We start from the raw sequence: 72089 nt of genomic DNA, 5'->3' as shown, positions 1-72089 counted from the left end.
TCTGTAATTGTTCCCCCCAGGTCCACCCTATAACGCAATTGCTGACTAAGGAGCACGTTAGACATTTCTCATGTACAATGGAGGCCTGTCAGACCTTCCACCAGCTTAAAGATGCCTTTACTCAGGCACCTGCCGTAATACAACATGACCCCTCAAAGTCCTTCATTCTCAAGCCCAATGCTTCAGATATCGCTGTTGGGGCGGTCCTCCTCCAGCTTCAGAACGATCGATTGGAGCATCTGATCGCTTATTCCTCACAGATACTGAATTTCAGTGAAAGACACTATTCTGTGGTAGAAAGAGAACTCCTTGCCTTATAATTAGCCTGCCAAGAGTGGTGACATCTAGTCCTGGGAGGTCAACACCCTGTGGAATTCAGGACGGACCACAGGAATCTGCTAACCCTGCAGAAATGTGCTGTTCAGGACAGTAGGCAGGTTATCTCACTTAAATCCCAGGATTAAAAAACCTAACAGCCAGTGCCCTCTCCCTAAAGGCAAGATGTTTCTCGAAACCTCGTGAGTGCCGATCCGCCTGAACCTTTATTGACAGACAAGCAATTTGCTTTTTCCATCAAACCCTTCTTATAACAAGTATGACAACCTACCCAAGAACTCTACTATCAAGGCATACCCTCTCACAGCAAAGGTGAACCTTACAAGACTATCAGGGCTTCCCTTTTAAGGGTAAACAGTTGTTTCTTCCTATGGAACATCTATGCCAACAGGCACTTTGGTTATGTCATGAATAACCGGTAGCCGGACATCGTGGCAGAGAAGCAACAAGTCCTACTTTTACTCGATATTTCTGGTGGCCTCATTTGAACAAGGACATCAGGGATTACGTTCATTCATGTCCTGTTTGCGCTCAGTGCAAATACCCCACCCAACCCAATTTGGGTAAGTTACAACCCATCCCAGTTCCTGAAGCCCTTTCAATAGATTTCATTGTGGACCTACCGTCATCTAGAAGCATAACAGCCACAAAGGGGACAGTGGATGCATTCACTAAAATGGCTCAATTTGAGACTGTGAGGAAAAATCAGACTGCTTTTGAAATTGCAAGGGTTACAAGGGACATTCCATCTTCACGGACTAACCGAATCCACTGACTATGGAACCTCCTCCTCGTCGGCAAAAAACACGACACCACGCTCCTACAATTCAGAAAAGAGCTCAAGACCCACCTTTTCAAGGAGTATCTCCTCGTCAACACCTAGTCCATCACGTCGTCCCTCGCGCCACCTGACTCACTAGATGCCACCCACCCATCTCCTCCCTGGCACCCGGTACAGCTGTACCCCTCCTCTGTCCCTCTCTGTATCATACCACCAATGTATATCTAGTCTGTTGGTAAATTTTATCGTGGAAAAAAATACCGAAAGAAAATGATTTTCTTTGTTTTATTTATTTGGGGCGGTCCCCACCAACCCCCCGCCCCCCATTTCTTAACCCTTAAAACACCACCCCAACCCCATCACGACCCATTTGAACCACTTTACCCCAATACCCTTTATATATTTAATTAATGGTCGCAGTGTTTTTCATTGTTTTTGTCCACGAAGCTAGGTCTGTGCTCAATGAGTACAATAATAATAATATTAATAATAATAATTATATTAATAATAATAATAATTCTTACCATTGTAAGGCTCAGACACAAATTTGCCATGTTTTTGGTTATAAACTTGTATTAACCACTAAAGGGTGGGAAAGCCTTTCTATCTCTAAAGCTAAGATGGTTTTCCCTGCCTCAAAGAAAACTAGTGAATATGTCAGGATGTCAAAATAAAAAGTCTGTTACTGTCGTGTCCCATAAACGTGCTTCTGTCCCTAACACTAACAACCTAAATCAACTATGCAAGGATGCTCTCTTCCCAAGTGTTTATGACAACTCTGGCCAGCAGAAAAGTGCCCAAGTCTCGGGGTGATTAAAAGAAATGCTCCACAATATATAACTCCAAGGATTAGGGTTTTGCTACTTTCCCAAGGATTCCTTCTGGTTCTGCTTTCCTTTCTTTGGGTTCCAGACCCTGTATCTTCATAGATAAATGTCACTGTGCTTTCATATTTTCACACCAGCTTTGGGGTATACAGTGATAAAATCGCAGCAAAAATGCATTGGTTTGACCAGGTAAAGGTGTACCACATTATACCATTTAAGTGGAGCAGGGTTTGAGGGGGTGTCCTCCGCTCCCCTTAAATGGTATAATGGGTCCAGGGGTTGCGGGAGTGTCTCCCGCATCCTTTACATGGATTGCGGCGGCAAAACCACAGCCTTTTTGCTGCAATATTTTGTAACCACAGCCATTTTTGCCACGATTTTAACACATGGAACCCAGCTTTGGGTACTTCCCTGCCAAGCACGGGGTTTCTTATGATAAGTCTTGTTTACTTGCACGGTCCTCAAACCTCTTATTCTCAAACTCTCATGTAGGTGCGAGTCCCAGACTTGCGATGTGTGATTGCAATAGCTTGGTTTATTCTCCTGCCAAGTGTATGTCCTCTCATGGACTATCTCTATTTCTCTCAGGGTCCCAGACTCGCTTAGTCTTTGACTCTTATATGGGTATGGGTCCCTTCTGCACTTTCTCTGCTTCTTTCCGGGCCCCAGAGCCTCTTATTCTTGTTCTACTGTTGCTCCACAAGACCTCCAGCACCTTTTGCTCTGCCCGCATACCTGCTTCTCTGGTGCACGACTTGCAGGCAGAGGTGCTTCCCTCTGAGACTTTGATAGCGTCCGGGCATTATCTGCGGTCAGCGGTGTCCCCGCTAATCAATCTCCATTCAGTTATCCCTGCTCGTTGGCAGCCACTCCACCAGTCCCTTCTGCCTTCTCGGAATGGGGCTTTGCTCTGCAGTAGCTGGCCGGACTTGCGGACCCCCAGTGGTTTGTACAAGCAGCATGCAAAGGAGCTCCTTCTCCTCTGACTGATATCTCACTCCTGTTTGCCTCTGTGCTCGGAGTCCACTGCTGCAATCCCCTGCACGCCTGGTCGGTGTCTCCCAGACCTCCTTGCTGGAAGATGGCTCACTCGGTTCGCCCGTGAGGGAGTCTCCAGGCTCCCATAGTACCCAACAGACTGATGGTGTTCAAGGGTTCCCCCTCTCTTTGGGAGATACGCGGGTCCACAGCCCCTTCTGCTACAGCACAGCATTCCTGTTCCCTACCCTTCCAGGGAGGGCTTGAACATATTTCCCAGTTTCCCTCCTCTATTTCTACTTCTATTGAACCAAGAGGAAGTGGGAAACTACCAGACTGTTCAACGTGGTTTCCATGGGTAATCTTCATGCCTCCGCACTTCTCCCTCGTTACAGTACTGTCAGGACTCACGTCCTCCCTGGGGTCCTGCAACAGCATCCCGTTTTGGTGGCAAGCTGGCATCTACCGTGGTGTCTAGTTCAATGCCCATATCAGGAAGGACACCAACGGCATGTCTGTGCCTCTTACCCCTGCACATGCTGGCCAGCGGCTCACGTGGCACCAGCATCTATGCTTCCCCTTATCACGATGTGCACTATGAAGTCCAGCACGCCATGCAATCTATCACAATGCGCTCCTCAACTGTGTTTTCACCTGCGGTCAAAGGCGTTCTGACTCTTTTATCTATTTCCTGCGTTTCCGGACTTCGGCTTCTTATTATTGGATTGGCTTGGCTCCCCCTGTTGGTTGCTGTTTTTGTGTACTCTAACTTCCTTAAAAACCCCTTGCTTCTGTCTCTGAACTGTTTCTTATATTCCCTAGTCTGCTGTGTAACTTTGGAACCATGTCTTACCTGAAACCCAACCTTGCTTCTACCTCTGGATTGCTTATGGATTTTGCTGAACTGTACAGGTTTCTTCTACTGGATTGTTTTTCGCTTGATTCCTGGATTTAGTCTCCTTTTGTTTTGTCTTGTGCCGTTCGGGTCAGGTCCCTGCATTGTCACCTGTGAACTTTTCTCACCCATTGGCATCTGTCTCTGGTGGGCATCTCTGATCTATGGACTTGCATCAACTGGTAGGAATTCTAATAGGTGTGTCAGCCTTTTGACCCGCAGAATCATGTAGTGGAGGACTCTAAGAGGGAGATGAAAGGTCTTGCCTTCACTCAGGGTTTCCAGTAGTGAATATCTTAACTGTGTTTCCCTGTTTTGTTTCCTCCACTGCAACTCCCGCTGGTTCCTGATGTATTCCTGCCTTTTCGCCTCAGTCATTGGCCTTGCAATCTGTCACAACTCAGAAGGCGGCTCCGGCACCCCATGCCCGGATTACCAAACCTAGAAAGCACATCCCCATTAGGGTTGGCAAACACAAGTTTTATCCAGCCATTCGCAGGGAATATGGCGCTTCTCTGCCCCGTTACTCTGGCGTTGGAGGTTGCCGTGGAAATGAGCTACGACAGCCGGCTGTTACCAAGGGAACTTTTCCATGAATTCCTCGTTCGGCGTTCATCAGCTGACTCAGGCCACCAATGGACACCCAGTGCCTCGTTCTCGGCAAGAATTTAAGTGTGATTGAACCGCCGAACGCTGCTTCTGTTTGAACTTAACTCACAGCTATTTCCGAGTATCTTTAATCTCTGCTTTTGGATCCTTTCATGTACCGACTCTGGTTTTCTTCACAGACTTCCTCTGCCATACCTTGTGAATCCCAGTGAACTTCTGTGTACCGACACTTGCTTTCCTTACATGGACTGCCTTTGTTCCACGTCTTGCTGTGTTTGAACTCCTGTGTACCGAATTCCGCTTCACTTACACGGACTGCCTCTACCTCGCGTATCATATCAATTGGAACTCTGATGTAGCAAACCCTGCTCGCGCCTGCCCAGATTGAAACTGGTTAATGTCCTTATCCTCTTGGAACTTGTGTACCGACCTCTGCCCTCATTTCCACGGATTGCATCTGTCTACTTCTGGTTTCTTGGAACACTCGATATCGACCTCTGTGCACCTCAGAACGCTTTGCAGCTGGTGCACCCTCCCGACTCCAGTGCGTCTCTCCTGCCGCCCGGGTCAAGTCTTCCCTTACTAACCTACCTCTTTATTATTTGATCGTATCGTTGTCTTCTGTAGCACGCACTATCACCACTCCTTACTCCCGACCTTTCTAAAAAACAGTAAGAATATCCGGTTTGTTTAACAGTCATACTGTAGTTCTGCTATCGAAACCACCTTGTTCTTAGCGATATTCCTTGTTATTTTCTTGTTCTTGTAGGGATAAAACCCAGTGGCAACTCCAAAATCGTATTCTCTAGGAGGAAGGGGAAACAGGTGGTTAAACCTCACCACTTACCCTTGGCTTGCCATTGAATATTTAACAGCTATTGGCCTGTACCTTTTTCCCTTACAGCTGGTACTGTGGCGGCACGTTCCCCCCACTCTTTTAGGTGATCAGTCCGTTTGTCTGCATTTGTTCAATCATCAAAGGGGCATATCGCAGAAAAGAGTTTCCCTCAAGAGAGGAGGCATGGGTTCTTACAAACCCAGGCTCTTCAATCAAGTCGAAAGATCAGGATTCTGAAACCCTGCCGCACCACGCCAGCCAATCACTGGAGCGGTGAGTAACAAAAACAGAAGCCATGGACACTGCAGACCCCTTAGCTACCTTAATGCAATTAGTGGCAGATCTGCAAACTGATATGTCTGCAGCGCATGACGCTTTGCGTCATAGGATCGACAGCCTCGATTTGTCAACTGCCCGCACTCAAGGGAGTGAGTATAACGCCCACCTGGTTCCCACGGGGGCGCTGATCTAGTCTGGATTACTGCGGCCTCTTCTAGCGTGATGCGCAGGACCCGGAACACCGATTGGACAGGACCTCCAAATCGTGCTTCCTTGGCCCGTAGGAATATCCTTCTTATGGTTTGGAAGGTTGAACTCTCCATCCTGCTTCTGGTGCAGGGGCGCGCATTCGTCCAGTTACTTCACTGGTTTTCAGAATGGCGCTGGCAAAATCCACTTGACTTTCCTGAGCGATGCGCCGTAAGTATGAAAGTTCAAAGTTCAAGTGAGGCCCCCTTTATGCTGTCTTTCTCACCTGTGATCTGTCCTTTATTTCAGGTGCAGAATGAAGGCGATGCGTCGAGGGGTTAACCTGCCGAGGTGAGTAGTAATGAGGGCGATCCCTCTAGATGTCCTTATCATTCCTCTGAAATGTCTCTAGTCCTTTCCCCATAGGGGCCGGGGTACGGTACCTGCCAACGGGGCGGCGCCGACCCGAAATGTGTAAGAAAAGCCGGTAAGTATTATGGCTGTTAATCAGGCTATCCTTCTGTGTGTCCTTCTGCCCACCTTTTGTTTCTTCCTCTCTCCCCTAGGTGCAGAGATGTGGCATCCGATGTTGACAGCCGCGATGGAGCCGGGAGATGTCTCGAGGACAGGACAGGTGAGTGAAGCGTGGCGCTGCAGCGAGCAACGCGATGCTTTTAAATTGAAGTCTTCCTTCAGGGATGCTGGCGAGAAGATTCCGGATGCAGGTAAGAAGCTTGAAATAATCCTTGGTTTTCACCTTTCTCTTCTCTTCCTTCCTTGCAGGTCTTCCAGGTTCAAGACGGGCGTGGCTGTAGTCCAGGAGCAGGAGCAGACACGGTGAGCGTTAAGCTGCAGGAAGCAGAACAACGCGAAGCATGAGCTGCTGTCTGGGCGTGGCTTAAATAGCCTCCAAAGAAGTCCCAGGTATGTATCCTTCCCCAACTAGGTATGTATCCTTCCCTGGCCACGCCCGAGTGAAAAAATAGTCCCTATGAAAAAATAGTCCCTTTCAGGTCTCAGGGAGGCCTGAAGCGTGCAGCATGGTCTGCATCAGGTAAGTGCACAAAACACCTCCCTTTATGAGCCTGGCGCCAAAGGCGCCAGGACTGAGTCCAAAGAGTCCCTATAAGGGGCCGCTGGGCTTTTACCCGAGGGCATGATGCCTGCTTCCGGGGGTGCTGGGCCTGGCCTGATGCTCCGGGGGTAGGCATCATGACAGTGAGTCTTCCGGGGCTAATGCCTCTGGCTTTGGTTATCCGCTACCTAGACAGGAACCGACCCCCCTCCTGATGGCCACACAATTTCCCTTGGCGTCGCCGAACATTTCACCGGGGACCCCAAACAGTAACAGATTTTTATCAATCAGTGTAAATTGCGCTCCTGATGCCGTCCCTCAGCCTTCTCTAACTCTACTACAAAGGCGGCATTTGTTCTATCGTACCTCAGGGGTACTGCCGCAGCATGGGCCAAACCCCTCCTAGAGACAAACAGCTACGCACTGTATGACTGTGATGCACTTATCATGGCCATGAATAGGTTATTTGATACCCGCTACAAAACACAAGCAACTGACCTGGAGTTCCCGAACCTTCAACAAGGAAATACCCCATTGCTTGCGTACCTGGCCCGGTTCAACCAGCTAGCCGCAGAAATGTACTGGCCAGAAGAGAAGAAATCTGCTGTCTTCTATAAGGGTCTATCAGAGGAGCTCAAAGACACACTTGCTATGGTCACTGTTGTTCCAACGGTATTTGGTGAACTATTAGATCTGGTTTTGCAGATCGACGTTCACAGGGCAGAAAGAAAAGGTGAACGCAAACCCCTGCCGCAATCCATCCCTCCTTATGAAGCGACTGCACCCAACCTTCCGCTCCTGAGCCTATGCAGGTGGGGGCTATATGTGGTCCTTTGACTCCTGCTCAACAGGAGCATCGCAGATCGCACAAATTGTGCATGTACTGTGGCTCGGCTGAAGATCAACTCAAAGACTGCCCCAAAAAAACTGTTAGGAAAACGGGAAATGCAAAAACCCGGCAGTAGAAGGGGTCCCTACGCTGGGGGTGTTTTCATTGGACTCCTCTGGGACAATGCTCTCCAGCCAGGTCAGTCTTCCGGTAGTTTTTACTCCTGTGTCCGATGTTTCCTTTCCGGCCATGGCTATTATTGATTCTGGCGCTAATGGTAACTATATGGACTACGACTATGCTATCGCCAACGGCATTCCAGTTACGACTAAGTCTCAGCCTGAGGCAGTTCATGCAGTAGTTGCCACATCTTTGATATCAGGCATGGTCACCCAACAGACGTCTCTCATTCGTAAGCATACAGAGGAAGGACATGCTGAAAACATTTCCTTCGATCTGATCAAGGCACCCCAATTTAGGATCATTCTAGGCATTCCATGGCTACAACACCACAATCCTGCTATTGACTGGTCTTCAAAGGTAGTACAGTTTACTTTGCCAGTCTGCAATGACAGCTGCTTCCAATCTATGTGTGTTTCCTCGGGAACCTCATGTCAAGCTATGGTGGCCTCCATGGCACTCAATCATGCAGTAACTAATGACTTGGGACCTCGCATTCCGACTGAGTATTTTGATTTCCAAGATGTCTTTGAGAAGGGAAGAGCAGAGACGTTACTGCCCCATAGGCCTTGTGGGGGTCCCAGGTGCCAAGATAGCCTCAGGGAGAGTGTACTCCCTCACACATCCCAAAGACAAAGTCCTAAAGGACTATATCGACAAGTCTCTTGCCACTGGCTTCATTCGGCCGTCTAAGTCGCATGCAGCCTCTCTCCTTTTCTTCGTCCCGAAAAAGGAAGGTGACCTTTGGCCTTGTATTGACTACAGGGCACTTAACACGGTCACCGTGAAGAATCTGAAGACGAGGTGCTAAGACCTCGATCGTGCTTTTCTTCACCTCTTCCATCCTATCAGGCTCTCCTGGATGTTCTGGGGCCCTCTGTTGCTCTCTAGGGCTCTCTGTTACCCTCTGGGACCCTCTGGCATTTCAGCAAAAGCAATTCAAGCAGCAGGCAGGAGACAGAGTCAGGTTCATCGGGTTTTATTTCATGCCAGACTGACACAGACCACAAACAGCATTGTTGTCAAGTACACAAACTCCTGCTCCCTTCTGCAAACAGAGCTACCTTTTTATACTTTTCAGAGCAAAAGAGTCGAACCCCCTCCTTGTCTAAACATGTCTACGCAAAGTTCTCTGCTAACTATATTTGCGCACAAGGCAATTATTCCTTATCTGTTTAAACCTTCAAAATGAAATACATTCTGGCACACATCCTAGGTTTTTCCCGGTCACACTACCCCAAATATGGTCATGCAGCTGTTTCCCTTCGCTAAAATTTCAGACATAGCCCAATTAACTGTCTGGTTTCAGGCTGCTTATCTGATTCTTTCAGGGCACTCCGGCCTTGAATTGTTCAACTCTGGGCTGACTATGCTACCACTGTCTACAGAGAGTCAAATACATTCTTTTACTTGTTTAAAGGCATTGTCAGTTAAAGGCATTGTCGGTTACATAAATGGCAGAGTTCTTTTCTGTCTGGGTATAGAAAAAAAAACATAATCATTTTCCTACTCAATTTTTATAATATGCATTCTGCACCTTGCCTGCTTACTAAACCATGTAAAAGCATTTCTGAGCTTATACACATAACACCCTTTCAAATACTAATGCCTTTTAATCCTATGAGTTCTATTTTCACACATTTACCATACTAAATCATTCCATACACATTCATTTCTCTGCCTAGCTTTAAGTGGAGGGGGGGCTGCATCCTACTGCATTCAGTTGTTGGTACCTTATCTTCATTTCAGCACCTTCATCACACGTTACCGTCTTGAAAGTTCTTGGTTGCTAAAGCAATGACTTTCAACCACATCCATGTCCACCCTCCTTGATACTTATCTAAAGAATATTCTATCACAAACCTACAATATGTCACATACTAATGTATTGTTATTCTTAAAACAAAACATGTGTGTGTCTCTAAACTATTTTTTATCTTCTTCCATTTAAGCCCCACTTCCTGTCTCCATTTGCTTTAAACTAACTGTATGCCTTAGATAATTTCACAGCCATTGTGAGACTCGAGAGGTTGGTCAAGCTTTGAGATAACCCATTAGCCCATTGTCTCTTCGTATGTCATATAACTCCCACCCCAACAAAATATAATCTCTCCTTCATCTTCTTCTTCTGCCCATGCATATATATATACATTTCTCAAACTGTATCCTTCCCTCTTGTTCCACACATTTTCTTCTTCCATATCTTACACTTTACTCATCTTAGTTTGGCATTGGTGGACCATCTGTGTCCTGTCGCCTTTGTCCTTTCTTTTGAGCTGTTTTCATAGTCAGTCTCCCAGGTTCTTTTGATCCTTAGACCGGGAGTCCATTGTCTTTTTTTTCCTTTTTCACAAAGAGTTCACTTTTACTCGAGTGTCTCTCTTTCAATAAATACATTGTTCAAATGAGTCAAAAAGAGGGGATGTTTCAGCATGGGGACACAGGGTTGGGGGAGCCTTTTGCAGACACAATTCAGACTATCAACTTTGCGTAGGGCTTTCACTGAGTTTCTCTACGACCTCCCTCTTTCCTCACACGGTTCAATGTTAATTTACCAAGGCATACAGGTCCCTCAATGTATACCTGTAATATAAAACTGAATGAGTTTCTTTTGTAAAATAAACATGTATCTTCTATTTAACACATTTCCTACCAAACCATCACCTTAAAACCCCTTTTGTTCACATTGGCTCTCATACCCTACTTCCTAAACAATCGTGAGACATTCCCTCTTATTGAACACCCCTGCCTCCTAGAAAAGCTATAAGACATTTTCATTTACACATTTCTTTTTCTGGGTCATTCCTGACTCATAAATAAAATACCCCCCATCCCTAGCTCTGTGTCAGCTGGCTAGAACCTGAGTTTGTTTAGACATAGCATAATTTTGTCCTACATAGAACACATTTTTCTCTTGAGGGTGACACATGCAACCCTAAGGAGACAAAAATAACAATTAAAGAAAGACGTCTTCTTCTTTTCTGGTCTTCTAGGCACGTCCGTAGTAGATGACAGAAACGTCCTTGGGGATCCCCATTGTCTGTAGAAAGTCAAAATAGGGACAAAAGTCATTCGGGCACTGGTAAGGGGTCAGGCTTTCTTCCCAACTTCAACCCTTTCTGCTATCAAAAAATACTTTCTGGACCATTCTCCCCTACTCGTTGGTGCACATAAAAAACTATTTTCCAACCACCCCGCAGGATACTTAGTTTAAGCTTGGTTCTTTGCTCAGCTTAGCTGCACCTGCTTCCTGGTTAGCAGTAAATACTTCCTCAGCTCAGCAGCCATTCTTCCTCTTCTCTTCTTGTCTTTTGTTGGACCATGGCCTTTGATTGTGCTTTGCATTCATCCTATGGAGACAAAACAGAAGTATTTTCGCTGCACACCGTCCCTGCCTAACTTAATCTAGTCTACCCCTGTTTTTCGAGACCATGGCACCAATTCTTAGTATGTGCCTTCATTTTTTATCGTACCCAACAAGGTTTGCCTCTTCTCATAATTGCATACCCCTATCACATCAACCTTCTTTGACATTATGAACACAAAAAATAATTACTCACCTTCAATTTAACTTCTGTTTTCTGTGGTTGTCTGAAATGGCCATGTTGTCATCTATTTTCTACTCTTTCCATACCTGATTGCACCTATCTTGGGAAAAACAGCTAAACACTTGAAGACATTGTGGGCCTCATCACGAGTAGGGCGGTAGCCCCGGCGCTATTACCGCCGGGGCTATTAGCGCTACCGCCAACCCCCCGGTGCTATTAGTGCCGGATCACGGGTTTGGCGGAACGGTTGGTTCCCATTCCCCATTGGGCCCATTCGGGAATTCCTCATTCACCATTGGGCCCAATGGGGAATTTTCGCGCTATTACCGCCGACGGACTTCCCGCCAGCGGTAATAGCGCCGAAAATCGGCAAATCTGGTTCGGATTTGCCCCAGCTCAGAGCTGTGGGGAAATCCACCAAGCCTATGATCTGGCGGACCCTTAAATGCAGCGGTAATAGCACTACCGCCGCATTTAAGGGTTACCGCCAGACTCGTGATGAGGCCCTGTGTCTTTTACTACCTCTTTTCCTGTTACTCACCTGGATCCTCTTACTTTTAGTGCCGATCAATTGTGTGTCCACACCCTTTTAGCGTTAACTAGTACTTAACTTTTTCTTTTTCTCCCTAATTAAGGCCATGCAGACATTTCTCATGCTTCCACGCAAAGGTCCATAACTTTTATCTGTAAAATAAATCAAAATCGTTACAGGCACTCAAAAATTGTTCTTTACTTACCTCACTATATTTTCTTAAAATGGCTTGTGTGCGATTTTCCCTTGTTTGGTTGACCCAATTTTTTGTCAGCCATACTCCTTTTCTCGGTCTTCATGGTCACTGACGCTTTTTATTGCCCTACGCTCCTTTTTTCTGTTGGCCAGGAAACCTCATAAGTGCTATTTGTTTTCTAATTTCTTGATTTTTTTGTCTGTTTTATGCTTTTGAGTTTATTCCCTATCCTTTTATTCATTTGCCCAATTGTTCCCTTCCTCAATTTTTCTTTTATTCCTTTTTTATTTAAGATAATCAATCATTTTCATCTTTTCCCGATTTATTTTAATTTTATTTTTTTCTGATCCTGTGTAATAGAGCCCTAAAGTCTCCTTAACGTTTTTAATCCTTTATTCTAATCTCCTCTTATTTATGTTGGGCATTTATTTCAATATTATTTTGTTTTTCATGCACACTAAAACACACTTGCTTTCTTTTTCTGTGTGATGCTGTAAGGAAAGTACCATTTCAGACTCTATTAAGCCCTATATGGCAGCATTGTCATCTATGACGTTGTTTAACCTAAATCTTTTTATCTGAACCATTACTGTCCTTCATGATTCTTATTTCATTCTGTTTGCTTCTTAATCATTTGCCATGTTTCCCTACGTTATGGCTGCCTCTAATTTCCTGGAGGTCATCTGTCTCTTCCACTTGTTCATAAATGTTGAATTTATAAAATATTTTCATTATTTCTCCCCCTGGTCATACAGCTGGCTATATTACCATGCTGCCAAAATAATAAAATCCTTTAGTTTTTACCCAAACAATCTCATTGGCCTTATGTCGTTTTCCTGCCCTCAAAATTATGCTTGTGTCTAAATGGTGCATGTCACAGATACACAAACATGCTTTCCTTGATATCCTAAACACCATCATCATGCTTTCATGCTTTGTCATTCAATCCTTTCTTCAACCATCTGAATCCTATAAAACTAGAATCTCAACTAATCGTCCTGAATCAAAAGGTTTATTCACTATTTTTTCAAAAGATTTCTCCACGCCAGCCGCCAAGGCCTCCAAAAATGTTTAACATGCTAACCCTGGTATAACACCATTCAGGCTGTCCTATCACACAAGGTGGAGCTCCCGAAAAAGGACTTTTAGGAGCACCTCAAAAAACCTAATTCAGTGCATTATGCTATCCTCAAAACTCCCCAAAAAGCAGGTCACAGAGGACCCAATAACCCCCTTCAACTTCAGAGGGTTTTCTAAGTCAAAAATAATAGAGAACATGAATAACATTAGACCATTCAGCTGCAAGGCGATACCTGCCCCTGCCCGCACGTTAGTTTAAAAACCCAGTGTAAAATCACTTGCTCCACATCTCATGACACTCACCAATACCTCCTTCAATCCCAACACTATTTCTGCAGCTGTAAAACAACCCTTAGGAGTGTTCCTCCACTCACTCTTGTCCATGTCATGCCAGGTTACATGCTACAATCTGTTCAGTTGCACTTATCATTTGAGTGCCATTGCTTTCGCTTCACTACCACATTCACTAATGCCATAAGCACTTTCCTTTCCTCACAAAACTGTTTATTAATTTCCTGTGTCATTATCAGAGTTAAATTGGACTAATACACTGCTATCCTGGCAGGCATCCTAGAAAAAAATCTTCACAGGCTCTAAAAGGTGCAGAGTGATGCTGTGTGCAACTCTCAGTATTCTCAAAAGGATATTCATTACTCACGCCATGTGAGCTGCTCACTGGCTACCCGTGATGGAATGGTTAATTTCAAAATCCTAACCATTATGCACAAATGTATGTCTCACACAGCACCAGTGTATCTAACTGATGCTGTTAATAGAGTCAGTTCAGCCTGACCCAAAAGAAGTCACCATGTCACTCAACTACAAGTCCCACTAACCAAAAGAGCTAATGCCAGAGGTCTAAGCTTCCCCGTCTTGTTCCCAAACCATGGAAGGCTTCCTCTAGCGAACTTAGAGCAGAACCATCCCTCCTAATTTTTTCACCAAAACCCTCAAAACGACCTTGTTTAACTACCCCTATTAGTTCCCCCAGCGGTGTCTATACGTATTACCCCTGCTGCTTAATTAACCTCTATGCCATGTGTTTACTCAATTTCTACTATATCCAATGTGAGCTAAATATGCAACTCATATATTATAACTACAATATGTATTTGTTTGTCCTATAACTACAGGAGAAGCTGTGGCATGCAACCACTTATGTATGCCATTTTAATTGTAATCTGCAAGCCTCTTCTTTGTAACGGCACCACGATGCCTAAGGGCTTCTGTGTGCTTTGTAAATTCTAATAAATAAATAAATAAAGGGTTTTTCATGCATTCAAGCCTTTCCTTTCTACTGGGAATTGCTCATTCCTTGCCAAAACTACAGTAGGCACTAATACTGGATCACTACAACGCCCCTTCGCTGGGCACTCATGGACAACTCCTCAATAAAAAATATATCTCACACAGAATAATGCCTCCAGGCAATACTGAATATTCCCATACAGAAGCCTCTCATAAGCCAGGAAAAAAGCACAATGGCTATCAGTAAACAAATAGCCAAGCTGGCTACGGCAGTGCCATCCATGTGCTAATTCTTCACTTGGTCAATGTGTTCCAGTACCTGCACCATTGCATCCTTTGTACTTGAGCCACAAATGCTCCTGGCTGAAGGGCGCCTACATGTTTAAGTAACTACCACTGAAAGGTGCCTATTGAAATCACACTACAGCTGACACATATTCCTCAAAAGACTGCCACATCTTTAATCTTAAAAGCCATCTTTGCTACATGGATACACAGCCCCAATGTCTATCATTAGACCAAAATCGTTTTTCTCTTGCCATATTTCTCCTTGCATTCCAAAACCCTAGTGCCATTTAACTCTTCTAAACACATCTGATCAACCTCTGGGGCTGTCCCAATGTGTGACACATTCATTCTTCTGTTTTGCAAAAATATTTCTTAATTTTTGGTTGACACCTTTTATTCCCAGGTGCCTCTGTGTATCCTGTGTTTGTGTATTGCTGAGCCTACATGCATGCTCACTTACTCGCCCTCTGCAACAAATTAATTTTGCATATAATGCACTTTGTTTTTAAAATAGATGCAACGTATAAAACCCAACTCGCTTGATTATTTACTAGATTACTAAATAGTTTGACAATTGCACCAGCTGTACACATAGCTGATACTGTTACGCTCACCTGGTTCCCGCAGGGGCGTTGAGCGGAACTGAACAGCAGCGGTCTCCACCAGCGTGACTCGTAGGGCGGAGATGGCTGACTGGACTGGCCCTCCTAGTTTTGTCTGCTTGACCCGTAAGAGTAGTTTCCTGAAAACAGTAGAAGGGAGTTAGCCACCTGTGGATTGGGAGGATACCTGCACCCAATTCGTTCCCACTGAACACCTCCGATATTCCCTTTATGTTCTCACCTTAGTGCTTGAAATGATGAGCTCTCCATCCTGCGCTGATTGCAGGGGCGCGTAGAATGCCAGTTACTTCACTGGCTCGAAGGAATAGGGTGAGTTCCAGACGAATAAGGGCTCTTGGGTATGTGGCGTGGAGCCGTAATTATATAGACTTGAGAGTTCCAATATCTGCTATTCACTCATTTCCCTTTTCCTTTATTTATCTTGCAACTTGGTCCGAAAGGAATTCTCCTGATTGGCAGCAGGTCGCGCTAAGGTAAGAGCCTGTACTACCCAGCACTGTCCGGTAGAAAATAATGATGCTAAATGTCTCTAACCAAGTGCTTTTGTCTTCTTACAGGTGCAGCGTAAGAAGATGCTGGATACCAAAGAATTATACCTCGGGCGGCAAATCAAGTAAGTGCCTGGCGGTAACCAAGATTGTCTATGTTTGCTCTCGGCTCACCTTGTTTTTTCTTGTCTTCCCCTAGGTGCCGAGAATGCAGCTACGAAGAGATGCCAGCTGCGCCGGATCGTGTAGATGCTGTGAAGACTGGTAAGTATGGCGCGGCGCAGCTGCTAGCGGTGTGATGCGTTTATTTTTTCAAAGTCTTTTTCCTTATGCAGGAATGCAGTGGATTCAGGAGCCGATGAAGATTAAAAGGTAGGTTCTTGCTCTAACCTTTTCTTCTTCTTCCCTTCTTCCCAGGAGGCGGTCCGGATTCGGAGCGGGCGTGGCAGGTAACAGGATGCTGGCTGTAGGCACGGTGAGCGTTACGCTGCTGAATGCAGAATAATGCGAAGCGTGTTCTGCTCATTGGGCGTGGTTTAAATAGCTTCCAAAGTAGTCCCAGGTAAATAGTTCCAAGCACCACACCCAAGTAAATGACTTACATGAGGTAAGTTTGACTGTATGAGCCTGGCGCCTATGGCGCCAGGACTGAATCCATAAAGCCCCTAGCCGGGGCTTTGCGGGTTCCAATAAGGGGCTGGATGTCTACCCTCTGGACTGATGGACTTGATCCGGAAGTCCGGGGGTAGGCATCATGATAGCACTCCCCCCCAAGGCCCCTCCTAAGGTTGTCCTTCTCTCTGGTCCTGGCTTATCTGGGAAATTCCGATGGAATTTCTTCACTAACCGAGGTGCATGAACGTGATCACTAGGCTCCCATGACCTTTCTTGTGGCCCGTAACCCTTCCAGTCAACTAAGTAAAAAAGTCTTGATTTGACTATTTTAGAGTCCAGAATGTCTTTAACTTCAAATTCGGGTTCCCCGTCTATTAAGATGGGGCCTGGTGGTTTGGCTAGTCGTGTTCCAGGTTGTACTGGTTTCATCAGTGAAACATTAAAGACGGTGTGAATACGCATAATTGGAGGTAAGTCCAATTTAACGGCCACTGGGTTGATAATGACTTTAATAGTATAAGGTCCCAAGTATCTAGGGTTAAAGGTCTGAGTTCCCTTTAAAGGTATGTTTCATAGCCAACCAAACTTGGTCTCCAATCTGATAATACGGGGCTTCACTTCTATGTTGATCTGCAGTTTTCTTGTATCTTTCTTTAGCTTGTCTCAAATGTTCTGTTGCTATTTCAAAGGCTTGTGTAATAGCAGCGTGTAGATGATTCACTGCGGGCATTTCTAAGTGTTGAGGTGAGTCAAGTTCGGAGGTCCGAGGGTGACGCCCATATATGGTATAAAAGGGACTTTTTCCGTTTCCTGAATGCAAGAGTTGTTATATGCATATTCAGCTATCCATAAGATTTCCTTCCAGTTGTTTTCGGTTTGATGTAACATACAACGTAGGTATTGTTCAAGAGTTTGGTTGGTTCTCTCCATCTGACCATCGGTCTGGGGATGATGGCTAGTTGACAGACTCACGTCGATTTGAGCCAATTGACAGCATTTTCTCCAGAACTGTGAAATAAACTGGCTACCTCGATCGGAGACCAATACAGAAGGAAATCCATGTATTCGAACTATATTTTCAAGAAATTCCTTGGCCAAGGACAAGGCTGTAGGTAGCCCTTTCAGAGGAATAAAATGAGCCATCTTGGAAAAAAGGTCCACTATGCCGAGGATGGTGTTAAATCCGTTACACGGAGGGAGATCAGTGATAAAGTCTAAAGATAAGGTGTGCCATGGTGTGGGTGGACTGTCCAAAGGTTGCAACAGGCCAGCTGGTTTCTTCTTCAAGGTCTTGTTTTGGGCGCAAATACCACAGGACATCACAAATGTTTTCACGCCTTTTCGCCAGGTTGGCCACCAAAATTGGCTTTTAATCTTGGCTTCTGTCTTTGCGATTCCAGGGTGTCCTTCAATTAGAGCATCATGGTAATTGGAAATAACTAATTCATGTAATTCTTTGTTTGGTAGAAATAGACGACCTTGATAGTACGGTAGATGATCGTTAACTGAATAATCCTGGCCTTTGTTTGACCAGTCCTGTAAGGCTGCCTGATCGAAAGGTGTTGGACCTTTAAATGGATGTCTTCCAAAGTTTGTAGAGTTGTTATGCCCAGTATTCTTTTCTCCGAAATTATAGGCACTGGTTCAGGGTTGGAATATGCTTCTCCCATTCCAATGCGAGATAAGGCATCTGCTTTACCATTTTTACAACCTGGTCGATAAGTAATCACGAAGTCAAATTCCGGAAAGAACAAGGCCCATCTAAATTGACTTGAAGATTGGGCCCTGGCTGTCTTTAAATATTGCACATTTCTGTGATCGGTGATTACAGTGATGGTATGCCTAGCACCGAGAAGATAATGCCGCCAGGCCTTGAATGCCGACTTGATAGCCAATAGTTCTTTGTCGGTAACTGCATAGTTTAATTCGGGTGCCGAAAAGTTTCTTGACCAGAATGCTATTGGATGGAAGTTGGCCAGTTTCAGGAATCCTCTGGGAAAGAACAGCCCCCATGGCTAAACTGGACGAATCTGTTTCAACAACGTATGGAAGCTCGGGACGTGGGTGCCTTAAGACAGGTGCAGACGTGAATTTTTGTTTTAGATCCTGGAAGGCCCTTTCTGCTTCTTCTGTCCATGAAAAGCCTTTATTCTTGCGCATGAGTGCTGTGATGGGATGTACGATATGTGAGAAGTCAGGGATAAATCTGCAGTAGAAATTAGCAATTCCAAGCATGCTTTGTACTTCTTTAACCGAGGTGGGTGAAGGCCACTTAAGGATGGCGTCCACTTTTCGAGAGTCCATTCGAACTCCATTTGGGGTCAGGATAAATCCAAGGAATTCCACTTCTGTAGAGTGAAAAGTGCATTTTTCCAATTTCGCATATAGCTTATGCTGGCGTAGTTTTTCAAGGACTGCACGAACGTGCTTAACATGGTCTGATTCAGAGGAAGAGTATACTAGGATGTCATCTATATAAACAACGACGCAGACGTCAATGAGTTCCCGAAGGACATCGTTCATAAAATACTGGAAGGCTGCCGGTGCATTGCACAGCCCGAAAGGCATCACTTGATACTCGAACAATCTGTACTTGGTGCGAAAGGCGGTCTTCCATTCATCGCCTTTTCTTACACGTACCAGGTGATATGCCCCTTGGAGGTCTAACTTAGTATAGATACGAGCATCCTTTACTTGGTCCAGTAGTTCCGGGATAAGAGGCAGCGGGTATCGTTTTTTTACTGTAATTTGGTTTAAAGCGCGATCATCTATACACGTTCTAAGGTCACCTTCTTTTTTTGGCACGAAGAATAACGCTGGGGCTGCTGGAGACTTGGATGGGCGAATAAAACCAGTGGCAAGATATTGATCCAAATATTGTCGAAGGTGAAGGTTTTCAGGTTCCGTAAGGGCGTAAATACTACTGCATGGAACTTGGGCACCGGGTATGAGATCGATCTGACAATCGTATGATCTGTGAGGTGGTAGCGTATTTGCTTGATCCTTCTGAAAAACATCCTGAAAGTCTAGATATTCCTGAGGTAACTGAGTAGTTGAATTTGTGACTGAGGCCAAGCTTTTGTTCAAAGTTTTTTTTGGATAACAAGTGTGCACACAATCCGGGAAGGTCATTCTCTTTTCTCGCCATTCAATACAAGGATTATGCGTTTCCAACCATGGCATTCCCAGAATTATTTGGAACTGTAGGGCCTTGATTAAGTCAAACACAATACTTTCTCAATGCCCATCTTGACCCAACAGCGTCATCTCTGTAGTGGAACGAGTTACTGGTCCAGAGGCAATTTCAGTTCCATCGACAGTTGTGATGACCTCTGTTGCGATATATTTGCAAAGAGGTAGGTTCATCCTTGAGGCCAATTCGTGGCCCATATAGTTTCCTATGGCTCCGCGATCAATGTATGATCTTACTGCATGCATGCGAGATGGCTGCCTAGGATCAATAAGGACCATTGGTATGATGAGATGCGAGGTCTGAGCGTCCTTCTTCATGCTCAGCAAGCGGACCTCTACGCTTGTCGGGTGTGGTCGTTTCCCGAGTCGGACTCCATGAGGCTTTTGTCAGCAGCTCCTACCACCTTCTTGGGTGGTTTTACTGGGCAATCCCGTAGGAAGTGTCCCGAAGATCCACAGTACAGGCACAGTTGAAACTGCCATCTCCTTTCTCTTTCCTTTTGAGTCAGAGGTCCCTTAACCCCCCCGATCTGCATAGGTTCTGATGCATCTGTTCCCTTGGGGGTAACATTATCCTTGGGCTCAACAAAAGCCCGATTCTCGAATTTAGCTCGATCAGTCTTTCTATTCTGAAGTCTGTGATCTAACTGGACCACCAAATCTATATATTCAGAGCACTCCTGAGGTGGATTCACCACTTGTGCTAAAACGTCTTTGAGCTCACCTCGAAGTCCTCGATAAAATAACGTAATCCGCTTTGCCTCTGGCCATCCGGTTTCCACCACCAACCTATTGAAGGTTGCGATGTAGGTCAACAGATCCTGATTACCCTGACGTAGGGACAAAGTTCGTTATCCAGGGCTTGTCCTTGTGAGTGTCGGGCAAACAGTCTTTCCATGCTTAATTGAAACCCCTGAAATCCCGAAGAAGAGGGTCATCCTGATTGACTAGTGGAATTGACAAATCTGCTGCACTGCCGCTGAGATAAGATAAAACAAAGGCTACCTTTGCTTGGTCATTCGGAAAGGCTCCAGGTCAACATAGAAAATGCAAGCGGCACTGGTTCATAAACACAGCAAACCTTTTTGGGTCCCCTGCAAAGAGTTCAGGTGGTGCTAAGGGAATATTTCCTGGTAAAATTACTTGCACAGGGTTACTGGTTTGAGCGTGAGTTGGGGTACCCCCGAGTCCTGGTAGGGGTGTTTGCCCAGCTTGGTTTTGCAATATTTGCCTAGCAAGATCATCAGTGCGTTCCTTAGACACAATCAGCTCTCTCCAGAGAGCATTGGTTTCTTGGCGGGCGGAATGCACTTCGGCCCTGAGTTCTCCCAGTAACTGGGCTAGTTGGTCAGTTTCTGAGGTCTCCATAACGCCCAGGTGGGAATTTGTATTGAGACTTCGCGTTCTGTTACGCTCACCTGGTTTGACAATTGCACCAGCTGTACACATAGCTGATACTGTTACGCTCACCTGGTTCCCGCAGGGGAGTTATACGGAACTGAACAGCAGTGGTCTCCACCAGCGTGACTCGTAGGGCGGAGATGGCTGACTGGACTGGCCCTCCTAGTTTTGTCTGCTTGACCCGTAAGAGTAGTTTCCTGAAAACAGTAGAAGGGAGTTAGCCACCCGTGGATTGCGAGGATACCTGCACCCAATTTGTTCCCACTGAACACCTGCGATATTCCCTTTATGTTCTCACCTTAGTGCTTGAAATGATGAGCTCTCCATCCTGCGCTGATTGCAGGGGCGTGTAGAATGCCAGTTACTTCACTGGATCGAAGGAATAGGGTGAGTTCCAGACGAATAAGGGCTCTGGGGTATGTGGCGTGGAGACGTAATTATATAGTCTTTAGAGTTCCAATATCTGCTATTCACTCATTTCCCTTTTCCTTTATTTATCTTGCAGCTTGGTCCGAAAGGAATTCTCCTGATTGGCAGCAGGTTGCGCTAAGGTAAGAGTTTGTATTACTCAGCACTGTCCGGTAGAAAATAATGATGCTAAATGTCTCTAACCAAGTGTTTTCGTCTTCTTACAGGTGCGGCGTAAGAAGATGCTGGATGCCGAAGAATTATACCTCGGGCGGCAAATCAAGTAAGTGCCTGGCGGTAACCAAGATTGTCTATGTTTGCGCTCGGCCCACCTTGTTTTTTCTTGTCTTCCTCTAGGTACCGAGAATGCAGACTGGTAAGTTTGGCGCGGCGCAGCTGCTAGCGGTGCAACACGTTTATTTTTTCAAAGTCTTTTTCCTTGTGCAGGAGTGCGGTGGATTCAGGAGCCGATGAAGATTAGAAGGTAGGCTCTTGCTCTAACCTTTTCTTCTTCTTCCCTTCTTCCCAGGATGCAGTCCGGCTTCGGAGCGGGCGTGGCAGGTAACAGGATGCTGGCTGTAGGCACGGTGAGCGTTACGCTGATGAATGCAGAATAACGCAAAGCGTGTTCTGCTCTTCGGGCGTGGTTTAAATAGCTTCCAAAGTAGTCCCAGGTAAATAGTTCCAAGCACCACACCCAAGTAAAAAAATAGTCCCTGAAGAAAAGTAGTCCTTCCCTGGTCTCACAAAGGCCAATGCTTGAGTTCCTTGCAGCATGGTCTGCATGAGGTAAGTTTGACTGTATGAGCCTGGCGCCTATGGCGCCAGTACTGATCGCATATATGAGCCTGGCGCCTACGGCGCCAGGACTGAATCCATAAAGCCCCTAACCGGGGCTTTGCGGGTTCCAATAAGGGGCTGGATGTCTGCCCTCTGGACTGATGGACTTGATCCAGAAGTCCGGGGGTAGGCATCATGACAGATACATCCATGCATCATGCACTGCTGTCTCTCCCGACTGACTTATCTATGGTTCTCAAGGGTGTTCAACCTATCAGTGCTTTAAAGTAATACCCCTGAATATTTAAGGCGCTATATGACTGCCAAATAACATGACATGACATGTTTGCTCTTTTTAATGTGTCTTTTTACCACATATTTTAAAATACGGTATCTAGTTTATCACCCTGCTTAAAAATGACCACCACGAGTCATAATAAAACATAAATGCATAATGTAATGAAGAAGAAATGCTCCACACTTCAAAAAACTGCGCCACAAATAATATCAAGGCGAAAGAAAGTATAAGAATATTTATTGTGTTGCCATCTGTGATAACACGTGTTTCGACACACAAGTGTCTTTCTCAAATCAGGGCTAGAATTGACTAATACAACAGAATAAAGATAGTTGATCAAAAAGTATTGCATCATACCACAAAAAATATATATAGCCAGGAGTTATGTATATATGTCAACACCATACAATTAGTGGTTCATCACAATTGCAAGACACAGATAAACAAGGAGGGGTGTAGGGGGAGGAGATTTGGGGTAATGGAGAATAAAAAATAAAAAATATAAGAAAATGCAAAGAAGGGGGGAAAAAAATCAAGACAAAAAAATCTGGCTAGTGCCAATATATAGTGTTACCATGTTAATTCCATAGATACATGGAGTTGGGAATCCCAATTCCTTACCTATCCTCCATATCAAAGTTCATTCAATTCATGATTGGTGCATGAAAGAAATCACGGGTTCAATCCCCCTGTAAGAAGTCAGGTTTGAGGTCAGCAGTTGTTGGTGAAGGGCAAACTGTTTAGGCTATCATAGTAACTGAACAAGATACTTGATTTAAAGTCGTTTCTCGATGATAGTTATGATCAAATACATGCAGTTGTTGGTGAAGGGCAAACTGTTTAGGCTATCATAATAACTGAACAAGATACTTGATTTAAAGTCGTTTCTCGGTGATAGTTATGATCAAATACATGGTTGCATAAGTAAGGTTGAAAAACGGGGGGGTGGAGAATATAATACAAATCTTCATATTCTCTCCCCCCCGTTTTTCAACCTTACTTATGCAACCTTCACCAACAACTGCATGTATTTGATCATAACTATCATCGAGAAACGACTTTAAATCAAGTATCTTGTTCAGTTACTATGATAGCCTAAACAGTTTGCCCTTCACCAACAACTGCTGACCTCAAACCTGACTTCTTACAGGGGGATTGAACCCGTGATTTCTTTCATGCACCAATCTTGAAGTGAATGAACTTTGATATGTAGGATAGGTAAGGAATTGGGATTCCCAACTCCATGTATCTATGGAATTAACATGGTAACACTATATATTGGCACTAACCAGATTTTTTTGTCTTGATTTTTGCCCCCCTTCTTTGCATTTTCTTATATTTTTTATTTTGTATTCTCCATTACCCCAAATCTCCTCCCCCTACACCCCTCCTTGTTTATCTGTGTCTTGCAATTGCAATTGTGATGAACCACTAATTGTATGGTGTTGACATATATACATAACTCCTGACAATATATATTTCTTGTGGTATGATGCAATACTTTTTGATCAACTATCTTTGTTCTGTTGTATTAGTCAATTCTAACCCTAATTTGAGAAAGACACTTGTGTGTCGAAACACGTGTTATCAAAGAGGGCAACACAATAAATATTCTTATACTTTCTTTTGCCTTGATATTATTTGTGGCGCAGTTTTTTGAAGTGTGGAGCATTTCTTTTTCACTGCTTCACTCAAGGGGTTGGGCTCTGAGTCCCCTTCTTTGCACCACACTCAACTGTGACGCATTTGGATTACAACAAACACCTTAGCGCATGGACATATAAGTCGGTTCTAAAAAGCCCCAACCTTTCCTGTAACTTGGCATAATGTAATGAACCAACCAGATCCAAGCCCTGTGTTTACCAGCCGTCCCACTAAAATATTCCGCTGCTGTCTCCTTTAATAAGTATCCCCTTACCGCTGGGTTACTAAATGGGTAAGCTGCAACTGCACTTCCAAGTGTGGACATTTGTTCCATAATGCGCAACAATGCTCAGAACGACCCTTCGCATCTGTAATCTGTATTTGACACATTGGGCCTAATTACAAGGTGGGCGGAATGGGTTTAACGACACCGGTAATGGTGCCAGTGCCGGTAAACCCATTCCGCCCTATTATGAGGTTCCCTTGCGGGACCCGCTAAGAACGTCTGGTCAGACCATATGTCCTTTGCGGGTCCCGCAAGGGGACCAGGGAGCTAATAACGGGCCCGTTATTAACGGGCCCGTTATTAGCTCCCTCCCCATTCCCATTGAGCCCTATGGGGGCTCAAATGAGGATGGGTTTTTTGAATGAGGAATTACCGGGTCCTCCAAGGTTGGAATGGCCTGGTAATTCCTCATTCAAGGAACCCGGACCCGGGTTTGGAGGCAGGCATGCCCTTATTAAGGGCATGGCTACCTCCAAACTCGTAATGAGGCCCATTGGTTTTAATAAAATAAAGCCTGTCTTTTACTGCACTTGCTTGTATGCGATAAGTATGGCCTTGCATCTCACTAGATGCAGTCAAGGCTTTTGACTCAGTTAAATGGCCCTGGCTACTAGCGGTTCTTAAGAAGTTGGGGATGGGACCGGTGTACCTGCAGTGGGTGAAGCTACTGTATGGCGCACCGATTGCTAGAGTTCGGACAGGGTCGGTGGTCTCAGAAAGGTGGACGCTAGGCAGAGGAGCTAGACAGGGCTGCCTCTGGTCCCCGATGCTGTTTATACTAGCGCTAGAGCCACTGGCAGCATACCTCAGATACCAAGGCATCATATGCGGATAACATGCTATTGTATCTGAGATACCCTGAAGAAAACTTACAATATATACTAGAGGTATTAGATCGATATGCACTATTATTGGGTATAACGGTAAACCCACGGAAGTCAGTGATATTCCCGCTAGGGAGATATAAGGGAATGCCTCAAGATACGCTACCAGTGTTACAGATGAAATGGGCGGTAGACACCTTTAGATACCTGGGGATAAATGTGTATCACAAGGTTGAAGATGAACACAAGAATAATACAGAGAAAGCAATAGAGGGGATCCAACGCAGTATGACATTCTGGACAAGGCTGCCCCTAACCATGATGGGAAGGACAGCATTGCTTAAAATGATAGTACTGCCCAGGCTGCTAAATAATTTCGCAAATGTCCCGTATTTAATACCTAAACGTTTTTTCAATAAGCTCCATAATATGTGTAGAGGGTTCATCTGGCATAACACTAGGAATCGGGTAGCCCTGTGGAAATTACAAAACCCACACGATCGGGCGGGTATTAAACTACCAAATTTTGAAGTGTACTACCTAGCGGGCCAATTGCAATATGTAGCTAGATGGCTTTCGGATGACACCACATCAGAGTTAGACTATTGAGGGCGGATTGTGCGCCATATTTCCTGAATGAATGGATGTGGGTAACGGAGCCACCGAACAGTAGGAGAGCGGCATTACTGACTCTGGGAAGGAAGATCTGGCAAAGGACCTGTCTAATGTTGGGAAGCCGGACACTGTGCTCCCCGCAGGTCCCTCTGGTGACACTGCAGGGGATAGACGACCAACTGAGACGCGCCATAAGGAAACACTGGGAACCAGTAGGGGTGACAACAGTTGGGGATGTGTGGCAAGGAGGAGGCAGAATGGAGTTTGATAGCCTAAGAGAGGACACAGGTCTACACAGCGGGCAGTGTATCACGTACGTGAGGCTGATGGCAATGCTAACAAAGACGTGGTCAGAAGTAGAACTGGCCCAGCAGACAGACAAGACCATAGAAATGTTCCAAGCAGTGTCAGACAGGGGACACAAGGTCTCCAGAATTTACGAATTACTGATATCGAAAGTGGGAAAGGAGGTGGTTCGAATGAGGCGAGACTGGGAAGAAGAAAGTGGGGAGACAGTAAGTGATGGCCTATGGGAAAGGATGCAAGGGTACCATAAAAAAGTGTTGAGGAGTGCCTGATTACAACAGATCCAACTGTATATTACTCATAGAGCATATATGACCCCGAAGAGAATTGCTAAGTTTGCAAATGAGGCTACACAGCGATGCCCAAAATGCGGGGTGGAAAATGCCGGGATCGTACACGTGTTTTGGGCTTATCCCGAAATAGCGAGATACTGGAGGGAAATAGCAGACCGACTGGCTACTAAAGGGATCAAACTGGGGGTAGACTCCTTGTGGGCATGTATGGTGGGGGGTTTCCCCAGACCACGCAAACTCAAGCATGTATGCAAGCTTAAAGATCTGGCCTATATTTTAGCAAAACGTAGGATAGCCATGGGATGGAAAGCTCAGGCGAGACCCAATGTAGATACCTGGTGGAGGGACCTCCTGCAGTGGGCAAAGGCTGAAACAGTGGTCTGGATGGAGGCAGCATGTAGAGGGGGAGAAGAGGAAGCAGAAACATTGATGGCATGGCAACATTTGATTGCATTATTGACGGGCTTGGGACCCGACAAATTGAATACGGATAGCTCCCTGGATTATGGCGAAGAAGAGACAGTTGTGGACTAGTGGACCGTGCCGGCCCCTTGCAGAGACTTAATGGGGGGGGAGAGGAAAGGGTGGGATATTGGGGTTTGAGTAGTTTATGCACCATGTTAAGGTGCACTGTTTGTTTGTTATGAAACTAATAAAATCTTTTTTTTAAAAACATTTTTAAAGTATGGCCTTGCAAAACGCATGATCATTTTGCATTTCATGGAGCGATTGCTTAGCTTGGCAGTGTTATCTCAAAGAACAGCTGTCGCGCATTCCTTCCTTGTTGAATCACCATATTTGCTCTCATGGGTCATCTTTAACCTTGCTTCTGGGTAAAAGAAAGCATTTTTCTTTTCTTGTGTATTAATTTAGTTGCATCCTGCTAAACTATTAATTCTCAATTGAGTGTTTTCAAGCAGCTGCTCTGACTTTATTTTTTATGCTAAACAAAATATACTCATGTTTCTGTCCTCTCACAAATGCAAGCTAAATTAAAATATTAAAAAACCCCTATCTTTTAAACCGCGGCACGCAAGTCCCAAACAGAACATTTCAACAAAAAAAACACAGCTTGTTGCGCTTCAGCAAGACATTCTTGTCAACACATTTCTGAATTGAAAAGCAAATAAACCCTCGGCTAGCATTTCACCAGGCTCTGTTTTTGCCTTGAGAATCATTCACTCATTTCTTGTCTAAGAACCAATCATTTTTTACACCTCACAGGCTTACAGTTCATTTCTTAAGTCATAAATTACTGGGGTTTTGTACCGCACACAGTTAGAAGGCACTTCTACACAGTGCATGCCTTTCCTCAACGCTCTTAAATGCGTGACAACAGTACTTCTATAAATCACTGTAACTCTGTCAATTAAATGCGAAACTCTACCGTACTTAGCGCGATCCATTCGTTATCTTGTCTAGTACTATGAAATCACAATTTTAACTCCATAGTTGCTAGTTTGAATTTTTTGTGATGGTTACAAGTGCAAAGGCTTTTATACTTATCGCAGAGCTGTTTGACTTTTTTGGAGATGAAATCACCACAAATTTGTGTTCCTTAAGTCATAGCACCTGATCATCTACATTATTGTTATTTTTTGGCATTTTTCAAAACCTTGGCTGAACACCAATTTTTTAGATTAGCTTGAAAATATCATTTAATATTATTTCCAATGTTTTACAGTGCACACAGACAGTTACGCCATAAAATGAAACAAATGAACAGCCATAACATATAACAATTCGACACACAACATAACATTGCATGTGACAAAAATCAGACAGACTCCGGCCGGCTACATTTAAGTGCACTTCCTAGTGTCACCTGCCTCTGAAGGTACACTCCTACCCCTATATATGTGCGTTTCTTTACAAAACGCGAGTTCACCCCTTTCAAGGAATCTTTAAATTCTCTTGGTCTCCTAATCACCCTATTAAGTGGGCTTGGGGTGTAAAACTCCATCCAGCTGTCTTGAAACGCTAGGCAAATGGGCGTATCCTCTCTCTCTGGTGTTTTTTCCCAGTATCTCCTCTTCTCAGGTATCTTCCTGGTATCTCTCTCTTCTCAGGTATCCTCCTGGTATCTCTCTCTATTGCTCGGGTACCTTGAGTCAATATTTTTTCCCTTATATATATATACATTATACTCTTACTCTGATGTTATTTTTGTTCATATCCCACCTCCCTCCGTTATCTTTTGCTGGGGTTTCCCATGAATGTTTTACACTTGTGATTTTCTAAATGCTGTTAATTTCTTGGCTTCTTCCCAAATCTGGACTGCCATTGTCATTTTGCCCTGAAGAGTTGCCACAAATATATATAGTCTCTTTCCGCCATACTGTTCTCTCTCCCTCTCCCTTCTTTTCTATCGGCTAGGGCAGCTGCAGTCTGCCCCATCCCTCTCTTCTTTTCTATCCCCTTTTCTCCACTCTCATCTTGGGCAGAACAGTATGGCTCACCTTAGTCTCTTAGTCTTGATTGTCCAGGCTCTTTTCGGCTTGAAGAGGTGTCTGTTCATCATCCTATCTATCCATCCTGGTTTGGCTCGCCATATGAAGACGAGGTGCTAAAACCTCGATCGTGCTTTTCTTCACTTCTTCCATCCTATCAGGCTCTCTTGGACGTTCTGGGCCCTCTGTTGCTCTCTAGGGCTCTCTGTTACCCTCTGGCATTTCAGCAGAAATTTCAAGCAGCAGGCAGGAGACAGAGTCAGGTTCATCAGGTTTTATTTCATGTCAGACTGACACAGACCACAAACAGCATCGTTGTCAAGTACACAAACTCCTGCTCCCTTCTTCAAACGGAGCTACCTTTTTATACTTTTCAGAGCAAAAGAGTCAAACTCCCTCCTTTTCTAAACATGTCTAGGCAAAGTTCTCCGCTGACTATATTTGCGCACAAGGCAATTATTCCTTATCTGTTTAAACCTTCAAAATGAAATACATTCTGGCACACATCCTAGGTTTTTCCCTGCCACACTACCACAAATATGGTCATGCAGCTGTTTCCCTTGGCTATAATTTCAGACATAGCCCAATTAACTGTCTGGTTTCAGACTGCTTATCTGATTCTTTCAAGGCACTGCGGCCTTGAATTGTTCAACTCTGGGCTGACTATGCTGCCACTATCTACAGAGAGTCAAATACATTTTTTTACTTGTATAAAGGCATTGTCAGTTAAAGGCATTGGCCCTCATTACGACCCTGGCGGAAAGTGACTGACCTGACCGCCATAGCGTAAATAGCGTTTCCGCCATTGCACGACGGAGCAAAGTGCGGCTAATTCCGACCCATCGGGCACGAGCACTACGCCATGGCGGAAGTGCAAAGTCCGCGATGGCGGAAATGTCCCCAAAACGCCCCTCACCGCCGTCGTACGGCGCCCTAGGTGCAATTCCGCCACCCATCTTAGCGGTCACCGTAATGAGCGGCAATCGGAAAGTACGGTGACCGTAAATATACGGAAACGGAAGTAAAAACATGGTCCCGGAACGGGAAACAGCACGCCGTACACCTATAAAAACAGAATTCCCACACAACCATAAAAAATACTACCCTGAGACACATCCCAACCCGTCATCCACCCTAGTGAAAGCAATAAAAATGGGAAAAGTAGCGAAAAAAGCGTGCGACCGCAAGCGGCAGGTCCACTTCTCCCGTGAGGAACTCACCGTGCTCACAGAGACCCTCCAGGAGAATGCTGCCGTCGTCTTCTCGACGCAAATGACCAGGACGGCACTTGCAAACAAGAAGGCCATATGGGCCCTGGTGGCACAGCGGGTAAGTGCGGTGGGGACCGCACCCCGCAACCCACAGCAATGCAGAAAGCGATGGGACGACTTGCGGATACGCGTACGGAGCATACTATCCACCAACCGTAACATTGCCACAGCTACCGGGGGAGGATCGGAATCACCCATCAAGTTGACCCCCTGGGAAGAAATCTGTGCCTCCACCATTGGAATGGAGAGTATAGAGGGAGTCGGAGGGATGGAGAAAGGAGTGCAGACATCCGAAGAATCAGGTAGGTGGGCCAAATAAAACAATGCTAAATCCACAATGTCCAATCATGTGAAGTACCATGTGTCCACATAGTGCAACAGTAACACATGTCCAAGAGAACGTCCACATACATTGGCCTGATAGCGCACTTTAAAACTCACATTAAATACATAAATAATTAAAAATCCTAAAAACACCCTCTACACGTGCAGCAGGCACACCCTAACTGCAGGCTGCAAAACAACTGCATCCTCAATCCACACAAAAATGAAACCACCTCCAAGGCCCTGACCCAAATCACCCTCAGGTACCACCCCAATGCATGTGATACATTGCCATTCCAATTTCCACAGACCCATTAATAACGCTCGCCCTCCTTTACTCCACCACAGGGTCCGATTCAAACGACGAGCTCCAGGACACCCCTACCAGCACACCTGCAAAGAGGGCCAAGACCAACGGCCAAAGACCCTCCACCTCAGCTGCACGGATCAAGACACGGCAGCAGCACAAATCAAGTGGCAGCACACAGGAGGGAACATCAACAGGCACCCCAGAAGCCAGCATGCCCACAACAGCACCACCACAGGTCCCCCCAATGGATGCCACAGAAGGCACTGCTTCTGGTGGCAGCAGCACCATAGGTGACACTGCATTAATGGCAGCATGCTCCGACACAGAAAACGGGGATGTCGATGTAGGATCCATCCATGACCTGTCTCAATCCCCCCGTTTGTTTCATCCCGTACACCATGAGGATACCACGCAGGGGCACCCACAAGACGACGACTGGCCATCCCCCACAAGCCCTGTGGCAAGGCAACATGAGGTGACCAGCCCCTCTGTGACACCACCGCAAATGGCCATGGCACAGCAGAGGCAACAGTCCCTCGACCAGGTGATCGTGCAACAGCAGCAACTGGCCACGCTCCTCAAGGACCATGCTGATGAATGTGGGGGTACTAAGTCAGCCATAGAAACATCAACTGAGACATTTAGGGCAGAAATGGAGAGAAGTACAGAGACACAAAGGGCACAAATGGAGAGAAGCACCGAGAGCCTGAGAGTACAAATGGAGAGAAGCACCGAGAGCCTGAGGGGGGAACTGCATGCGACGTCCAAAGACGTATGTGCTGAACTTGCCGCTGTGCGCCGTGTGCTCACTGAGCTCTCACAAACCCTTAGGGACATGCATGGACGTGAGCAGGCAGAGACATCATCCGTTGCAAGTTCCGTCCAGGGCAGCCCCCAACGTAGATCTGGGAGGAACCTGCGCTCCACAGGCAGGGGTGCCCCTGATACCCGGAGAGGGGGCTTGCAATAGCGTCTGCCCACTGACAATGAGCATCTTTGGACACTGGTGTTCGGGGGGGAGGTAGGAGGGTGGAGGGGGTGTGTTGGGCTCCCTTGGGTGGCGGGTCGATGGGGTGTGTAACATAATTTCACATATGCTATAAACAATGCACGATCATCCAATGAGATGTGTGGACATTGATCTTTGTGTACGAGGCCTTTATAGGCGTACAGTCCATATTGTGCATGTTCCAGACACACACAGTGCCACAAGTCCCGTGTCCATGTATCAGCCACCAGGCGTGAGTGCTAGAAGCATGAATCTATGAGAATCTGACGAATGTCACGGCCCTCCTGTGCCTCGCGGACTCCTTGAGGTGCTGCCACATCCCCACCCTCATCATGACCATCTTCAGGTGCTTGCAGTTCTGCGTCAGGGGGCATGGGCACATTTCTACGTACGCACATGTTGTGTAGCATGACACATGCCATGACCATCTTTGCAACCTTCTCATGGCGGTACAGGAGTGCCCCGCCAGACCTGCTGAGGCAGCGGAAACGAGTCTTCAGTAGGCCGAATGCCTGTTCTATGACTACACGGGTACGTGAGTGGGCATGGTTGTAGTCCTCCTCATGCTGGTTCTGTGGGTTCCGGAGTGGTGTAAGGAGCCATCTCTTCAGTGGATACCCGGCATCACCTGTATGTGGACAATAAAGGATGTTTGTGGAATGACATTGCTACGTACGCACCCCCCCCCTTCCTGCCAGGTCATTGTCGCATCACATACCCCACATTATCATGCATGAAATGAGACTCACCGAGTAGCCAGGATCTGTTCCCTGCGTGTCGCTCCATGTAGCGTGGTATTGTAGAGTTCCTCAAGACCATAGAAACATGGGTTGATCCAGGAAATCGGGCACAACAATGTGTAATGATCCTGTTGGAGTCACACACCATTTGTACATTAAGAGAATGAAATTGTTTTCGGTTGCGGTACTGGGCCTCCATGGCATGTGGGACGAACAATTCCACATGGGTGCAGTCGATGGCACCAATGCAACCCGGTATGCCGCCAAGTGCATGGAATCCCACTTTTGTGTTCGTAATTTCCTGCTCCGAGCGTGGTAGAGAGATGTAGTCGTCTGCGTGCTTCAGGAGGGCATCGAGCACTTGCAATAGTGTCCGTGAGAACACTGGCTGTGAAATACCATGCAACTGTCCGACTGTGTGCTGGTAGGTGCCTGTGGCCAGGAAGTGGAGTACAGACACCACCTTCAGTAGGGGTGGGATGGCGGTTGGGCTATCTATCATGCTGACAAGGTCAGCCTGTGTCATGTCCACAATGGCGGTTATGGTGTCCCGGTCCAAACGGTAGAGGGTGTGGATCTGCTCAGCAGTGAGGTTGAACGGATGTGCTCGGAGGCGTGGGATTGCGGGCTGCCTGCGTGGTGGTAGTGGCTGTGCTGGCGGGCCTTGCTGGCCCTGCCTTGCCCTCCTTCTCCTCCTGCGTCTCCTCTGTGCGGCCGGTTGTTGTAGTAGTTGGTGTTCGTCTTCTTCTTGAAGTTGGAGTACTTGCAGTGCTATCAGGTCCCCCAGGGCCAACATCGCTAGTCCTGCCGGTAGCATTTTGGAGTGGGTGTGGTTGTGGGAGGGGGTTGGGTGTGCAATTTATGTGTTTTCAGGCTGTATAGCCTCCACCTGTGGTGATTCATTCCACCTGTGCAAGCTGCAATCCCCTTTGGGCGAGCACGTCCCACACACAACGCTGCAATTCGACGCATGGCATCTTGCTATTACAATCATGTATTTAATCCCGATGGCAGTGGAATATTGGTTCATATGTTCATTCTGCTATGGTCCCATTGTTTCACATACTATCTTTGCAGTCGCGAACAAACTTGTGAAGGGTCAGTGGAATGTAGTACTCGATTAACGGTGGACCCTCATGCAGCACTGTACCGAGGTTCACCGACGGGCGGGGCGTCCCATTTGTGAGTGAAGCCAGTTGCCATTTTCACACACTGCCGCACTACATGGATGAATTTGTGATTTCAAGCGGTCACAGATGCCTTTTCGACGTGATGTTGCAAATGAGGAATTCGAAGGACGGCGCTTTCGGTTTTCAGCTAGCGGCGAGGAGACGCCCACAGGTCTGACTGCAAATATAACGTTCTATTGTTTAATGTCCTTGGGACAGGGGCCATGGCGAGAATGCAATGATTGATATGAATATTATGGGATGCGCAATAGCGTAGTGGACGATAAGGCAGGACGTTCCCAAATACATGTTACTTCACAACACTAGTATTCCGGCCTGGAGCACAGTGGATTTTGCAGACTGCATTACGCACAGACTCAATGGAAATTTCACATGTTATGTGAGTAAATAATCAGGCATTTTCATTCCGGGATGAGGGAATGATGTATGGATGCATGGACAGATGATTTAATGGAGAGTTTGCCATGTACATGGCTTTTTGGAATCTATCCACCTCCCCTGCGCTATGTGATGCAGAGCTGCCATAGTGGGACCATCGTCTATCTGCCCTTGTTGAACCCTCCCTGTCTCGACGCGCCTTCAAACACTTGTGTCTATGCACGTTACTAATCCCATCTAATGGATTCTGTTTTGACAGACGCATGCACACAAACACTCGTTTGTAATAGTGTTTTCACCTCGATTTTTATAGTTATGATTCGCAAGTGATTTTTGGGTGGGAATAATCCTTTTGAGTGGGCTAGCATGCATATGGCTGTGGATTTAGTGTGATCATTGAAGTGAGTAATTCAAATGAAGTTCTGATGCCCATACTATTCTTTTTCATTTCATTTGGGTGACAGGTATCTCCTCCCCTTTTGCCGCTGCCATCTGTATGCCACTCCTGCAGATGGCTTTTACTCCCGACACCTGCTGCTTCGTGTTAATCAGTGGAGCACCATTACGATCTTATGGGACGATCGCCAATGGGCCACATGCCCTTACGCAGTACTAGTGGCTAGGAGCAACATATCGACCTTTCAGCTGGACTAGTGCCTACCTAATGGGACGGCCCTGCGGTTCTAGGCGCTTCCATGTTGCCTTTTTGAACGTGTACCATGAAGGAACAGGGCGTCACACAAGAAGAAGCTGGTCATTTATTGCGGATGCAGCCCACAATAATGAAATATATTTTGGAGTTCATGACCTAATGGCTGTATGGGCTTGGTGATTTTGTTGTGCATTAAATTTCTATTCTGATATTAACCGTGTAGCGTTCTTCTTTGCAAGTAATGTAGCATATTCCTATTTGTGGAGCGATGTATTGTGAGAAGATCTGCATTGGGTTCCGGCTTCTGAGTATAGTTGCGTGGTACTGTACTGGGCGCGTTTGCCTACGAAGCCCAGTGAGGTCAGGGATAGGGGCTGCCATTATGACTGTTTTAATGATGTCATGCTCAGGGGCGGGGGATTAGATTTTGTGTAACAGATGCCGGTCAGCCAGCTGGATTGGTGGAATGATGTGATTATCAGAATATGGCTGGTCACAGGTGCCTGTGTTTGCGTGCGTTTCTTGGAGGGAGACTGAGGTCATGTCCATTGGAATAGCTTCTGTATTCGTGCCATCTGTGCCCTGCAGCTCCCATTGGCCCCTCTTGAGATGAGCCTGGCTGCTCAGTCACTCTGCCAACTTGTGTGGTACATGCTTATGCTGATGGTTGGTTTGTTTACTGGCAGGAGTACAGGGCTGGTGCAGTCTCACTCAGGATACTGCTTTGAATGTTGCCTTACACTGGTGTCAGTCGATGGGGGGGCCTGTTTTTGTTTGTCTCATATTTCAGTTCATGTTGCTGTACTTGAACCTTCACATGCCTGTGCTGCATCAGTGCGGCAATGGTGCCATGGCAAATATGGATGGCCACTCACAAGGCACTTGGAGCCCCTAGATTCATTTGTTCGTTGGCATGCATGGGTGACTTGTACATTTCACTGGTTGCATTGTGTGACTTCATTGCACCTACGAGGAGTTGTGCAATGTGGCCAGGGAGTGGTGTACAGGCACTCAGTAGGGCCGTTTACGGTTGGTTCGCGATGCCGTACTTCTCACCATGGCGGAATGGTACTTTCCGCCATGCTTGATGGCGTTAGGTACATGTCCGCTAGGGTCATAATTCGCGTACCGTTGCGCCATGGTGGTAATTACGGTTTGGCATGGCGCGCGTGCGCGTACTTGGTGCAGTTAGCGTTGGCGTTCACTACGGTGTCGCTAATGGCATCGTACTTTACGGTGACGGGTCATAATCGCACCGAGCGCTATTCGATGGCGGTATTGCATTTCCGCCATCGTTTTTCGATTTCCGCCAGGGTCGTAATGAGGGCCATTGTCAGTTACATAAATGGCAGAGTTCTTTTCTGTCTGGGTTTAGAAAAAAAACATAATCATTTTCCTACTCAATTTTTATAATATGCATTCTGTACCTTGCCTACTTACTAAACCATGATAAAAGCATTTTCGACCTTATACACATATCACCCTTTAAAATACTAATACCTTTTAACCCTATGAGTTCTATTTTCACACATTTACCATACTAAATCATTCCATACAAATTTCTCTGCCTAGTTTTAAGTGGTCGTTGCATTCAGTTGTTGGTGCCTTATCTTCATTTCAGCACCTTCATTACAAATCAATATCCCCTTCCTCTCATCTCCGTTCTGTTGGACCAACTAGGGTTTTCGGCCATATTTACCAAATTGGATCTTAGGGTTGCTTACAACCTAGTGCGCATGAGTAAAGGGGATGAATGGAAGACTGCCTTCAAAACACGATACGGGTTATTCGAATATCAGGTCATGCCTTGTGGCTTATGCAATGCCCCTGCCACCTTCCAGGGCATTTATGAATGACATATTTCATGTCTTTCTCGACCAATTTTTGGTAGTCTACCTAGACGGCATCTTGGTCTATTCGTCCTCAATGGAGCAGCACATCGGGCATGTCTGTTTGGAACTTCAGAGATTTGGGAAAATCTTCTCTTTGTGAAGGCAGAAAAATGCATTTTCAACACCACCAAGGTAGAGGTTTTGGGCTATGACCTGACCAATCATGGTATTAGGATGAGCCGTTCGAAAGTCAAAGCCACGTTGGACTGGCCCGTTCCTGCAACAACCAAGGCTCTTCAGTAATTCCTTGGGTTTTCTCCAGATGATTTATCCATTCCTTCTCCTCCATTTTGGCTCCCGTGATGGCATTGGCTAGCTCTAAAAAGCCCTTTTGTTGGAACCCAGAGGCACAGTTAGCATTTGATGCCTTAAAAGCTGCTTTTTCTATGGCCCCGGTATTGCAACATCCTAACCCAGTCTTGCCTTTCTTGGTGGAAGCCGATGCATCGGGTTCGGCCCTCGGGGCAGTTCTCTCTCAGTGTTGCCCTGACTCGGGTGAAGTACACCACATGGCCTACTTTTCCAGAAAGTTGACTCAGTACAAACAAAACTACCCCATTACGGAGCGGGAATTGCTGGCCATCAAGGAGGCCTTCACTGAGTGGAGGCATCATTTATTGGGAGCCCACCATCCACTAACAGTTTTTTCGAATCATTGCAGTCTTTTGGCGTTCAAATCTATGAAATGCCTCACTGCTAGGCAGGCTCAATGACGCCTATTCTTTTCTCAGTTTGATTTTACAGTCACTTATCATCCGGCCCGCCTCCAGACTTGTGCCGATGCCCTGTCACGCCTACACTCAGAGACCTGCAACGACCCCGGAGGTCATTCTCTGCTCCTGCCTTGTAGGGTGGCGTGCGACTGCACTCCTCAGTCATCTCTACGTTCGCTGATTCAGGATTAGGTTTCCTCTAATCCTGAGGATTGTCTGGATCTCAATCTGGACGTCATTCAGGGATTGCTGTACATCCAGGGTCGCTTGTTCATACTTCCCGGAGAAGCGCAGGTTTGGGCACTTACCTGGTCCCACAACTCTATCATCATGGCGCACCTTGGCCGGCAGAAGACCTTGGAGTTGTTACGCCGTTGAGCCTGGTGGCCTTCGATGTCCAAGGATGTTATTGACTATCTGTCCACATGTGCAGTCTGCCCTTAATGCAAGTCTTCTCACAGCAGACATGTGGGTCTTTTGCATCCCCTGCCAGTGCCCCACAAGCCGTGGTATAGGGTCTCTATGGATTTTATAGTTGACTTAGCCCCGTTCGGGGCTTTGACACCATTTGGGTCGTGGTGGACTACTTCACTAAAATGGCAATATTTGTTCCTTGTGTGAGCCTCCCGACGGCTCCAGCTCTGGTCGGTCTCTTTCTGAAACATATTCTCCGGTTATTTGTTTTACCCACTATCATCGTATTGGACGGGGGCACCCAGTTCACCTCCCGGTTCTGGAGGGCCCTGACGTCATCTCTTCTCATCGATGACAGATACAGCTTTGCCTATCACCCGCAGACAGACGGTCAAACCGAGCGGGTCAATGCCATCCTTGAACAATATCTACGATGCCTTTGTCTCCGGTTTCAGGACTCCTGGTTGTCAATGGTGTCACCTGCTGAGTTTGCCTACAACAATTCGGTCCACACGGCATCGGCTGACTCTGTCAGGAAACAACAGCAGACATCATCACACGTCAGCTTACGTAGCCGGAGCAAACCAAAAATGCGTAGTCCTTTGAGGAAGCTAGGAAAGAGCATACGACGGAAGCGTGTGAATACATGGGGCAGCGTCATTACAATTATCGTCAGGGCTTCCCCTGACGTGGCACGCCGTGGTCCTTCCATGCATGTTGGGGTTGCCACGGCAACGGTGGATTGGGGCTTCATTTCCTGTAGTGACGGAAAGACACCCACGTTCATAAAGCTACGCCCCTAACAACGCTTCAACGCTTCTGATCCCATTTGTTTTGCATTGGCAGTGGCGTTCATGTACTTGCTTTAGTGATTCATCGTTTTTGACCCTCGGCCTGCCCTTCTGGACGCCGTTTCTTGCCTCATCCTTTAGAATTGTTTGGAACCTTTGTATTGAACCGGACTACTCACGACCCGCTTTTGCCTCTTGTCTTTGCTCTCTCTCAGCCAGCAAGTTACCGACACGGACCGCTCATCTTCTGCTCCTGGATTTTGGATTAGGTGATTCTTTTGGAATGTGTACTGTTATCAGGTTTTTGGAACAGGTGTCCTCGTGTCGGCAGAAGTAGGGAATAAGTGCTGGACTAGAGACTGCCTCATAGCCCTTGTGGACTTTAGGCGTCCTTGTGCCGTCGGGCATAGGCCTTACTACCCACAATGCCAAGAAGGACTCATTCCACCATCAACATCAGGAAGGACTCAACCATATGAACTTTCCGCTAACCTGCAACCAGGAACGCTCTGTCTACGGATCCCCTCATAGGTCACTCTGGTAAGCCTTGACTTTCCCTGGGTTTGCTTATACTGCTGTTTATCACCCAGTAAGCATAGGCACTTACCACTTGCACCACGTTCTGTCTGCAGGTTGTTTGATAGCACACCCCTGGCTGTATATACTGGTGTCATTCACACTTCCACTTTAGGAAGCTTATTCCAGGTTTTCAGGCTAGTCTGGTTCTGTACTTGCATGCTCTGAATTATTCTATATTGAATCTGTACTAATCCAAAATGCTTGCTTTGCAGCCAGCGGGTCCCAGGGTGTCCACTCATCTTTCAATCAATAGAACCCTCAGTCTGTCCTTAGGTATTCCTGAGAGTTACATTGGTTGGAAGAATTCATCCACTACACGACAAGTTCAAGTGTCCCGCCACTCTTGATTACGAGGTCGATCTGACAGAATCAGAAGCCTTATAATGGACACCGCTGGTGACCCACTGGCCACTCTGGTCAAGCTTGTGGCTGAATTATGTGCTGATATGACAGCAGTACATAATGCCACCCACCGTCGCATTGATGACATACAGGCGGAAATACGAGCAGGAGGGACTGGGGCTCCAGTCTAATCTCCGGCCTCGGCTTCAGGATCTGCCGGAGTCCAGGCATGACCAGTTACGGTACCTGTGTACATGTCAGCACAGTTTCCGTTGGCTCCGTCAGAATGCTTCACTGGTGATCCGAAAACCTTCAGAACATTTATTAATCAGTGCAGATTACATTTTCTGTGCCGCCCAACGTCCTTTCCAGACTCAACCACCAAGGCAGCCTTTGTACTGTCCAACCTGGGTGGTACGGCGGTGGTTTGGGCTAACCCTTTATTGAAACAAGGAAGCAATTTACTATACGATTGTGATGCACTGATCAATGCCATGAGCCTGGTATTTGACACCAGGTAGAAGTCTCAGGCTACAGACTTGGTTGGAATTACTCAGTTTACAGCAAGGGGATGCCCCCCTTTTGACGTATTTGACCAGGTTTAACCAATTGGTGGCTCAGACAGGGTGGCCGGACGAGAAGCAGGTTGCACTGTTTTATAAGGGACTATCAGATTCTCTTAAAGACATCCTCGCTACGGTCCCTGTGGTTCTGACGTCTTTTCCTGATTTACTGGATCTGGTCCTCCAGATTGACGCACAGAAAGCTGAGAGAAAAGGGGAGAAACGTCTACCACCACCCGTCTTCCCTAGTAGCACGAACCCTACTTTGGGTAACAGTGAACCCATGCAGATAGGGGCTGTACGTGGTCCATTGTCTACAGACGAGCAGAAGAACTGCAAGAGAAACAACTGTATGCTGTCTCTCAACATATTTTTTGTAATTGAGATTGCAGAGCCTTTCCCAGTATTCAGCACATTTCTGCTGCAGCTTGAGAACCCGCTCCATGTCTTCGCATCCCTCTTTTAGTGCTCCCTCCAATTCCTTTTCTGTTTTTTGTAAGTCAGCCAAAACCCCACCTTCGAAGCCTTTTGATTTTGCTATAGCAACCCCTCGCATTACTACCTTAAAGGCTTCCCATAACGTGCCCGCTGAGTCAACACTACCTGTATTTTCTTCAAAAAATTGGTGATCTCTTCTCGCATATCTTCTCTAAAAACTGGGTCCTTGAGCGCCTCTGTCCGAAGGCGCCAGACCGTGGGTGAGTTACTGCCGGATGAACTCAGTTTGATTAATACGATAACTGTTATAAGCAGACCACACATTCTTGGGGCGAGAGTGTGCTGGGAGCATTGTCAGGTATTCTTCCTCACAGGTCCAGGACCAGGTGAGTGCTCTGAGCCATTTCTGAAAGGTTGGGGGGGAGGGGCTTTTCCAGCACTGAAGCACACATTTCTTGGCTACCATGCAGCTTATGTTTAGAAATTTAGCCATCCGCCTGGTGTCATCAGATCCCCACACTCCAAACAAGAATCCCAACGGGCTAGGGTCGGTCACCGAACCGGTGATGTCAGTGAGGGCTTTCAAAATAAATCTCCCAGTTTACGACATACCCAAAACATGTGTAGGTGGTCTGCACCTTTCTCCCTGCAGCGGGTACAGATATGTGTACCAATATGAGTGAACATAGAGATTCTACGATTCTACGGGGAGTGTAATACAGCCTATTGAGCAGTTTAAACTACATGACACGGTAGCGGAAATTAAGGGATACTCTGTTTGTGTGCAAGTACATCTTCTTCTATAGATGGTCAGGGATCGCAATGCCCAGCTCGTCCGCCCACTCAGTGTGTGCTTTGTAGGGCCAGGATGGAATCCCAGCCATCAGCAATTTGTACAAAGAGGAGATGACACAGCGGGTGCCGCTCGAGTTGGCTATGTAGGCGGCCTGAGGGGTGTCAGGAGGTTCGTCAGGGAAGGTGGCCCACCTGCCACAGAAGGCAGCACAAAGCCTGTAATACTGTAGCATCTCAAGCGCAGATCCGGAATAGCCCTGCCTCCATGACTGTGGGTCAATGAACTTCCCGTCCGGAAAGAAATCAGTAAGTGCCTGGTAACCCAGAGCCCCTCAGCGCCGGGCTAGAGCTGCATCATGCGGGGGCTCCAGCCCAGGAAACCCCCAAGTGGGGAGCCACCTATAGTAGGGACATGATTCGGTCGCTACGTTCAGGAGGCTGCCCCAAGCAAGTAGGGTAGCTGCCACTGGATCAAATGGAGAATCGGGCACATAATCCCGATGGAGTATCAGGGTCATGATAATAGTCTTATCCGCAGCCAGCGTCTCCAAATTGACGTGCGGGCGGATCAGAGGGCTCGGGTACCAGAACATGGCATATTGGGCCTGTGGGGCTGTCCAATACAACATCAGATCCGGCGCTTTAAACCCTCCCCTCTCGTACGGGAGCACCATGTCCAGCCATTTCTTGCGGACCGCGCCCGAATGCCATAGGAACTGTTCACATGCTTTGTGTACCTTCGTGAAGTATTGTCTCCCAGGCCATATTGGTATGTTACTAAAGACATACAGCAGTTTGGGGACCAGAATCATTTTGATAAGGGAGAGTTTCCCAGCAAGTGACAACGGAAGAGAACGCCATCTGGCCATTTTCGACTCAGCGAGCCACATAGTTATCCACCAACAGGGTGGACTTAGACAGGGACATCTGGACTCCTAAGTACCTGATACCGCTGGGGGACCAGCGAAGTGGATATTCTGAAACAGGTTGTTGGGTATTACTGGTAAGCGGAAAAATTTCCGCCTTGGAATAATTGATTGTAAAGCCTGAGCAGGTGCCAGTGCGTGTGATATCCCGCAGAATGGGGTCAAGGTGGGTGGCGAGGTCTCTGATAAATAACAGTACATCATCAGCATACAGAGATATTATTCCAGGCGTGCCCTTCAATCGGACCCCTCTGTGGGCATGTCGTGCTCTAACATGATCCGCCATAGGCTCTAGGCTCTATTACTAATGCAAAGAGAATCGGGGAGAATGGGCAACCTTGGCGGGTGCCCCTAAAGAGTGTAAATATCATGGATGTCAGGGAATTGACCCGGACCCTGGCCACTGGTGCAGTGTACAGCAATTTAATATATCCAATCATGTTGGGACCAATTCCCATAGTCTCCAGGACCAACCACATATATTTCCACAAGACCATGTCAAATGATTGCTTTTGTCCAGATGACAAGCTGCATTACATGTTCTACTGCATGTGTGTTGCTTAAGTGACTACTACAAATTGCACTACTATCTAGTGGCGCTACCTTTGCCCTATTCCTGCCATCTAACTGTGCTTAGGCCTAAGCGACGAGTCGACTTTTAGGGACCGTACCCCTCTCCCTATACTGTTCAGCTAACACCTCTGTGATACCCAGCTGTGACCTTGCCCAGGAGCCTCCATGTGCTGTGCCATCCTCTTTGATACCGTAATTGTGCCATCCTCTTTGACACCGTAATTGGAAAGATGTTAAACCTAGCAATACTGTTCTGTACAATGGCTGTTACCATGTATGCTGACCCTAGAAGCCATGAACACTTTGCGCAGTCCCTGCTAGTACCTATTTTACACCCTAGCTTGCCTACCTTAACAAATACAGTAACGAACACTGTTACCACGAGCCAACTTATTTATAAGAGGGCCTCAGAAATGCTAGACTCTGCGCCAGATTAACCAAACTATATGAACCCTTGAGAAGATCCCTACCGTCTACCAACCCTAAAACTAACCACAAGCTTAGTTTGATACCTAGTCATTTACATCTGTCTCTGCCACCGTCCATCTCGAATACGAATTCCCCCCAGACCAATAATCACAAGCGCAAGTCATATGACAATAACTCTGACAAATCCATCCTAGTCAACAAAGTAACTGAGGATTCCCCCCTCAAAGGAGAGCTTCTCAATGCAAGATCGCTCGTCGCCCACGCCACTGACATTGCCGACCTAATCACTGAAGGCAATCTGGATTTCCTTGCGATTACGGAAACATGGCACCACAATGCAACAGGACCTTCACTCATGCTAGCTATCCCTGATGGCTACACAATAGTTAGACAAGACCGAGACAGTGCCCGAGGAGGCGGCATTGCCATTATTTCTAAAACATGTCCCTGCCTAAGACTAGCCCCCATCCATCTGTCACAATCATGTGAAATTCTCTCTGCTAAATTCCAGATAAATAACTCACAATCGCTCACCATTCACCTAATATATAGACCGCCCGGTCCTCTTGGCACCTTTGAGGAGGACTTGCATAACATAATTACTAACAACCTTAAACCTTCCTCGCAATTACTCTTATTAGGCGATTTCAACCTAGGTTTCTAATGACCAAATGGATAAAAATGCCACAGATATAGTTAATATAATTAACGCACTAGGTCTATCCCAAAAAGTCAATAAACCTACCCACCTAAAAGGGAGAATTTTGGATTGGATAGCGGATTATAACTGTACAGTTACTATCTCATCCATCCTGCCGCTATCTTGGACAGACCATTCACTGGTGTCCTTCCACCTATCTACTATAGGACCCACTCCATTGGCCCCTCCATTAGCACCAACCATGCTTAACCAGAAACAAAAAAAGTATTACAGCAGAGAAAGTTATCCCTGCTATCCTTCCCACCCTTAATGCATTGCCAGGAAATCTTGATCCTAGTATCCTAGTTCATGAATTCAACAATATTATGCTCACCACACTGGACAAAATTGCCCCTCTCAAAATCAGACCCAGCAAACCAAAAGCCCACTTAAACAAATGGTTTACACCACAACTCAAAGACCTTCGTATCCTAAAAAGAAACGGAAAAAAACAATTGGAGACTCTGCCCTTCCAGTGAGAACAAAGCCAAATTAACCTCACTTTCTTTACATTACAAGAAAGAAGTCTGCCGGGCAAAACGCAACTCTTATGATGAGCGTATTGCTAAATCCAATTCTAGTATGAAAGAACTCTTCTCCATACTCAAAAAATTAGAGTCCCCAATAGCTATATCTGACATCTGTACCAAAGACAAATCCTGGTGTACAGACATCCAACACGCACTAGCCAACAAAATTAACACGGTCCAAAATAAAATTCAGCAAAAAAAAGAAGTACTAAGCCTTCAGCACTTGCCCAATAACCTCTTGCCTAGTGTTTCACCACCGGCACACAATAATATATTCAATTTTTCCAAAATGTCTACCCTGGAAGTAGAAAAAAATCATCCTGTCACTGAAGCCCTCTAACTGCAAAGGCGACATCTGCCCAGCACAACTAATAAAAGATGCTGCCAGAGAATTATCCCCATTCATCACCAAACTGATTAATGCTTCCACAGGTACCATCACTGCCAACCTTAAACAGTCTTGGGTGCTCCCTTTCCTCAAGAAACAGACTCTAGATCCTCTCATCCCTACTAATTACCGGCCTATTACCACAGTCCCATTCTTACTCAAAATATTGGATAAAGCTGCATACAACCAAATTCAAAAACACCTTGAACTGCATAAACTCCTAGGTAATGGACAATCCGGCTTCCGTCCACTACATGGAACTGAAACGGCCTTAAACGACTTAAACTCCCAAATAGACGAGCTGAGAGACAAAGGGAAAACGGTACTTCTGCTCCTACTTGATCTCTCAGCCGCATTCGATCTGGTCAATCACAAGGTCCTATGCCGACACCTCGACTCAACGCCGCCCACTTCTCCCCGGGAGCCATCAAATGGATTGAATCCTACCTGAGCGAGAGAACTATGAGAAGCTTCTCTCCCTCGGCAGCTGCAGACCCGACACCTATCCTGTGCTGTGTTCCTCAAGGCTCTTGCGTCTCGCCAACTCTTTACAATATCTTCACCAAACCCTTGTTCGATTAGCTGGACCATCTGGGTATTACCTACACTAATTACGCAGATGATACTCAGATTCTCCTCCCACTTTCTGGGGATCCCAGTAAGGACACAGTGTTGGTGAACAAAGTATATCTTATCATCCAAGCATGGATGGCCACTCATGGCCTATGCTGGAACGATGATAAGACTGAGTTGATAATTCTGGGCTCACAGGCAAACATTAAAAAACAAGGCCAAGAATTCTCCTCATTTAATATTGACGGGAATTCTATTAAAGTCTCCAATGAGGTAAAACCCCTTGGCTTCTACTTGGACTCCACACTGTCTTTTGATAAACAGGTAAAATCCCTTACCTCTTCCACGACCTATACTTGCAAGCTACTCAGAGCTGGTAAGCCATTCGTCTCTGATGACAGCTGCCTGATCTTGGCCAGAGCCTTAATACTCTCTAGAATTGATTAGTGTAATACTCTATACAGTGGTGCTAATAAAACTACAATCCAAAAGCTCCAAACATTACAAAACAATGCCTTAAGAGCAGCCTTAGGCATACACAAAAGAACCCACATTTCTCCCCTTAGACGCCAACACAAAGGGTTATCCACGGCCAATAAAATACAGCTAAAAATGCTTTCATTGACTCATAAAGCTCTCAATAACGCTGCCCCTAGCTACCTTACAGACAAACTCCAGAGAAGAATTTCTCTCAGACCAACTAGAATTGGTAATGTTAACTGCCTGACCATACCTAAATACAAGCTCACCACTATTGGTGGTACTAGCTTCCCTGTAAAGCCTGCTAAATTCTGGAACTCACTGCCACAAGACCTGAGAGCCGACCTGAGAGCCGACCAACCCTACCTACATTTCAGAAAAAATGTTATAAAACACATTATCGCTACTGACCCCTAGCCTCCTACCTTCTAGGATATGCCCGCAGCTGGAGTGACCTATTCACTCTATATTAATATTGTAATATTGTGTTAATATTTGAAGATTATGCATAATCTAGTTTACTTGTGAGCCTTAGTGATATACGGAGGGTCTCACTCTATATATTTGCACATTTTGTATATTTTGTAATTATGTAAGCTCTGTATCTGGTGTATATTTTGTAACTATGTAAGCTTTGCATCTTCATACTGCTGCGCCCTTTTACTTACGAGTCTGGTGCGCATAACAAATGAATAAACAAACAAACAAATGCCTTCTGGGCATCAAGTGTGACAGCGATGGCATTCGAGTCCTGGTCAATTCTGGCCATAACATTAAAGGCATGGTCTAGTAAAAAATGTTATTGTCCCTACGGGTCGGCCATGTTTTTTTAAGCCTAAGTGGCTCGATTTTAGAAAACTTTCCTATGGACCTTACCCGAGTTTTCGTCCATTAAACGCACGCGAAAACAGGCACCAGGGCGCCGCCATTTTGTGATAATCCTATCACTTGCCGCATTGCCCTGGCTGACCTGCTTCTGCGGCACTAAATCGATTCCCCCGCCCCTGAGCCTGACATTATCCAAACATTCATATTCCCCGCCTCTCTCCGTGACGTTACTGTGCTGCGTAGGCAAACGCGCCCAGTCGTCTTCTATGCGACTTCACACAGAACCTGGAAACCAACACAGACCATCTCACAACACAGCGCGTGACAATTCGGAATATGAAACTGTACTTTAAAATCAAACAGAAACACGGTACATTTGGTAAAGTACATTTATTTGACATTAAATGTTTAGAGAATATTCAGCAATTGCCATATGAACTCCGAAAGCCATTTATTTTCTTTTATCTGTATCCGCAATGGTACACAGGGTGTTGCTTTTCGTTAAAATAAGCACTTTGGAAGCACGGTGAACCGCAAGGCTGTTACATCAACCAGGCACTAGTGCATCGTAAAGGTTGATATGTTGCTTCAGGCCACTAGTACAGCGTAAGGGCATGTGGGCCCTTGGCGATCGTCCTATAAAATTGTCAGTGTGCTCCAGTTGTTCACACGAAGCTGCAGGTGTCTCACGAAGAAACCGTCTGCTGGTGTCTCAAACCGATGGCAGTAGCAGAAGGGGAGCAAATACCTGTTATGAAAACAAAAAAATTATAATTAGTCTCGCCAGCCGATCTTCATTAATATTACTCATTTTATTTATTACAGCCGATCAGAAACTATTTGCTTGCAAGGATAGTTCAATGGAGTATGTTCGGCTCTAAAATCAATGCGAAAAGTAACGAAATAAATCGAGGCCAACACACAATGATAAACGACAGTTAGTCTACATGCGTCAGGAATGATATGATATATGATATGGCATTTGTAACGCGCCTATACTCAAGTGTTTCAAGGCGCGACGAGGCAGGTGGGGAACAAGGGCAGACAGACAACGATCCTACTAGGCCAGGTGTCTTTCTGATCGCGCATGGGGAAGGGGGGAGGGGGTATAAAAGTGCTGTACATGGTTAGTTGAATACAAATTAAATAATAGGGCCAGCTGGTGGCAAGTGCAAGGTAAATGCCGGGAGAAGGGGCTGAAAGATACAGAGACAGTCCCGTAGTGCAGGTAGGCAGTGCAGGGAAAAGTGGCTGGGCCAAGGACCGAGATCGGTGAGACCAGTGGACCTGCATGCCCATGTGCCCACTACGAACACGTTTTCCTTGCTTTTCCTAGCTCTTCATTCATTCATTTATTCATGCATCCATTCATTAAATCTTCATTCCGGTATAAAAGCATGTAAAGATTTACTTACATTATATTTGAAATTTCCATTGTGTCTCTTCGTAATGCAGTCTGTAAAACGGACCGTGCTCTTGACAACGATTTTTCGTATACTGAACTAAAATGAAACTCGGTCTAGTTTCTGAATTTTCTGCCTTATCGTCTCTTACGTTATTGCGCACCCCCTTCAAATGTAGTTCTTTCGGCATGGTCCCTGTCTCAAGGTAAAAAAACAATAGACCCTTATACTTCCAGTGCGACTTGTGGGCCTCATCTGGGCGCGAGCTGAAAATCAAAGCCGCTGTCCTTCGCATTCTTTATTTGCAACATCACGTAGTATAGGCATCTGTGAGAACTTGAAGTTTAGAATCCCTCTATGTAGTGCGCCTCAATGTGCAAATGTGAACTGGCTTCTCTCCCAAATGCCACGGCCCGCTTGGCGCGTTCTAACTTCCCCAATTTTGTCCCCGTTGTCTGCGAGCTTTGCAGCCCAAATTGAGTTATTTAATTTTTGGCGGAAGGTCAGGGAAAGTATAAAGTACCACAGGAGTTGAGTTAAAAGTGAGATTTATTGTTTGTATGTTTTATTATTTGCAATACGCAAGCGTCCCCTCCGTTAACAGTGCGCAACAGTGCGCAGCATTTACATTTACATGAGATGAGACATGATAAAAATATATACATACACATATATGAGGTGAAGAGAGAATTCAAAGATGACACCCAGCTTGTTCGCCACCCATGATGGTGAAGGTAGGGGTTAGGGTTACAGGTACACTGTACAATAACATTTATTTACAAAAAGACAATCGTATTGCAATTATTTAAACCGGGATTTGTACTTCACAACCAGCTGTGCTTCGGGTGGGCATGGCACAGTCGCAATGTTCGGTGGCTATGGATCACTGCTCTGCACAGAAACGTCCACAATTCCATATCTGTGCTTCTCTAACACAGCAACAATAAGGCCTTTCACAAAGTCGAACTGCATTTCATCATAGACTGGTTTGATCACCCATTGCTTACTTCGTTTTGAAAAACCCTTAGTGTAGCGAGGCATCCTTACTTTACCCCTAGTCCTAGATTGTTCACGTCCGACATTGCTGTTATGGACCAAGACCGCTAGTAGAGTGCGATGTTTCATGCCCCGAAAGCTAAAATGCAAGCGCTTTGTTCTGTACTTTAGGCACATATTGTGGAACATCTCCAAATCTCCTGTGTGACAGAATTCTGTCAGTCCTCTCAAATCTCTTGATAGAGTTTTGTCGAAAACAATCTTCTCAATGGCTTTGTGTGTCGGTGAAGATGGAATCAACCACTTCTTCTTCCGTGCCTCCTCTGGGGACAAAGGGCCATGTTCACATTGGTGGAAATGTTGATTTGCTGTCCAGCGGTGAACGTTGGTACAGTGGTGCATCAGTGACCGCCATTTTTCAAGTAGTATTTCCACTGACCCTTCACAAGTTTTTGAGCTCCACCAAAGATGGTTGGTGATAGAATGGGACCACTGCAAAATACTTTCAAAACCTTTTTTTTTTCCTGCAGCCGAGATTTTCTTACTGATTGATTTAGCAAGATGCCATACGTCAAATTGATGATTAATATGTGGGAACTGCTCTCTCATTGTCTTGGCAATTGAAACGTGTCTGTCCGTGGCTATGAGGTCGATGTGCATTCCCCTTGATTGTAGATATTCCACTGATTTTATAAATCCTAGTTTCTCCATGGCCACTGACGATGTACATTGTGTTACCTGCACGACCACCGAACTCACAATTTTCTTACTATCCATGTCCTGAAAGTGGCAGGTGCAGTACTTGGCAGAAAATCCAGGGCTGTCGCACTGTCCATCGCCGGCTAGCCTGAATCATTTGCCTTCGAATGTACTTGCTAGAGACAATTGTTCACTTTTCCAAGCATCACTAATGGCCGGAAACAGATAATCACGTTGGTATATGTAGTACAGCGCTTTAGAAATGAAATGGACTCCCACAAACTGAAAGAAAGCCTCTAACTTTCTAAAACTGGAGCCACTAAAAAGTGATGCAGCTGCACACAGTAGATTGCCTGCTGGCAGTTTCCCCAGCATCGGTTGTGCAGACCATGAGAACCTATGATTTTATCTACAGGCGGCATTTATTTTGAAGTTACTGCCTTTTATTTGACGAGTCACATTAATCAATGGCTTCCCACATACTTTCCCTCTAATGGAATGCACACATTTCAGCATACTTAGAATTTCCATCAAACAACTGTCGAATACAATGTATTTGCTCTCTTTCATTAGACTGTCATCCTGCGTCAACGTTGTTTCGGCCTGTGACGTTGTGGAGATTTCAACACATTGGAAAATAATATCGCTGATATCAAGTTCTGATGTGTCTGTGGATGCTGCGGCTGGTTCATTCTCTGTCATTTCAACATCTATTACTTCAACATTGATGGGAGAACACAACAATGTCGACAGGTTTTTGGGTGGCAAATTTTTGGCGGGTGTAGATTGTGTGAATTGCTCTGCAACTACTTCAGAGCTATCTTCAATACATTCAATAACATCTTCTTGTGGTGGTGCGGTCGCACTGTAGCAATGGTCCAATGCAACTTTGCTGTAGTCTCCAAACACAGTTAATTCATGTTCTGGCCATTGGACATGAGCATCTCGAGCCTGAACACGCCTTGCCTCAATTAATAGTTCCTCCATAGTGTACATGGTCTGGCAAGCAACATCTCTCATTCGCTTCACTGTCTGTGTATGTATAGTTCTGACACCCACGGGTAACTGGAGGAGAGATTGGAAAAGGGATGTTCAGTTTAAACACAAGATAAAGTGTAGTCCAATTGACTGGAAAAAAACATAAAATAGTCCCCAGCACAAACATTTTTTTAAAATTATGAACTGTTTGTAACTAACCTTTTTTTGTTTTTTTTTCTTTGCAACTTTTTTGACTCGACCTTCAACATCTGCACGCTGTAGCTCCGATTCATTTCCGCATGTCCTCCCTTCCTCTTGCGCTGCAACGACTATATTTTCTGTAACAGCATAGACAGCACGGAATGAGGCTCCATCGTCTCCCTGAAACATAGTACTTTCATTACTATGTATCAAAATATTGTTAGCATAAAACACACGTGAGGACGAACACACAGGTACATCTCAATAGCCAAACACGATTTAAACATTGTGTGCAACAATCAAACGACAAGTATTCAACCAGTGATGATCTATTTCGATGGAGCTGTCAGTATCCATACCTCTGGCTCTGCATGGACTGCCATGAATGGTTGTATTGGAGAGGAGGCATCCGCATCTCCCTGAAACACAGTACTTGCATTAGTATGGTTTTCAATATTGTAAACATAACACACACTTGGGGTCGACGGCACAGGTACATCTAAATTGATAAACACAAATGATGCATTGTCTAAAACAATCAAGGAAAATATAAGTATGCAGATTTCATCGACTTATTTCTCCGATCCTTTACATCTGCATCATCAAAATGGGATGTTGTGATTGTAGTGGAAGCTCTGTCGTCTCCCTGAAACACAGTACTTGCATTAGTATGGTTTTCAATATTGGAAACATAACACACACTTGGGGTCGAACGCACAGGTACATATAAAGAGATAACCACAAATGATGCATTGTCTAAAAGAATCAAGGAAAATCTAAATATGATCACATTTCATCGACTTATTTCTCCGATTTATTTACATCTGCATCATCTAAATTGGATGTTGTGATTGTAGTGGAAGCTTCGTCGTCTCCCTGAAACACAGCACTTGCGTTAATAGGGAAGAAAGTACAGCAAATGGAATCACGTTATATGATCACGCATGATGAAGCTGTCAGTATCCATACCTCGTGCTGCTGAAGAACATCTAGAAATGTTGTAGATGTGGCGGACGCTTCAGCATCTCCCTGAAAGACAGTACTTGCATTAGTATGGATAACACTAATTATAACTGAAAACAAACACCAGTGGACGATAAGTAAGGTGTATATCAATTGGAAAGCACTAACCAAACATTCAGTAAAATAATTACACGATAAAATAAAACTATTACTTGGCATGCATAAAACAAGTATGTAGCGGATTAGCCTAGTAAGATTACCTGATACGCGCTAGAAGTGGTTGATAACTGCGACCACATCAAGGATGTAGAATGTTCTTGCGTCAGATTCAAGGGATAGTCAAGAAGTTGTAAAGGTAAATTAATGATTGATAATGAAATGCCAATATTAAAAATAGCCATGTAAGGCGGCAGAATACTTGAAAAATCCTCAATACAGCACAGTTCCCTGTTCCCATATATATATACATTGCGTTTGTGGGTTATGAAATCGAAAAAGAATATATGATAAATTTCATTATTCAAAAAACTATACACTCATATCAATATCGAAATTATTACAAGGGATAGAACACCTACAATATCAATTAATCCATTCAGCTACCTACACACTACCGCAAGGCCTAAAGCTAAATCCGGACACTTGACTCACCAGTGGCGGAATGTGGACGAATAGAGTGGGAATAGCGTTTTCAATCAATTTCCGTGTCGTTCGCCGTTTATTCTTCTTTGTTACCCAAGATGTTGTGTACATGTCCAAGGAAAAGTGCCGGCTGCAGATGCGGTATCGATCACCCCTCTTGTCCTGTAAGACTTGTTGGACTCTACTTTCCAGCTCATCCAGTGGATATCCGCAATGTCTGACCCATTCTCTTATTCGATCAACAGTTTTTGGGAATACATGCATTGTAGTGCCTTCAGATTTCGCATGGGTCTTCGAAGGGCAACCGCCAATCGAACAGGCAGGCATTGTTGATAAATCTGAAAAGTAAATATCGACATTATTATACAATCTTCATGAATAAAGATTTGATACAAAAGTAAATGAATCATGCAATGATCAATGCAAGGTTTGTTTTGGTCGCAGGAACTATACCGGTTCATTATGTGCGGCTAAGTATTTGCATAAGTTGCAGAAATGTATAAATGATGTGACTAAAATCTGAACATGTGACTCGTCCCTTGGATGTTCTGTCTTGCACGAGAAGGAAACATGCTTACATTGTAGACTGGACCCCCAAAGGATGCAATTCGATGACAATAGACAAAGATGAAAATAAATAGATCTATTGATAGCATAGCAATGGAAACTCAAGTCAGTAGCAATGTGACCAATGAACATAGCACTATTGTGTACTCTACTCGCAAATAGATAGAAATTTAAAAATCTGCGAAATATGACTAGGATACATGGGGCCTCATTACACGGAAGGCGGTGAGCCATGGCGCTATTAGCGCCATTGCTCATGCCGGTAAAATACTGGCACCGCCTTGGCGGAAAGGGGATTTACCGCCCCATTCCAAGGTTGGTGGGGCGGTAAATCCCCCATTCCCATTTCTGCCCCATAGGGCTCTATGGGAATGGGGAAGGCACTAATTATGGCACCGCAATTTTGAGGTGCCGTAATTAGCTCCGAGGTCCCTTAGCGGGTTGGTTTTTAACGGCTGCAAAAAGCAGGCGTTAAAGCACCAACCCGCTAAGGGACCTCGTAGTAAGGCGGTAATGGTTAACAGTCACCGTTACCATTAACGGTGGCCGTTAACCATTGCCGCCTTCCGTGTAATGAGGCCCATGGCCTTACCTTGACCAACAAACAGTTGGATTCAGCAAGCGGAGCAGTATGTTGCAGGAGAATAGGTGGGTGGCCAGAGGTAGCACACTGATGGGTTTGCTCTAAGCGGTCACAGAAGTTCACGGATAGCACGGCGACGAGTAGATTAGCATAGATCTCAGTGGTTGCCAGGTAGCACGTTCAGGGGTTGACTTGCAAAGCACAAAGATGTTCTCATGAGACATATCAAGTGGTTTATAAAGTATTAGAAACAGGGGTGTGTTTGTGAATGAATGACGTATGTATGTCGTGGTATTAGGGGGGCGGCCTGCTTCAAGGGGAGGCCTGGCTGGAGACACGGGGTCTGAGGAGGCCATGTGATGGATGGCCCCTTGGTGTGGGATACCTTTTGAAGTGCACATGTAGTTTGGCACCTTGGCCTTTCGCGCCCCTGACAGCGCGCATCCACTGGCGCGAACCGCCTTTGATAGAGGGGGTGGGCTGGATGGGCCTGGGGCGTGCAGATAAGGCACAGGAAGACTGCTGAATGGAGACACACTTATGTGGATTGCAGGGGGGCGGCCTGCCTCAGGGGAGGCCTGCCTGGAGACACGGGGTCTGAGAAGACCATGTGAACGATGGCCCCTGGGCGTAAGATACCTTTTGAAGTGTACATGTTGTTTGGCACCTTGGCCTTTCGCGCCCCAGACAGCCCCACATGCCAGCGCTCATCCACGGGTGCGAACTGCCTTTGATAGGGGGGGGTGGATGGATGGGCCGGTGGGCGTGCAGATAAGTGTTTGGGAACGAGGGGCCATCAGGCCCCTCTCGATGGCCCCTCTCATGCTTTACTTCTCAGTAAAAACTCGGACCAACTGCCTCCAGTAGTGGGTTCACCGCTTGCCCTTATGTGATAACCTTGGTTGACAATCGCGTAGATGGGACCACTGAGCATGGCTCTTCCTCTGAGATCACTGTCCTGTATGTGAACCGGCCTGAACTAAGCACATCGCTCGTTCATCTCCATAAACGTGTCCTTGCCCACACACCCTCGCCAGTGGAAACTTACTGCCATTGTGACCCTGTGTACATGCAAGGTATTCTCTTCAAGTGCCAGACCACTGACCACGACATGATGCCCACCTAGCAGATGCCGAATTAACATTAGACCCCTACTGCAGTATATCGTTGCTTATCAATAACAAATGCCACACACCAGAGATTCTTGTGAGCACAGACCCACACTTCAACCGGTGTATTACAGTGGTCAAGACCCTTAACCTAAGGCCTGTGTAATCCAATGTTAATTGTTAGTATAGATATATGTGTGACTTTTTTAGAGACATAACCTACTGAAAGACTTTGAACAAGTGTTATTTAGTGCATGCATTATCGAGAATATTTTATGTTAGCTTAGATAGTGACCACCCTGCTTCACAGCGACCAGACCTTCACCCATTCGGAGCACAGATGTCTGACATCCATCCTTGAATGGAGACACACTTGATTCATTTAAAAAAATCGAAACAACCGTTGTTAAAATATATGTGGTGTTTTATTTTGTATCTTATTTTCATGACACAAAAATACAAGACTTTAAAGATTACACAGGTCAGGTTGCAGCACAGCGAGAGAAAATCCCCTGTACTGACCGCTGTCACTCGGGAACATTTCTCTTATGGCACGAACGGCGCAGGCGGGTATCACTCTTCGAACGCGGTGTCCAAGCCTCCCGTGGAGCCACCATGTAAAGGAACGATAGGCCACCAGCCTGTACCACCTGTGAAAAGGAATGAAACAAACTGTTTTTAAATGACCAAGATAAGTTTAATAAACGTTTTTTGTCAATGACAATTCTTGTAACTAATGGCATTCTGCACGGACAAATGCTATCTGGACAATGCACACTATTGAACGACTTACATGCGTTACAATGATATGTAGATGTAATTTTGGATATAGTAGAAGAACATGAAATAGGAGTGGCATGACAAGCAGAGTATACTTACTTGTTACTCGGATTACGAGGACGAACAGTTGCGCGAAGTTCGTGCATAAGCACCATCATTATTCTCAACATGGCCCGTGTGAGGCAGGCTGCCCTGAAGTCTGGCAGCTCGGTGATGCATTGCGGTTGTGGCTCGCCTTCCGAAATGTAGGCCAGGCATCCCGAGTTTTCTCGGCAGCAGCAGTTCTCCTCCTCGGTTGGCATTAGCTCGCACCGATTGCATGTGCACCAGGTGGAGACGCCGTCCATGCGACTAGGCCCAGGCTCTTCATCTGTTGATTCGTCCTGCCAACTGCCGTCCGAATCCCCATCGTTTTCGCGTGCTTCCCTTTCCGGTAGTTCCTCCTCGGTATACTCGGGCTCGTACATGTAGGGCATTATTGTAGTCATTGGGCCTCATTCCGAGCATGGCGGTAAGGGATAGCGCCCACCGCTAACGAGAGCGGTGGCGGTAATCCCTTACCGCCATACTCCGAGTTCCCTTTGCGCCATGGTGGTTTTAACACCTGCTTTTAGCAGGTGTTAAAAACCATGGCGCTAAGGGACCTTGATGTTAATTACGCCACCGTAATTTACGGTGGCGTAATTGACGCCTTCCCCACTCCCATTATGCCCTATGGGGCAAGAATGGGAATGGGGAAGGGTAAATGGGGATTGGGGAATTACCGCCCCGCCAACCTTGGAATGGGGCGGTAATTCCGCCATCCACCAAGGCGCTGCCGGTCCGGGTACGGCGTCAACCAAGGCGTTAATAGCGCCATTGGTTAGCGCCGTACTCGGAATGAGGCCCATTGTGTGGTAAACAAAGTAAAATAATTTACCGAGATGGTACAGGTGTTCACACGGGCTACAAGCGGCGAAGGTAGCTGACCAGAGCACAGAAACGAGTCAGAAAATACTCTAAGTAACACAGAGAGAGGAATGGAATCTAAAATCTGCTGCTGTGTGTTGTGAAACGGTCTGTTTATACTTATTGAGGAAAGAGGCGTCCTGCCATTTCCATGGCGACACGTCATTAGCTGAAGCGCAGCAAATGTTGACACAAGATGTGCTTTGGCGTTGGGAAATGGGCGGTACGAGTCTGCTGATGACAGGCTCAGGGGCGGGGGAATTGATTTAGTGCCGCAGAAGCAGGTCAGCCAGGGCGATGCGGCAAGTGATAGGATTATCACAAAACGGCGGCGCCCTGGTGCCTGTTTTCGCGTGCGTTTAATGGACGAAAACTCGGGTAAGGTCCATAGGAAAGTTTTCTAAAATCGAGCCACTTAGGCTTAAAAAAACATGGCCGACCCGTAGGGACAAGATCATGCCTTTAAAAAGCCGCCGGATATTGTGGGAAGTGGACCTCCCAGGCACAAAACCCCCGTGGTTTTCGTGTACTAAGTGTGTCATTATCGGAAGCAAGCAATTAGCTATCACCTTTGCAAAGATCTTGGTGTCAATGTTCATAAGCGAGAGAGGCCGGTACGAGCCACATTCATCGCTCGGCTTGCCAGGTTTAAGCAGCATCGTAATTACAGCCTCACGCAGAAAGGGAGGGAGGACAGCCAGACGGAGTGATTCATCCCAGACCTCCAAAGGTTTGGGAGCTAGAATAGCGGCATGTCCTGGTCAAATTCAGGAGTAAGCCCATCTGGGCCGGGCGCCCTACCCTTCGGAAGGTCCGAGATTGCTTTGACTGTGGGCCTCATTACAACTCAGGCGTTAAGGGTTAACGCCACCGTTAACCCTTAACGCCTGATTCTGATTTTAATGCCTGCTTTTAGCAGGCGTTAAAATCCATGGCGCTAACCTGCCATGGTGCTATTTACGCCGCCGTAATTTACGGCGGCGTAATTAGCGCCTTCCCCACTCCCATTATGCCCTATGGGGCAAAAATGGGAATGGGGAAGGGAAAATGGGAAATGGGGATTTACCGCCCCACTCACCTTGGAATGGGGCGGTAAATCCACCATCCACCATGGTGTAAACAGAGTTTACACCATGGTGGTAAAGTTGGTGCACTTAGCACCAAGGTTGTAATGAGGCCCTATATCTTCTAACAGCATCGGGGGAATCCAGTTGATCCCTAGTTGAGTCGGAGATATATGTCATGGGGATCTGGGCAAGGAGATATCGATTGTGTTGCTCACTATGTTCTGGGGGTAATGCATAGAGGTTAGTATAGAACTCAGTGAAGATCCCTAATATTTGTGTCAAGGAGTTCCCCCTTCTCACCTGAGTTTGATCATTGCTGGATTTCTTGATCGATGCCTTCTTGCGGACGGATCGAGTCTTGAATAAGGCTGCACGAGTCTCTTCCGACTCCAGCGTGCGTTCAAAGTTCCAGGATGCAAAGATCCAGGAATCCGGGAAATTTACAGAGTGTGCTACTAGCACACGAGTCCAGGAATCAAGAAAGGAAGGAAAGGGATTAGGAATGGGGTTGGATGGAAAGAAGCAAGGAAAACAATACTGCAAGCTTCGGAGAACACGTCTGGTTGCTACTTCGCAATAGCATTGAGACGCCCGGAGCCGCGGGAGGCGTGGTCTATTAATAGAACGCGCTACGTCCAAGGTGTAGAGCGAGGAAGGTGTTTCACAGTGGACGGCCATGTTGGGAGTACAAGGGAGTGTAAGCCTCATTGGGACAAGGACCAGGAAGTCCAAAAGGGGCGTGTTCTGTAGTTCATGACAGCATGCCTCCTCCGAAGACCCGTTCCTCCGGGTTTGCCCGGGTGTATAAAGTGAAATCTTCTGAGCAGTCGAGGGGCCTTGAGATTAGAAAGTGATTCCCAGGTTCTTTCACTAGGAGGATATCCTTTCCATTCAACCAGGTATTGAAGCTGACTTCGTTTATACCTGGAGTCACATATTCGGGATACTTCATATTCCAATTGGTTGTCGACCAGCAGAGGAGGAGGTCGGCAGGATTTCCAGGAGGATTGGGTGTAGGGTTTTAATAAGGATGTGTGAAATACTGGGTGAAATTTTCTTCCAGGAGTCTGGTAGTCTGATCCGGTATGAAACTGGATTGATCATTTCCTTGATGGGAAATGGACCATAGTACCGAGGGCTCAACTTGTTTGGCCGTAGATGTCGGGGTAGTAATTTCGAGGACAACCAGACTTGATCACCAATTGCATAAGAACGACCTGGTCTTCTTTTGAAATCTGCATACCTCTTAGTCTGTGTTCTGGCCCTCTCTAAGTTTTCTTTGGCCTCCTGCTGTACGTTGATGAGGGTTTCTATCCAGGAGTTGACAGTAGGTACTGGTGCAGGATGAGAGGGAACAGAGGGTAGAACCGATGGATGGAAACCTTGGCTACAATAAAAGGGACTGGTCTTAAGTGCTGAATGATCGGAATTGTTGTAGGCGAATTCAGCCACGGGTATCAGGAGCGACCAGTCATCCTGAACCTTGGAGGCGAAACATCAAAGATATTGCTCCAGGGTCTGATTAGCACATTCTGTGGCCCCGTTGGTTTGGGGATGATAACCAGATGAGAGGGCGCGTTGGATTCCCAAAATGCGACAGAGATGTTTCCAGAATTGAGAGACGTATTGAGGTCCTCGATCAGATATGATCTTGGAAGGAAGTCCATGTAAACGGAATATGTGTTCCAGGAAGATTCCAGCAAGCTCGGACGAGGATGGTAGCTTACGCAGGGGGTGTAAAATGAGCCATATGAGTGAACAAGTCTATGGTAACCATGATGGTCATGTATCCTCGGGAAGGTGGTAATTCCACAATGAAGTCTGTAGCAATGAATTCCCATGGCCTTGTTGGCAGTGTAGGTTGCAGTAGAAGACCCGCCGGTCTCTTGTTATCATGTTTATTTTGACTGCAGATAGTACAAGTTTTGATGTACTGCTGTACGTTGGTCTTCATTCCAGGCCACCAAAACTGTCTTTGTATGAGACGGAGGGGGTTGGTTATGCCACGATGTCCGGAGTGAAGGGTATCCTGACAGAGGTTTATTATTCTTTGTTGGAATTTCTGTGTCGGAATGACCAGTGCATTGTCCTTGAATAAATATCCTTCCTTAACTCTTAGGTTCCATGGATTCTTCCTTGAAATATCCTTCCAGAGGTCAGAGGATTGGGTTTGCACTCAAATTTCTTCCAGGAGGTTGACTGCTTGAGCTACAAAGATCGTGTGGGGAAACATCTTAGGATAGGCCCTGTCTTCAGTAGTTACATAGTCAGGACGTCGAGATAAGGCGTCAGCAATCAGGTTTTGTGATCCGGGAACATGAGTGATTTGGAATTTGTACTGGGCAAAGAAGTAGGCCCAACGTGCCTGACAACTGTTCCTGCACTGCAACGACTGTAGAATTTGAAGATTCCGATGGTCCGTGCGGACCTGAACTGGATATCTAGCACCCCGAAGTAGATGTCGCCATTCAGTGAAGGCTTGGCGGATGGCTAACAGTTCCTTTTCCAGGACGGAGTAATGTGTCTCACTGGAAGTCAGGGTTCGTGAGAGGCAAGCAATGGGGTGTTCCAGTTTATCCTCAAGTTCCTGCTTCAAGACCACTCCTATGGCGTAGTTAGAGGCATCCGTTTCCACTAGGAATGGCCAATTTATGTCGGGTTGGGCCAAGATGGGGGCTTGCGTGAACTCTGTCTTTAAACATTGGAATGCCTTATCTTGCGGTGTAGACCAGATAAAGGGGGTGTCTTTCTTCAAGAGGGCAACGATCGGCTGAACGATCTCGGAAAAGGTAGAAATGAATATCCGGTAGAAGTTGGCAAGCCCCAGGAAGGATTGAGCTGGTTTCACGGATGTGGGAGCGGGCCATGCCAGTATGGCCTTTACCTTTGAAGTGTCCATACCAATTGCTTCTATGCTAAGGATGAATCCTGGGTAGTGAACAGAAGTAACGTGAAACAAGCATTTTTCGGGTTTGGCTAAAAGTTTGTGTTCACAGAGTCGTTGTAATACTGCCTTTACATGTTCTTTATGCTTTAGAGGATCCTTGGAAAAGATCAATATGTCATCCAGATAGACAATGACGAAGAGGAATAACATGTCAGAAAACACCCTATCCATAAAACGTTGAAAAACTGCAGGGGCATTAGCTAGTCCAAAGGGCATGACTAGATATCCATAGTGACCAAAGGGTGTTCTAAAGATTGTTTTCCATTTGTCTCCTTCCCGGACACGGATCAAATGATAGGCACCCCGGAGATCCAACTTCGTGAATATTACGGCGCCTCTCACAGCTTCCAGGATATCCGAGATCAGGGGCAGTGGGTACCGATCTTTGAGGGTGCATTGATTTAAGCCACGATAGTCGAGGCAAGGTCTGAGTTCCTTTGTGTCCTTCTTGGGAACAAAGAACAACGAAGCACCCGCTGGAGATTTTGAGGGTCTTATGGTGCCTTTTTCATGGTTTGTATCCAGGTATTCTCGGAGGGCCTTTTTCTCTGGTTCGGAAACGATGAATATTCTGCCGAAGGGAATCACTACTGAGGGATCTGTATCTATGGCAGAGTCTTCAGGTCTGTGAGGGGGTAAGGCCTGGACTATGGCAGTTGAAAATACATCAGCATATCCCTGATAGGCCTCTGGGACTTGTATGATATTGGAAACCATGAGTGGTGTTTGCTGGTCTCTTAGTGGTTCTTTAGTGGGTGTCGAGGAGGGATCCAGGAATAGACAGTGGGACATACAAAACTCTGAGCCTAGGAATAGTGATCCTGCTGTCCAATTGATATACCGATTGTGCTTCTGTAACCAGGGCATACCCAATACCATGGAGTAATGAGCTGACTTAATGATGTCGAATGTGATCCGCTCTTGGTGATGGTTTAAGGAAAGCTGGATCTCTTTTGTCTGCAGGTTTATGGGTCCTGAAGTGATGGGTCTTCCGTTGATTGCTTCCACCGGCTGCATGGTGCTTCGTGTCTCGTACGGAATATGATGACTAACAACCCAGTCTTGATCAATGAAAATTCCCATAGCTCCACAGTCTACCAAGGCCAGAATGGGATAGGTCTTATTCTTGGAGGGCGACAGGAAGGCCTGTAGTATCACCAAATTGTTTTGTCCAGGAGAGCTCAAGGATGGAATTGATGTGGAGCAAACATCTCTCTCCCGAAGCTCTGCTCCATCTAGGATCGGGAGCTGGCGTTTCCCGAATGCCGAGGAGGGGCTAGAGGACACTCCCTAACCAAGTGTTTGTCTGAGGCACAATACATGCACAACCCCGTATGAATCCTTCTCATCCTTTCTTGCGGGGATATAGGTCCACAGAAGGCTCCTATCTGCATGGGTTCTGGTTCAGAGACTGAGCCTGGGTTTGTGTCCGTCTTGGGGGTACTTTCAAAGGACAGCTTTGGAGGATTACCTCTGGATTTCTTCTTCTCTGCCTTCCTTTCCTGGATACGGAAATCTATTTGCATGGCAAGGTCCATTAGTGCCTGGAATGAGTTTGGGCGAGCCACTCTGGCCAACTCATCCTAAATCTCCTCATTCAGTCCTCTCCTGAAAAGGGTAAAACTCGCCTCAGGGGACCAATCAGCTTCCTTGACTAATTGCTTGAATCGGGTAACATAGGTGAGCATATCCTGGGATCCTTGCTGAAAGTCTAACAGGCGTTCCTGGGCACTATAGACCTGCTCTGGATGGTCAAACATGGTCTTAAGGGCTTGTATGAAGCCATCATAGTCATCTAGGAGAGCATCGTCAGAATTAACGAGGGGCGTAGCCCAGGTTAAGGCGTTTCCTGAAAGGTGGGAAATTATGAACCCCACCTTAGCCCTGGGAGTTGAAAAGTAGTAGGGCTTAAAAGTAAAGTGGACCAAACATGAATCCAGGAATCCACGAAGGGTTTTTGCCGACCCATCGTATTTGTCCACTATGCCGCCCAGCAACACACTTTCTTTTGTGGCAGAATCACGGGATAGAACTAATTGTTTGAGAGCGGCGTTTTCCGCCTTTAGATTCTGCACCTCGATTGATAGCTCTTGCATGCCACGCATCTGGTCCTGGATGGCCGCTTCCATGTCCATACCGAGTTCGGTTGGGTGGCGTCTCAAACTGTCAAGGAGTTCCCCCCTTCTCACCTGAGTTCAATCTTTGCTGGATTTCTTGATCGATGCCTTCTTGCGGACGGATGGAGTCTTGAACAAGGCTGCACGAGTCTCTTCCGACTCCAGCGTGCGTTCAAAGTTCCGGGATGCAAAGATCCAGGAATCTGGGAAATTTACAGAGTGCGCTACTAGCACACGAGTCCAGGAATCAAGAAAGGAAGGAAAGGGACTAGAAATGGGGTTGGATGGAAAGAAGCAAGGAAAACAATACCGCAAGCTACAGAGCACACGTCTGGTCGCTACTTCGCAATAGCATTGAGAGGCGCGGAGCCGCGAGAGGCGTGGTCTATTAATAGAACATGCTACGTCCAAGGTGTACAGCGAGGAAGGTATTTCACAGTGGACAGCCATGTTGGGAGTACAAGGGAGTGTAAGCACCGTTGAGACAAGGAACAGGAAGTCCAAAAGGGGCGTGTTCTGTAGTTCATGACAATTTGTTTGTCTGACCACTGCGGCACACCCCGCATGTCCTTGATAGACACAATCTGGGCATGGCCCCATTCTCCTCTCGTTAGCCTAGCCAGTGTCTTCCCGGGTCTGTCACCCTCCCCATATTTCCGTGCAGCTTGTGGGCAACTGAAGTAGCCGACCTCCCTGGTGGCATGCGTCTTGAAGACCCCAAGTTCCTCATTAATTTGTGCAAGTTTAGCGGAGTCGGCCGCGGTAGTGCAGTCCAGTTCCAATTCCCGTAGCCTAGATTCGGAACGGGGGAGGTCATTTCTTATAGTCTTCAACACTCACGCCTCCCTCGAGATGGACATCCTCCTAATGTACACTTTGAAAGCGTCCCAACGGACTCCAGCTGTAGTGGCCTGTAAGGAGTTACATTCGAAGAAGGTCACAATGTCTGCCAGTATGTCAGCTTTGAATACTATGTCCAGGAGGGGGGCGGATTTGAAACGCCAAGTGCTACATGTAGGCACAGGCGATCCAAACTCCACTGACAGGGTAATCGATGCATGATCAGATAATGTGCGAGCTAGTATCTGGGCTTCACTAATCTTTCAAATAAAGTCACTGGACACCAAGAAGAGATCGATTCTGTATGAAATATCATGTACGGTTGAGTAATAAGTATATCCACACAGTTGGGGATGGAAAGCCCTCTAGAAGTCACGGACACCAAGCGTGGCACTATGTATGTTCAGTTTACGTGCCGCCCACGACAGTGCCCTGGGTGCCGATCCCGTTCTATCCAAATCAGTGTCAAGTACAAGGTTCATGTCACCCCCCCAGATGATCTGGACACCCACATAGCCCAGTAGGATTGCGGCTACAGTATCGAAGAAATCAGGTCAGTATACATTGGGGCCATAACTGTTCACCAGAAGGTATTCCCTGTTTATCAGCGTGCAATATAGTATGACATACCTACCTTCGGGATCTATGTAGCTTTTTATGAGAGTAAATTTAATCGATTTATGGATCAATGTCAGCACACCCCTGGCCTGTGTGGAGTAAGTTGTGTAAAATCTCTTAGGCCCCCAGGATGGTGCGATAGTAGTTTCCAGATGAGCCTGAGCGTGCTTTTCTTGCAGCATGAGTAACTTAACACCATGTTTTTGGGCGTAAGCGATAATCTTTCGAGCCTTGGTGTAATTCCAAGCCCCGGACATTCTTGGACATTAACTTTGTGGGCATTTCATAAATTTAGGGTACATCCCAGCAAGTGTGACCCAGTGTTAATCTCCAACTAAGATTATTTCCATTATGACGCTCTTCCATGACGTGAAATGCTGTCCCACCCCTGCCATTTTTTATATGATCTCCCCAAACACAGCTTCTCCCCCCCTAAACCACCCAACAACTGGCAGTATCCCTACCCACCCCACTCCCACAATTACCAACAATTACCCCCAACCAGATGTTGGCGGACCCACCCCAGCATGGTCCAACCGCTCTGTAGGCCCAACAGGGGCCAGTATCCAAAGAACCCTCAAGAATAGCCTTTGCAACTGCAGTGGGGTGTGCTGTTGCCGTGCAGTCAACTAAACAGGAGCAATGAAGTACCAGAGGTGGTACGTAGGTCGGCGGTACGCATACTATCACACAGTTTCATCTCACCGGTATATGCAGTAAAAGAGAGCAACATCAAAGCATAAGTAAACGTGATCCATCAATACCAGATAGCATACATAACAAGTGGTTTAGCCACAGGTGAAAGCATCAACTTGCTTCACATAAACCCAGACAGAACATTCTTCGGGAAGTGACAGAGCATAACCCTGATGGCGGGGTGTACCACAATTCAACAAACTATACATATACGCTGTGGAGAGCCAGTATGACTGATACTACTATCAACCCAATAGCAAACGGATACTAATGATCAAAACTTGGGTGATACGAAGACAGTGAAGTCATGGCTCAATCATTATCCATAAGGTCCTCAACTGGATTGTGGAGTGGTATCTGTGCCTCTATGAACTTCACTGCTTCATCAGGGACAGTGAAAAAGTATACTTTCTCCCTAAAAGTAAAACAATATTGCATAGGAAATATTCCGCTCCCTTAGCAGTTTTTTCACACCAAGAAATTGACGCCTCTCCTGCAGAGAAATCGGGGAAGATCTTGATTGTTTGGGAGCCAAGTCGCAGTTCACCCTTTTCACGTGACAGACGGAGGATGAGATCCCTGTCCCTATAGCTGAGGATCCTAGCGATGACAGGCCTAGGAAAGTCTCCAGGTTTTGGTCGTGGCAATAGGGTGCGAGGGGCATGCTCAACAGTGAAAAATGGGGACAAGTCAGGGTTGTCAAGCAACTCTTTAAGCAAGTTTTCAACTGCCAATTCCATGCGGCCCTTAAGACCATTTTCCGGGACCCCAATGATCCGTATGTTGTTCCTGCGTGATCTGGACTCCAAATCATCGCATTTTGCCTTTACGGTCTTCATTTCATGGGTAAGGGAAGCAACTGTGTCCTGCAGGGTGTGCAGTCCATCCTCATTAGCTCCAATTCTAGATTCCGCCTCAGTGATCCTAGTCCCGGCCTGGTCAATTTGAGACTTAAGCGATGCGACATTGGCATTTATGTCGTCCAACTTCTCATGGAAAGAGGCAAAGTTTTTAGCCATGGATTCCATCATCGTAGCGAGGTCAGGAGTTGGCGTATTTGGGCGTGAATCAGGTTCTTCCTGGTTGGAGGATGTATGACCCGACTCTGGCCTAGGTGTTGCTTTGGCAAACTTATCCATGGCCCATACTTTGTTGGCACCACGAGATCTGTTCGACATTTCTATGCAGCTGAGAGCGTGGAAGTGCCCAGATAGATGGTGTCTGGAAACGGTATGGGACACAGCAGTCCAGGCCATGGCAATCGGCACCCAGCAGTTGCAGCAGGGGGCGATGAGAAACTGGGGTGGAGGCTCAGCAGGGCAGGGCAACACAGCTGCTGGGACTGGCCAGTCAATACACAGGCAGGAGCTTTAGTGCAGCAGAATGGCCAGGTCAACTATCAGTCACCAGGTAAGTAAAGGTAGGGATGCGGCAGGCCGTAATGATACAGGTGGAACAAGTGGTAATGGCAAAAAAAATGTATGTGTACAAGCAGGTCACTACATCCAGCCAGTGGTCATTAGCAGTTGTGGTAGGTCAACACCCAAACAACCTTTCGTGGAAGCGCAGGGAGCAATAAACAATGAGTTCGCAGGAGCACGAACAATCCAGTCCAACTGGTGTATTGGAACAGTGATGTATACAGGTCCCGGGGCTCCCAGGCCAAGGGAGGACCCCACACGTGAACTGGACCACCACACAGGTATTAGCAGTGATATGGGAGGCAGGGGGACCGCCCGTGACGGGCCCCAAAGCGGGCGGCCGCGGTCCACGCAGTAGCCCAAGTGTAGAGAATGGGCACAGTGCTGCACGAAGCAGGGAACGCCTGCGGGGGACCAGAGAAGCTGCAGGAAGGAACAACAGGGACCAGCGTAGGTCCGGTACCACCTGGCGCCCGGAACCCCAAGGAGCGGGTCCTCCCCAGCTCCTCACCTTTGCTGGTGGCAGGCCAGTCCTTGCCCGGAGCCCAGGGGAACGTGCACAGGTTTCCGGAGGTGCACTTTCAGAAGGGCTTGGCCGCCGCACACAGTAGCAATTGCGTGGCTCGTAGCAGCGCCCCCAGGAGTAATACGTGTGTAGTAGAGATTCGGTGAAGCCTCAGGGCCAGCAGATCAGCACTAGCGGTCCGCCGCCCCCACCACCTCTCCGCCCGGGCCCGGTGTACAGCGGTGCAGCGGGCGCCACGAGGAGCCGAGCCTGCAGTCCCAGATGGCTCATCTGTTTCAGAACGGCGGCAGTTGCAAGATGCCACTTCTCTGCGTGGCCACCCCGCATCGGCCACAGCGCAGGTGGGGCCCAGTCTCCCCATGCCACCAGCTTGAGAGAAACAGCCAGAGATAATCACAGCAGTAGTCGCGCGTGATGGCAGAGAGGTGAAGTAGGCCCCCACGGCCCCAGTGAGTGCCGGGTCTCCACAGGTGGCGAGCCCGGCCCAGCCGCGGCTCCAGGTAGACGTACAGAGGTCCCATGCAGCACGGGCAAAGCAGGGCGACAACAAGGCTGCACACACGGCCGAGTAGTGACCAGCCATAGTAAGGCTCTGGAGCTCAGATTTCACCCAGGACCGGGGGCAGATGCACCCCAGAACGTTCGCCGCACACAGTGGTAAGTCCAGTTAGAAAATAATAGAGCAAACCGCCGTTGATGTCGGATTTGTGTCGATGATGCACAGAGCTCTGGAGCTAGGCAGCCATTCCCTAGGCTGCTCAACAGCGCCCCCCCATGATCTTTGACTCACCATATTGCCGGTCCAATTGCTCACTGTCGAGCAATGTTTATCCTAGTCCTTCTCATGCCTTGATGGACTCTGCCTCCATAGTTGCTGGAATAACTATGGTTCATCTTCACCTGGAGTATGTAGAGTACAAGGATGTCTTTGATAAAGGAGGCGCTGAAACGCTCCCTCCACACCGACCATATGACTGCCCTATCGATCTTGTGGAAGGTGCCAAAATACCTTCAAGTAGGGTATATTCCCTGACAAGGAAAGAAGATGCCGTCTTGAAAGAATACCTAGACAGCTTCTCTGTTATTTTTTGTACCAATGAAAGAGGTTGATCTGAGGCCTTGTATTGATTACTGAGAGCTTAACGCAGTCACGGTACGGAACCAGTAACCTATACCGTTGATTTCTATCTTATTAGACCAGTTAGATTCCTCTGTGATATTCACGAAGTTGGACCTCAGGGGAGCATATAACCTTGTAAGAATCAGGCAGGGTGACAAATGGAAAACGGCGTTCAAGACTAGGTTCAGACTTTGCAACGCCCCGGCTACTTTTCAAAACTTCATAAGTGATATCTTCCGAGACATGACTGACTGGTTGGTAGTTGTCTACCTGGACGACATATTGACATACTCACCCTCTTATGACGTCCATGTGAAACACGTTTCTGAAGTATTACAACGTCTATGTGATAACCAGCTCTACGCAAATTAGAAAGTGCATCTTCCATGCCACAAATGTGGAATTTTTGGGGTATGATATCACTAGTCAAGGAGTCAAGATGAGCAACGCAACAGTCAAAGAAGTTCTGGATTGGCCAGTTCCAACAACCCTGAAGGCCTTGCAATCTTTTATTGGATTCACAAACCTCTATAGACGCTTTATTTGTTGTTTTTCATCTATTGTTGCTCCTCTTATCGCCCTAACGAGTAACAAGCGTCAGTTTGCCTGCAACACAGAGGCTCAAGCCTCGTTTGACGTTCTGAAATCCGTGTTTACAACAGTCCCTGTTTTACAACATCCTAACATCGGGCAGTTTTTTTTGTGTTGAGGCCGATGCCTCGGACGTGGCCGTAGGAGTGGTCCTATCCTAACCATGTGCAGACACCGGTGCCCTCCACACTGTGGCATACCACTCCCAAAAATTCATGTCCTATGAGCGTAACTATACAATCATGGAGCGGGAACTCTTGGCAGTGCGGGAGGCTTTCACAGTATGGAGTCATCATCTCAATACCCCAGTACAGGTCTATACTGATCACAGAAATGTGTTGGCCTTACAGTCTTTGAAATGCACGACTACGTGGCATGCCTTCTGGCACAAATTCTTTTCCATGTACGACTTTGTGTTGACCTGTTCGCCTGGGGCGCTACATTCAAATGCAGATGCACTTTCTAGAATGCACAGGGAACCAGTAACCCGTGCTCAAGACAGAGGTCTGATTTTGCCAAATCAGGTGGTTTGCGGTTGTACATTGAGGCCCTCCTTAAGAACCGTTATCCAACAATGGGTTGCTAATAAAGCAGCCGAAATCCAGGAATACAACATGGACATCATCCAGTCCTTGCCTATGTCCAGGGCAAGATCTATATACCGGATTCCAGTACTCGCCGCACAGCTATGTCCTGGTGTCATGATGCTAGTCTGGCAGTTCAGCCCGGCCGACAAAAAATGATGGAATTGTTGAAACGTTGGTGTTGGTGGCCTCCTCTGTACAATGATGTCATGGAATACATTGCTTCTTGTTCAGTGTGTGCTCAGGGCAAGGGCATCCCCACCAAACCCATGGGCCTTCTACAACCATTGCCTGTTCTGGCCCGGCCTTGGTCCATGATTACCATGGATTTTATAGTGGTGCTCCCCTTGGTTGGTGGTTACGACACCATTTGGGTGGTAGGAGATAGTTTTACTAAACTAGCGCTCTTTGTACCATGCCAGGGTCTGCCTTCAGCTCCTGTACTTGCAGACATGTTCCTACAACACGTATTCAGGTTTTTTGGTCTCCCTGAAATCATTGTGTCTGACCGTGGAACACAATTCACTTCTCGTTTTTGGAGGCATCTCACACAGTTGTTGGGTCTTGATGACAGGTATTCCAGTACCTATCATCCACAAACTGATGGCCAGACCGAACGTGTAAATGCTACATTAGAGCAATACTTGAGGTGCCTTATATTACAACACCAAGAAACCTGGCTGGCAGTCCTGATGATGGCGGAGTTCGCCTATAAAAACTCCATTCATGCATCTAAGGGTACATCACCATTTCTTGCTCTATATGGTCAGCATCCTCTCACCCTGCCTTCGGACCCAAGATCTGTGTCGTAGAGTCCGGCAGTTCAGGATTGTATCTGGGACAAGGCCTCATTGCATGCCCAGGTCATGCAACACTTCACGCAGGCTCAAGACCAGGCAAAGAAATATGCTGTCCGTCATCGCAGGGAAGCGCCATCATACACTCCGGGCATGCATGTTTGGCTATCCACCAAGAACCTCTGCATACCTGATCGGAGGTGTCTTGTGCCCTGCTTTGTAGGGCCTTATGTTGTCAAAGAAGTCATTAACCCTCTGGTGATGATATTGGACCTTCCATTGTCGTGGAAAATACACCCTGTGTTTCATGTTTCCCTACTCAAACCTTGTACAGACCAGACTAGAATGACCATCCATCCTCCTCCGTTTCTAGGGTGTGGAGGAGTATGAATGAAGTCAATGCTATTCTTGACTCTAAGGTGTCCTGTGGAGTTCCGTTGTATCTGGTGGATTGGAAGGGTTACGGTCCTGAAGATCATACCTGGGAGCCGGAGTCCAACCTGCATGCCTTTGCATTGTTGTCCCGTTTTCATGCCTCCTGGGGTGTGGAGGTGCCTTTGGGGGAGGAAACTGTCAGGAAACAACAGCGGACATCCTCAAACGGTGGCTTATGTAACTGGAGCAAACCAAAAATGCTTAGTCCTTTGAGGAAGCTAGGAAAGAGCATACGATGGAAGTGTGTGAATACACGGAGCAGTGGTCATTACACTTTATGTTAGGGCTTCCCCCGACGTGGCACGCCGTGGTCCTTCTGTGCACGATGGGGGTTGCCATGGCGAAGGTGGATTGGGACTTTGTTTCCTGTAGTGACAACAAAACGCCTGCGGTCATGTGGGACATCATGTGTTACTTGCCCACAATAAAGCCACGCCCCTAACAACGCTTCAACGCTTCTGATCCCGTTTGTTTTGCATCGGCAGTGGCGTTCTTGTTCTTGCTTTAGTGATTCCTCGTTTTGTACACTCGGCCTGCTCTCTTCTAGACTCTGTTTCTTGCCTCATCCTTTGGAATAGTTTGGAACCTTCATATCGACCCGGACTGCTCACGACCTGCTTTTGCCTCTTGTCTTTGCTCTCTCTCAGCCAGCAAGTTACTGACACAGACGGCTCATCTTCTGCTCCTGGATTTTGGATTAGGTGTTTCTTTTGGAATGTGTACTGTTATCAGGTTTTTGAAACAGGCGTCCTTGTGTCAGCGGAAGTAGGGAATAAGTGCTGGACTAGAGACGGCCTAGTGGAACACAATTCACTTCTCGTTTTTGGAGGCATCTCACACAGTTGTTGGGTCTTGATGACAGGTATTCCAGTACCTATCATCCACAAACTGATGGCCAGACCGAACGTGTAAATGCTACATTAGAGCAATACTTGAGGTGCCTTATATTACAACACCAAGAAACCTGGCTGGCAGTCCTGATGATGGCGGAGTTCGCCTATAAAAACTCCATTCATGCATCTAAGGGTACATCACCATTTCTTGCTCTATATGGTCAGCATCCTCTCACCCTGCCTTCGGACCCAAGATCTGTGTCGTAGAGTCCGGCAGTTCAGGATTGTATCTGGGACAAGGCCTCATTGCATGCCCAGGTCATGCAACACTTCACGCAGGCTCAAGACCAGGCAAAGAAATATGCTGTCCGTCATCGCAGGGAAGCGCCATCATACACTCCGGGCATGCATGTTTGGCTATCCACCAAGAACCTCTGCATACCTGATCGGAGGTGTCTTGTGCCCCGCTTTGTAGGGCCTTATGTTGTCAAAGAAGTCATTAACCCTCTGGTGATGATATTGGACCTTCCATTGTCGTGGAAAATACACCCTGTGTTTCATGTTTCCCTACTCAAACCTTGTACAGACCAGACTAGAATGACCATCTATCCTCCTCCGTTTCTAGGGTGTGGAGGAGTATGAATGAAGTCAATGCTATTCTTGACTCTAAGGTGTCCTGTGGAGTTCCGTTGTATCTGGTGGATTGGAAGGGTTACGGTCCTGATGATCATACCTGGGAGCCGGAGTCCAACCTGCATGCCTTTGCATTGTTGTCCCGTTTTCATGCCTCCTGGGGTGTGGAGGTGCCTTTGGGGGAGGAAACTGTCAGGAAACAACAGCGGACATCCTCAAACGTTGGCTTATGTAAC

This window comes from Ambystoma mexicanum, chromosome 9 (genome assembly GCF_040938575.1).
Source record: "Ambystoma mexicanum isolate Mex_15411 chromosome 9, UKY_AmexF1_1, whole genome shotgun sequence".
In the NCBI taxonomy this organism is placed as follows: domain Eukaryota; kingdom Metazoa; phylum Chordata; class Amphibia; order Caudata; family Ambystomatidae; genus Ambystoma; species Ambystoma mexicanum.
The sequence above is the reverse complement of the archived record's forward strand: the minus strand, read 5'-3'. Positions refer to the sequence as shown.